At 29.5% G+C, this 68297-nt stretch overlaps 8 protein-coding genes and 1 non-coding gene across 17 annotated transcripts; 4 read left to right on the plus strand and 5 right to left on the minus strand.

Moving 5' to 3' along the window:
* Positions 1 to 7257: 7257 nt before the first annotated feature.
* On the minus strand, positions 7258 to 7704 carry LOC113856177 (2S albumin-like). The gene has a single exon (XM_027487895.1). The coding sequence runs from the start codon at positions 7702 to 7704 to the stop codon at positions 7258 to 7260; it is 447 nt and encodes a 148-aa protein (XP_027343696.1).
* Positions 7705 to 11262: 3558 nt separating this feature from the next.
* On the plus strand, positions 11263 to 13874 carry LOC113854598 (protein translation factor SUI1 homolog 1-like). Its single transcript, XM_027485694.1, has 5 exons — positions 11263 to 11464; positions 12110 to 12196; positions 12932 to 13137; positions 13202 to 13255; positions 13629 to 13874. The coding sequence occupies exons 2-5, from the start codon at positions 12160 to 12162 to the stop codon at positions 13671 to 13673; spliced, it is 342 nt and encodes a 113-aa protein (XP_027341495.1). The 5' UTR covers positions 11263 to 11464; positions 12110 to 12159; the 3' UTR covers positions 13674 to 13874.
* A 2013-nt stretch (positions 13875 to 15887) lies between these two features.
* Positions 15888 to 20042, plus strand: LOC113855121 (DDRGK domain-containing protein 1). 2 transcript variants are annotated; one of them, XM_027486609.1, is made up of 8 exons: positions 15888 to 16126; positions 16238 to 16346; positions 16776 to 16885; positions 17511 to 17612; positions 17712 to 17870; positions 18061 to 18117; positions 18989 to 19025; positions 19562 to 20042. In XM_027486609.1, the coding sequence occupies exons 1-8, from the start codon at positions 16007 to 16009 to the stop codon at positions 19765 to 19767; spliced, it is 900 nt and encodes a 299-aa protein (XP_027342410.1). In that variant the 5' UTR covers positions 15888 to 16006; the 3' UTR covers positions 19768 to 20042. The 2 variants fall into 2 exon arrangements, with proteins under 2 accessions (XP_027342410.1, XP_027342411.1); XM_027486610.1 differs by having other exon boundaries at positions 16008 to 16126; positions 16216 to 16346; positions 19562 to 19974.
* A 1123-nt stretch (positions 20043 to 21165) lies between these two features.
* On the minus strand, positions 21166 to 25902 carry LOC113855872 (COBRA-like protein 10). The gene is made up of 3 exons (XM_027487503.1): positions 23310 to 25902; positions 21380 to 22740; positions 21166 to 21279 (listed from the first exon to the last, which is right to left on the minus strand). Exons 1-3 carry the CDS (start codon positions 23869 to 23871, stop codon positions 21166 to 21168), a joined length of 2037 nt encoding a protein of 678 aa, XP_027343304.1. The 5' UTR covers positions 23872 to 25902.
* LOC113854580 (GTPase-activating protein GYP7-like) lies at positions 25763 to 34126 on the minus strand. 6 transcript variants are annotated; one of them, XM_027485662.1, is made up of 12 exons: positions 34012 to 34126; positions 33677 to 33797; positions 32325 to 32420; positions 30857 to 30960; positions 30273 to 30535; positions 29834 to 29956; positions 29184 to 29272; positions 28046 to 28151; positions 27676 to 27773; positions 27104 to 27364; positions 26757 to 26840; positions 25827 to 26142 (listed from the first exon to the last, which is right to left on the minus strand). In XM_027485662.1, the coding sequence occupies exons 1-12, from the start codon at positions 34014 to 34016 to the stop codon at positions 26128 to 26130; spliced, it is 1365 nt and encodes a 454-aa protein (XP_027341463.1). In that variant the 5' UTR covers positions 34017 to 34126; the 3' UTR covers positions 25827 to 26127. The 6 variants fall into 6 exon arrangements, with proteins under 6 accessions (XP_027341466.1, XP_027341463.1, XP_027341465.1 ...); XM_027485664.1 differs by having other exon boundaries at positions 25911 to 26142; positions 26757 to 26812; XM_027485659.1 differs by lacking the exon at positions 25827 to 26142 and having other exon boundaries at positions 26501 to 26840.
* A 2801-nt stretch (positions 34127 to 36927) lies between these two features.
* On the plus strand, positions 36928 to 38273 carry LOC113856099 (early nodulin-like protein 3). Its single transcript, XM_027487769.1, has 2 exons — positions 36928 to 37184; positions 37750 to 38273. Exons 1-2 carry the CDS (start codon positions 36986 to 36988, stop codon positions 38271 to 38273), a joined length of 723 nt encoding a protein of 240 aa, XP_027343570.1. The 5' UTR covers positions 36928 to 36985.
* A 1212-nt stretch (positions 38274 to 39485) lies between these two features.
* Positions 39486 to 47972, minus strand: LOC113855330 (protein disulfide-isomerase 5-4-like). Of its 3 annotated transcripts, none has more exons than XM_027486934.1 (15): positions 47821 to 47972; positions 46209 to 46299; positions 45941 to 46035; positions 45218 to 45275; positions 44331 to 44515; positions 44132 to 44189; positions 43668 to 43708; positions 43449 to 43523; positions 41977 to 42033; positions 41388 to 41454; positions 41130 to 41273; positions 40618 to 40839; positions 40111 to 40263; positions 39939 to 40016; positions 39486 to 39858 (listed from the first exon to the last, which is right to left on the minus strand). In XM_027486934.1, the coding sequence occupies exons 1-15, from the start codon at positions 47859 to 47861 to the stop codon at positions 39781 to 39783; spliced, it is 1443 nt and encodes a 480-aa protein (XP_027342735.1). In that variant the 5' UTR covers positions 47862 to 47972; the 3' UTR covers positions 39486 to 39780. The 3 variants fall into 3 exon arrangements, with proteins under 3 accessions (XP_027342735.1, XP_027342734.1, XP_027342733.1); XM_027486933.1 differs by having other exon boundaries at positions 39781 to 39858; positions 43428 to 43523; XM_027486932.1 differs by having other exon boundaries at positions 39830 to 40016.
* Positions 47973 to 50799: 2827 nt separating this feature from the next.
* TRNAG-CCC lies at positions 50800 to 50870 on the plus strand. The gene has a single exon. It is a non-coding gene; the product is annotated as a tRNA-Gly (tRNA).
* Positions 50871 to 58857: 7987 nt separating this feature from the next.
* Positions 58858 to 59750, minus strand: LOC113856540 (vascular-related unknown protein 1-like). Its single transcript, XM_027488394.1, has 3 exons — positions 59427 to 59750; positions 59243 to 59302; positions 58858 to 59003 (listed from the first exon to the last, which is right to left on the minus strand). Exons 1-3 carry the CDS (start codon positions 59727 to 59729, stop codon positions 58866 to 58868), a joined length of 501 nt encoding a protein of 166 aa, XP_027344195.1. The 5' UTR covers positions 59730 to 59750; the 3' UTR covers positions 58858 to 58865.
* Positions 59751 to 68297: the final 8547 nt, after the last annotated feature.

Genomic DNA, 68297 nt, shown 5'->3' on the forward strand with positions numbered 1-68297 from the left:
AATGTAATAGAATTTAAAATTGAATAAAGTCAATAAATGTAATAAAATAAAATATTAAAATCGAGATCTGAAAATTACCTATTTTAGCTTGTCTTGTATAATATTGAGTTGATGTAAATAATAATATGACATTTATATTTTTATTCTTTATTCTTAAAACTCAATTTAGAAATACTAACATTTTAACCTATTATATAAATATAATAATATTATTACTAATAATTAGTATCATTTTAAAGTTCTACTCAAAATAATAAATAAAATCGATTGATTTTTTTTCTTTTTGATGGATGAATAAAATTAATACTATATTTATAAAAAATTATATTACTAATATTTTCTATACATCATGATTTCGTTGCTAACTGAGATTATAAAAGTTTGTCGTCAATTTTGATATCTTTCTTTTAAGAAAAATAAATCAGTTATTTTATCCAACACAAGAAGCAGCCAAAATCATTACATTATTTCAATTTCTGTTAATCTGTTTACACAAAAACTAAAAGAATCATTTATCTTTGTATAAAAGTTTGAGATAATATTAAATATTAATGTTTTGCTATTATCTTTCTATATGTATAAAAATTATAAACACAATAAAAGATTTATACTATTTAAAAAATCCAATTATTAAAAAAAACTTCGCTAATAAAAAATATAAAAAAAAAAGCTTATAAAAAATTTGTAAGAAATGTAGTTTTTTTCTGTCAATACAATATTTATTTCTCTTTGAAAAGATAAACGGCAGTATATTTTATAAAAGACAGCTTACGTAGAACATATTAATATTTATAGTTCTACTAGTTATCAAAAATAAGATTTTAAATTAAAAAATAGTATAAAAACAGCTAAAACAGTGTATCCCTTTTATGAAAATGGTTACATGGGTTTAAACATCGTTTGCCCAAACACAGTAAATTTGATTTGTTTAGGTCAACAGCACACTAAATTAAATGAGAATCAAACAGAATACCTTCCGTTTGGGTCCAGATGAGCGCAATCTCGTGCGAACCAAATGATGTCATATCACATTAAAATGCAAATTCAGTTCCCTCTTATAGCCTTTGCCGACAGGATGTGCCGCCGTAGAAATCCCTCTAAAGAAAATTAAATTAAATTTTATTTATTAACCTCCTTCTTTTAAATTTAAATTATATAATTTCTTATTGATGTACTAAAAATTAGTATTTTTAAAATATTAATTGACATTTGTCAATAAAATATGAAATCAATGTTCGAATCAGAAGTGTAATAAAAAAATATATTATTTAAATTAAAAAGAATAAGAAGTGCCAACCGGAAGTACCGCCATTAAAGATCACAATTTTAGTTACGTCAAACCCTAACTCCTCCGGCGAAAGAAAAGAAAAAAAAAATTATTAAAAAAGCAAAATGAAATCTTAGAACCAGTTTCCTCCACAGCACTGATTGTTATATAATTTTTATTTATTTTTGACTTTTTTACACACTCTGTAATCATTTAAATAAATATTTTTATTTTAAAAAATATAATTTTATCTAACAATTTCACTGTTGTCCAGAGAAAGAAAAAATGACTGCTATAATGTGAACAAGGAGTTTGGTTTCCCACTTTATTCAGACATGTCCACGCGAAAAGTAGCATATTGCTCAAGAAAATCACACGGCACCACGTGACGAAGTACCAAATTGCTCATATAATAGTACTGCACCACGTGACGAAGTAGCATGCTGCTGATATTAACGTACTGCTATCACGTGACAATGCCATTCATGATTGATGAATGAAACGTATCAAATCTCTCTCTTGTTCCCGACAAAAAAATCAAGAAATCCTATGTCGGCGATTCCTTTTCAGTTTTGACCATACAGATATAGAAAATTCTGCAGGTTCGCTTGATATTTTCTTTAAAAGGTAATACTAATATATAAATTTTAAAATATAATTCACATTTTATTAACACGTTTTTTTATTTATTATTGTTATACTTTTCATTTATAATAAATGCATAAAATATTGAAAAAATAAATAAAAATATAATAAAAATTAATATTTAATATTATAGTATATTAAAAGAACTTTAAGGGTATGTAAATAAAAAAGAACAAAAAAAAATTTAAACTAATAACTTGAATTTTATTTTTAGTGAACTTATTAGATACAGTTTAAATAAAAATATTAAATGTTATGATGATTTTGGTTGATATATTTTCCAACAAAAATTAATTTTTTTATAAAGATATTATGAATTTTAATATATTAATAATATATAACATTTTTAGATTGCTAAAACTACATGTTAGTCAGTATAATAATTATTTTACTAGTATAAACGCACAATAGTTATGCTGATAATTTACTTTCAATTAGAAAATCATGCCAATCAAAATAAATGAACTAATAGTATATAATTTTACCTATGGATTAAAATTGCTTCCAAAAACATTTATTAATTGGTTTTTGTCTTTTTGTTGAAGTACGTCTTATTGCTTGACATTGCAACCAAACATTAATTATTTTTTTCTCAACTCTTACAAAATTCCTTCTTTCTCTCTATATATTCTTTAAATGTATCCATAACTCTCTGTTTGTTGACCCACCAGTTAGTTGATTTTCTTCTTTGCTACATTTAAATCCAACTTAGCCTTGTTGTATACACTATCACATATATTATTCAGAAAATTTTAAATATCCATTTTCACTTTCTCTCATTCTGTTCGGCTCTCGCCTGTTTAAACATGAACAATTATATTATACGTTGAGAAATTATATTTGAATAATTTTTAGTACAACAAAGACATAAAAATAGAAAAGAATAAAGTGTGTAATAAATTACGTGAAGGATAGAAACAAAAAATATATATATTATAAAGATGTATTGTAAAAATTACTATATAAATAATATAATCATTTTATTTTATTACTTTCTATTTACCATTTTTATTAGAAGCAGTGGGATTTATTAAAATATGAATATAGAAGATACTAAAACTCACTTCCAAAAATGCTAGCCTGAGAGTGAATGAAGAGACTCTTGACAATTTTACAAAGTTTAATACCCAAACACTGATTTCTGAAACATTGATTTGTAATAGGGTGTTAATGCTTCTTGTACTTCTCTTTAGTAAACTCTCTTTGTTTAAAAGAATTTATAGACACAACCATTGTATTGCCCTTTAATTGTATTAGTTCCACGAAAAAAAAAAAACTGTAAATTTGGAAATATAATTTAAGTGTTATATTATTATTATTTCATTTTTTGTTTTGATTTTTTCATTACATTGTTTATTTTATCACATGTTTTCTCTCTTATATGTAAAAACTATTATAAAAAATTGAGGAAATGTTAACAAGTTTCTTAAGGATACTAATTCAAAAAATTTAAAATAAAAAGTTATTAACATTACCATTAATACACTTTTATCGTAGTTTTTAACACACCCTTAACATAAACCTTTTATTGATTTCTTAATTAACCTTATATTGTGAAAATTAAGTAGAAAGTAGAAACTAAAATGATTTTGAGACGTAACCACTAACACTCATGGACCATGAAGCATCCACGTGTACCATCATGTCTTGATTTCAATCATACAAATCAACGAAAAATGCAGATTGCAAGGGTTCCACTTCGAAGCAAACAGAACCATAAAGTTTACTCACGAAGCCTGTTCTAACTGTTCCCCTGCCATGGCATGTGATGCACACATTGCTTAGACCAAAATCAACCTGCACCCGTTAAATCAATGGGTTGTGATATGTGTATTCAAGAAGCATCATTGTGATTTGTGATCATTACACGATTTGAACAGCATAAATTTGCCCTTCCTTTTCCAATAGTTTCGCGCATATAAAGAATGAAGATTATGACAAGAATGTGGTCACAAATGAAGGTTGATCTTGATCCTCCAATTAACACACGTATATGAGGCACATTGAACCACTAATCCATCTTTCATAAAAAAATGAAACTGGCATCCATTATTTATTTATTACCTTATTTCATATGTAATTTGAATTAGAAGTCATCTTTGTCAAATTAAAATAAACTAAAAATGGTTGAATGTGGCAGTTAAAAGTCATCCTTCTATCCATGAAGCAGAATAACCATTGTTTTATTGAAAATGAAAGGAATTGGATCCGTTCTGGATCATGTTCTACAAACATTGATGCATGAGAAAGTAACAGAAACGAAAATAAACCAAGAAACTGTCTTCAATGCATTTTTAATATTTTATTGTTAAAATTGTTAATAACAAGGCAATCAGAAATTAAAATATATATTATTAGTATTTTCTATAAATAAAGATAGATATTGTTGCTATCTAGTTAACTTTAATTTGTACGTGAACACTCAAATAACACTAATATTCATTTAATATCTATTATTTCTCCCTATTTTTTCTTCTTATCGTATTATATCACCCCATTATATTTATAATTTCTTCTTTTCTATTATTTAGTCTTTCAAGAAGTCTCAAGCATTATTTTTTCACTATTATTAGCTGTATTTTGGTGGTAATGAAAGCCAAAGTCAGTGTACACGTTAGAGGTCAGAAATTCTTTTAAGAAAAAACGGCTCTATTGGTCTAATTTGTGTACATTACAAACAAGAAAATGATTATATCAAAATATTTTATATTTCGGATCTAAACTATGAAAAAATTAATCCATAACCTGTCATATATTTAATATAAATAATAGTTTACAAAAATAAAAATAATATATGCAACTGGAAATATCTAATAAAAAAATTAAAATCTGTTTGAAAGTACAAGAAAGACATTACGCTTGAATAAGCAGTAGCCTGCTTATCATTAATTCACTTTTATGTTTAAATAAGAATTTGGTTGTTATAATTTTTAATTTTTTTTTGCTAATTTTTTAATTATTTAGATTTTGGTCTCTATAATTTTTACATTTTATTATTTAAAAATTTACTTTTACCGTCAGAGTATTAGTCCTTGTGAATTTTGACTCTCATATTCCCACAATTTACTTTTACTAAAGTATTGGACATTATTATAAGTACCTAGAATCTAGAGATTTATAATGATTGATACCTAAAAATATAAAAACCATACAAGGAACTAAAATTATAGAAATAATAAAAAATATATGAAATAACATCTAAGCATATAGAAATTATAGATTGTTTTTCTGTACGTGTATGCCACTTAAAAAAAAGAAGAATATCTAAAACCAAATACTATTTAAATTTAAAAATAGAATGTATTTAGTAGCTAGAAATTTCGAAAATTTGGTTGGGTTTGAAAAGTGATGAGGTATATTATGCTCCACATAACTAATTGTTGGTATGGTGTTGCCACGACTGAGGGGATTTCCCACAACCATGATTTTATGGATGTCGGCAGCCAAAAGTTTGACGTCAATGCTTCCCAATTATCAATAAGACAATAACTCTACACGTGCAATGCCACGTGTAAGATGACGTCACGATTTATAATAAAGTAAGATAAAGATTCCATTTTATTTAAACTTAAAAATAATATAAGATTTTAATAAAAACTTTACAGTAATTCTATTTGGTTTAAACATTATTATTTTTAATAAAAATTATTTGTAATTTAAGTAATATAAATTGAAATCTCTTATTAAAAAAACCTACCTCATGAGCATAAAAAAGTAATGGGTTTATGACTTATGAGTACACAACGTCCCCCAAAAACTCACCCACACAAATCAAATTAAACGGATCAAAGTTTATCTATGATCCACCCACACACACAAATCTTAGATTACACGGCCCGTAACCAATACAAACATGCACCGGACCCAAATTATGCCCATCAGAGACCAAATACAGATATACGAAAACAGAAGAATAAAAAGCATATATAATTCGACAACAATTAATAGTTACCTTAAAGGAATAACACACAAAACATGAAATGTTAATATATGATAAAAGGTCACTCGAAATACCAATAACAAAACTAAATCATATAATTTTTTATTTTGTGAAAAGAGGTGAAAGGAAGTTAAGAAGAGATTTAAAAAAATCTTATAATAAACAATATTTATAATAATTTAATCGATGTTACTAATCTCACGTAATAGGATAAATTTTTTGTATTTGCTAAATAAAAATATTTGCTTTAAAATATAGACCCAAAATTATATATAAGTAACGAGTTAATTTCATAATACATAGACGGTTGATAAAAAAATGATTTAACTTGAGTTCAATATTAATCATAATCGATATAAAATTACACGGTCTCTGTTTCTCTCATGTGCTAAGAAATTAATTGAAAGAAGAATAAGTATAAATCATTAGATCTAATAAAAGTGGTTAACATTATAATCTTCAAGCTATGGTCATATAATTGGTCATAAACATTTTTTCTTAGGAAAGTTAAATAATAATTAAAAATATTTTATAATTTTTTTCAAAAATTCTACTTTTAATAATATCATTCTTTTTCCTCAAAAAGGTAATCTCATTCTCAAAAAATGTTTTTTAATTGAAAATGATAGATTTTATGTACTTTCTAACATATTTTTGTCATTAAGTTTTTTCTTAAATATAGTTTTATTTAATATATATCATGATAATAAGAATGATATATCTATTGGTGGAGGCAAAAATATTTCCATATCTATTTTTTTAATATTTTTTCTTTACCTTTCTTTTTTTATTTATGTTTCTCTATTTTCTATCATATTATAACGACTATATTTTCCCCTATATCTATTTCCATATATTTTTTTTATCCCATACTTTCTCTTTTCTTAAAAGAAATAAAACTTCTCAAAATGGATTAAAATAGTACTTGTCCGTATCAGCTCATTGAATAGCATAAAATTAGTAATTTCTCCATGCGAATTAATTATTAAAAGTATTTGTCGTATGAACAACGAATCATATGTATTGTATATTAACAACGAAGAATTCGTCTACACCGACTGCAGTTTAGTAATCCACTTTCACTAAATTAATCAATTGAATCATAACACCACACAGATTTTGTAGACGAGAGAGACAGAACTTGACGAATACAAAATCTTGACGAAGAGAGAGACAGAACTTGGCCATATATTAACCAAAGCAAAGATTTTAACTCCACACAGATTGCAAGCTCTATTATCAAAATATAGAGACAAAGCCATTAAGCACACACACTATGTGCTTACACTTACACTTACGCGATCACTAGCAATGATCTTTATTATAAAGTTTAAAGAAACAGCGATATATGTAGCTCACTTATTACCATAAGCTACCACATCTCTGTTACTACATTTTTCATTCCTTATTCTTCACAACGCAAGTCACACTCCATGAGTGGTCCAAACCCACACCTCATAGACAACTTCATTAGCTCACTCGCCATTTGAAGCTTCTCCTTCTTCTCAAGTTTCTCACCTTGCTTCTGCATTATCTTCTGCAACGCTCGGCACTGGCATTGTGGGCTGTTCAACTCACTCATCTCACTGCAACACATTTGTTCGTGGTCTTCGTCATTATCTTCATTCTTCCACCGAATCAAATTGATGCTTCCTCTCTTGAGGAGAACATTCTCCTCTTCCTCCGGTTGAATCTGCTCCATTATGTGTTTCATGCAGGGTTTCAGGTTCACCCTCTTGAGTTGCTTGGCGCAACTACGTTGTTCTTGCCATTTGCAGGCGTAACAAGTGTGAGCTACAAAGAGAAGAAGAGTGGCAAGAAGGGGTATTACTAGAATCGTGTGCCTGGCCATTTGAGTGCAATGTGAGTGTGTGATGTAACTTTTGGGTTTTGATTTTGATGGGGGGGAAATGAAGCGTGGAAGGGTGAGTGGGGTATTTATAGAATGATTTGGGGTCTTGCATGTGAAGTATACGTGGAAGTGATGTGGTTGAGTGGTGCTTTGGTGTTTTGGTTGGGTGGCTGTGTTAGCTTCAATGTTTATTTCTTTGCTTACACGTAATGGTTTCATGCATTTTGCTATGGGAAACTTTGGCTATGTGCTTTTGTTTGCTGTCCCCAAAGGCCATTTGGCTTAATTGGGATTTTTTATGCATACTTGAAATTAAAATTATATTTAATTCATTAGGATCTATAAAAACAGGATTAATGCATACTTGAAAATAAAAATTAGAATGATAAACATCGTAAAATAAATAATTTTGTCAAATTATTTTGCATATATATATATATATATATATATATATGTATATATGAGTTAAAATAAAATTCTACTTAAATTTATGAAAGATAATTAAAAAAAATTATTTTTAACCTTGTTTGTAAGTCTTTACAGGTAATTGCTTTTTATCTTTTTTATTAATAGAATATTATGAAAAAATGCATTTGATTTAAGAAATATGACTCTTTACATGTAAGAAAAATGTTAATGTTAGTTATTTTGTCTACAAAACGGGCCCTCAGGGCCAAAAGATTAATCTTAAGGCCCAAAATATTAATCGTAGTTTTGAAAGTTTATATGCAACTAAAATTATTTGGAAAATATATTTTATTGCTTAAATAGATATTTTTATATTTTTATAATTCAAATATAATAAATATGTTATTTTTTTAATAATTTTTGATATTTTAATTCTTAAACTCATTAACAAAATCTTATATATAATAGTTAAATTCCTTTTGATAAATAGGCACACCTTTTTTATTTTATTTTTATCTTAACACCATTTTATGAACAGTAATTTTTGTTGATAGATGAAAACTTATGATTATCAATCTTTTTTTTTTTTCTTTGTTGGCTCATGCTCATAACAAACCGTAATAAGATTTGTTGAAATATACATGATAAAGTTTAGGTAGGTTCGCATATTAAAAAAAATCTAACATATTTATTATTGACACAAGTAAAATTGGATAGAAATAATACACTTTTCGTAGTCTAATGTATATACAATTTTATTCTCTTTAATTTTAATTGTTCACATTTAATTCTCATAAATTTTAAATTCTCAAAATATGTAATCAACTTTAAAATTAAAATTTTTATTTAAATATTTTTATATTTATTTTTATAATGAAAAGTGGATACATAAAATATTTTTTTAACTTTTGAATTTGAAATTGTAAGAAAAATAATAAATTTAATTAAAATAATATATATATATATATATTAATACTAGTATTTTGAACTCATATACTATACGAAAGTATTTTGTCAAAAATATAAATTTTTCAAAAAATATTTTAATGAATTAAATATTTATAATGTATATAAATCTTAAAAGAAAGAATTTGAATAAAAGATAAATGGTCATAATAAAATTTTGTAATAAAGAAATATATGTATATATAAAAATATTATAATTTTATCTAAAGAAAAAATTAACAAATAAAAATTAACAATAATTTTTTATATTTTATATCTTTTCAAAAACTTCTTTAAACGTAAATAAATAGTAAGAATAATATTATTTAGATTCAATAGATTATAATTGTGCTTGTATTACATATGTTGCATAAAAAATATTATTTTAAATTAAAATATAAAAAATAAAATTTAAATATTATCAATAAATAATAAGTTTACTGTAATAGTAATTGTAAAATTTATAAAATATTTACAATATATTTATTATTTATTATTCACTATATAATTTAAATATTAATGTGATTTTATTAACAAAAAATCTATGTGAAAAATATTTTATGTGTGTTATATATAAAAAATATTTTAAAACAATTCAATCTCATATTAACAATGTAATAATTAAACTGTATTAGTCTAATTAAATGATATAAAATAGTAAATATTTTTTTATTAAAAATATAAATCAAAATAAATTTGTTGGTTTACTTTATTATTAAATATATTTTTATATTAATCTTATATAACTTTATATAAATAATATAATAATACAAAAATTCAATGCATAATTATAGAACAAAGTTATATATATATATATAGACTGTAGTATGATGTTTAGACTTGTTAAATCTATTTACATATCTTCTTTAGAGGTAATGTTAGCCCGTGATTTTTTTGGTAGGCTATTATTGTGAGAGTATAATTTGCTTTGGTTTGTTTTGTAATTTTAACAGAAAAATCAGTCTTTTTAGAATATTTTTTTGAAGTTCTAGATTATTGTGTTGATGACTCAACAATTTGAATTACTTTCTGAATATATATATATATATATATATATATGAAGTAGGGTATGTATTTAGATATCCATACTCGTATCTATCCCTATTAAAATTTATAAATTTTTATCTATACTTATAAAAAAGACTACAGCCAGAAATTTTTAGAATGTTTGCTATTTAATTTAATGACAAAAGTTATATATATACACGCGTTAATTCACTGAAACGACGAAAAAAAGGAGTTATGTCATTATAGAATAAGTTATTTTACCAGAAATTGAGGTTTTAGTAAATTAATGTTAAAGTTAAGCAACATTGTCGTGGAATTTAGCAAAAAATAATAAAATTTGAAAAAAATAAAAAATGAAAAATGTTGAAAGTTCAAACTGAAATTTAAAATAAAATTTTAAAGGTTAAAACGCTAATTTTACAATGACAAAATTATTTTTCATTCAAATTAAAATTCATACCTTATTAAATGTAAAGCTCAGTTGATGAGCCGATTAAGACGTGGCTTCGAGCTGATTCAGTTTATTCAAAGTGCAAAAATATATTTTGAGTCCAGATCTCTATTCTAAAGTATGAATAAAAAATAATTACTTTATTTATTTCAATAAAATTTAATGAACAAATCAAGTTAGTCGACTTGATAGACCGTTCTGTCATTTCCACTTAAATGCAATATTGACCATATGTCATCATTTTTTAAATTTAATTAAAGACATGTTTGAATTAAAAAATATTTTAAATAAGCTTTTCGGTTAATAAGATAAATTTTTATCTAACTAAAGTACGTTGCCAATAACAATTTTAATATGTATAACTATTTACCAATTTCATTGTTAGAAATATAAAAAAAATTTAGTAAATAACTATACTCCGTACCTTGAATATTCTTTGATTTTTTTTACTGCATCAAAATTAATTTTTAAATATTTCAATGATATAAATATTTATTACATATCTATATATTTTTTATTTTAAACTGGAAGCATTCACCAACGTTGTTTCCAAGGATTACATTATTTTATATTCATTGAGAATTGTACCCTTGAATAAAATCACTTTCATACTCTCCTCACCAAACATTAAATTCTACTCGCCAGAGTTTTGCCAAACGTGTTATCTGTCCCCTGCACAGGGAAAGTGTCATTTACTAAAGGTATCGCGTGATTTTCCTTAACCTTATATGAGAGTAGAAATTCATATTCACACGTGATGTTCACTGCAGCTTCGCTTGCCCAAATCGCCCCCTTACGTTTCTCTATATTTCATTTTCCACAGCTATTGTTTCTGCATTCTCTCCTCCAAACAGAGCACATCGCAGAGAGAGAGGTTCTACCTTATCCAGTTTAGGGTTTCAAATCTTCCCTGTGTTTCAGACGTATCAAAACCCTAAACAGGATCAGGTAGCCTCTAACTACCGCCCCTCATTAATCTTCTTTTTGAGATCTGATTTTGCTCGCTTTACTTTTAGGGTTTAGCTTGGTGTTCTTAGTGATGATCGTTTAAGTTTGATTGAAGTTTGTTTCATTTATTGGGGTTTTGATTTGCTTTCGTTCAGATCTTTCTGGTGGAAATCATGTTTTTTTTTTGTTCGAACAAGGAAATTCGTTTATTTGCTGTTTCTTTGTTTGCTGATCATGTGTAGTAATTTAGATCTAATCGGTATGCCTTTGACGTTAACCTGTTATCTTGCGATTATTACTTTTTTCTTTGTCAATTTTTTGTATATAAAATTATAGGCATGTTTCATATTCTACTAGATAGCTTGTTTCGTGCCTTCATGATCTTGTTAGTTAGCCATACTACCGTGTTCGAAGTTTGGGGGAAATCTAGTTTTAAATAAATATTGTCAATTTTGAATCATTTGATTTCATTCTTTTGGGTGTTTCTCAAAACACGAGTTGATGATGATGTAGTTTATGTTTTGGTTTATTGTGTTGTTATTTTGTTTCCTTTGATTTGTGGATGGTTGTTGACAATGTTTTTGGTGTTGTGTGGGGGAGCTTGTTATATTGTTATTCAGCTAACGTGCTGATTCTAAAATCCAGGTCTGAGCAATCTGGTTGGTAGGACCTTCTGTCTTGGAGAGTTAAGTTTCATGTCTGAACTAGACGCACAGATTCCTACTACCTTCGGTAAGTTGGAACTTCTTGACCAGTGTTATCGGTGGATTAATTGTCTTATTCATAATATGCAGTCCTTCAGGGAGGGATAGATGTAAGTTATACACGTGTTCTGTATGGTTGGGATCTTTGAAAATGTTGTCACTCTGATTAATAACATAGCATGTCATTTATTTGAATTTTTCTGCAGCTCCTGATTCTACTATGTAATCTACGGCATGTCATTTATTTGAATTTTTCTGCAGCCCCTGATTCTACTATGTAATCTACGCTTTCTGAGTAGGATTTTTTTGGTAGAACTTCCTTCATAACTTACATATAAAGTTGTCTACAATGCGTCTGTGTATGCCAGGTTGTCTTCATATTTCAACATACGCACATCCAACTAATCTGTTATTATGCAGCTCTATGTTTAAAATCTTGATGTTTTATACTTTGTGTTATATTAGAGGTTTACTATTATTTTAGGCCAAATCAGGTAGATAACATTCCATTGTTGAACAAGATGGTTAAGATGCTGAGACTTGTGTAGAAATTTTCTCAGTAATAGAGGTGTCTTATTTTGTTAGCTTAAGATGCATCTGGGTTTTCACATTTTCAGAGATTGTGTAAAATTAAGCTTACGGTTTTTCACCACATTTTATTGTTTGCAGTGCTTAGTGAATGTGTTTATAGTAAATAGGCTTTACTATTGACAATCTTAGTAGATATATGAATGATTTGTTGGATGTGCAACAACAATTTCAGATCCCTTTGCTGAGGCAAATGCTGAGGACTCAGGTGCTGGGTCAAAGGAGTATGTGCATATTCGTATACAGCAACGAAATGGTAGAAAAAGCTTGACAACTGTCCAGGGATTGAAGAAGGAATTCAGCTATAACAAGATACTTAAAGACCTTAAGAAAGAGTTCTGTTGCAATGGTACAGTTGTTCAGGACCCAGAACTAGGACAGGTATGTGCTGATATCCTCTATTTAGCAAGGTTCTACTTGTTGCTCCAACATTTTTGTTGTGTAGGTTATTCAACTTCAAGGTGATCAGAGGAAGAATGTTTCTACCTTCCTCGTCCAGGTAACTATCCCCCAATCTTTTGTGTTATGCAGTGAATGTGTTGTCCAAATTAGTTTATCCCTTTTAAGTTTCATCTATCCCGCGTACCATGTTTTTTCTAGTTATTCACTTTCTCCTCCGGTATTTAACTTTGCACGCGCTCACACACACTCCTGTATGCATGCCTGTGTATTGGGTCTGTGCCTCAACCTGTTGGTACTTGTTATACTATAATAGATAGATTCTCAAACTTGTTCTGCCTTGTAGTGACTACCAAACATTGATTTATGCCTTCCACTGTTGGAAATCCAATTGACATAACTGGAATTTTTCTATTGAGAATATCTTCAATTAATGAAATCATTTTGCTTTTCCACTCATGTACTTGGAACAGGCTGGTATCGTGAAGAAGGAGCATATTAAGATTCATGGTTTCTGAGCAATTGGAAACCTGAGTGTCAAATCGTACTGGGCTCACTTCAAGTTGGGCGTATATGTGACTCTGGTGTTTCTTATGTTCTGTTTTTCAACATTTGCGATTTGATGTGTGATCATGGAATGTATGACATTACCTGCTATTTGCTTCAATAACATGTATCAAAGAAGTTTAATAGAGTTCTATAAAACTATATTTCACATTTCAGATGCTTCCATGCTCTTGATTTACTGTGCTGGATTTTTATACCAGTCTCGGTAAGTGGTTGTTCAGTATTAACGTTTTGTTAGGAAGTTTTTCGACCAAAAAATAAAATAATAGAGTGGAGGGTCTCTAGTAGCTTTTTTAAAAATAATTTTCAATACTTAGGTTTCGTTTGGTAGGGAAATCTTTTGTGGTAATTTTAATCATGCTCATTTGCTTGTTCAAAATATTCTGATCCTTCAGGTTCTTGTGAAAGTCTAATGTTAATGTTGTCTTGGAATGACGTGGTAGCTATTGTTAACGTGGCTGTAAAATTTACCAGCCGCTGCTAAAGAGACTGGATTATGGCTCTAGGAATTAACTGTTTTGTTTAGCAAGCAATGACTCTCGGTATAAACTAACTCGATCTTAATTGAAGTGAAAGAAAATGTGAAGACCATATAAAGAATTCAAAAGGTGCCTCACCTTGAGGAAGTGGTACTTTCCCCCTCTTACGTTTTGTTGAACTTTGAGGAAAATTACTGTTTGGTAATATTTTTTAGCTCGGTAAAAGTTTATTTTATTGTCAAAAAGTCTGTTTAAGCGAAATATTTTTCTTTGATAAAGTAATTTTTTCCTAGTAGTTTGTACTGTTTTTTTGAAAAATAAAAATACATATATATATATATATATATATATATATATTAATAAAGTGGTAATGGTATCTTAAAAATATTTCTCCAAAATGATTTTTTTTTTTTAAATGCTAATAAGAGCTCTTAAGATGTTAGTTAAAGTACGAGTTATTTTAGCTTAATTAATTTTTTTTTCATTGATAGACTAAACATTTGTTATATTAAAAATGTAAAATATTAATAAATACTTACACGTGTCTTAAATAAATTGTTAAAAAAATAACAATTTGTGTAATGTTTTAAATACGTTTAATATTATTTTTTAAATATAATTAAAGATTTGTTTCAATAGTGCTGACCATTAAGTTATTAATTTTTATTGTGTAAGGTTTAAAATAAATTTTTTATTAGAGAATATTATAATCACTTGGAATATTGTATATTTAAGCTTTGACCTTTAAGAGAACAAAATAAAGGAATATTTATTAAAGAAAATATGTTTATTATATTAAAAATACAAAAATATCTAATATTATTTTTTAAAATAATTAAAATCATTTAATTAGTTGTATTAAATGGTCCTTGGCAAGAGCTAAAATTATTTCATACTTTTGTTTTATCTATTGCACAACCAATCTGAAAATTATCTAAGGAAAAGGCCAAACATAAACAAACTTTTGATATAGACAACTGTATTTTAATATCCTGTCCTCGTCTTCGAAAACAAGATCTTAATTTGTATTTTCTTTTACACGAGGTTACATATCTTTTAAATTTTGCGACAAATTTTTTTGTTAGCGTTTACATTTAAATAAATAACTATTTTTTAAAATTAATGATGTAATCAAAAGAGATATTAATTAACTGTAACAAAAAAGAGAGATTAGATTTTAATTATTTAAACAGTACTTAAATATCTGGAATTAACATTAAGTATAGTTAGATACTGTCAAATTACTATTAACATGATATTATATAAATTAAACTAATTTTTAGATTTTTAAAAAATGGAATATTTTGCTTGTAAATATTTTAATTGATTGTTTTATATACCATAAACTGAGTTCTCATAAATGGTTTAAATTTACAACACTAGATGAAATACTTTTAGTTTTGTGAATTTATGCACACGCATTCACTTACCCTTAAACCTCCCTTCATTTTCCCAATTTTGAATGTGTTATCACCCTTGTTAATAAATCTTTTACATTAATAACTATTTCAAATATATTTGAAGAATTCCAAATAAAAGGTAAAGCATTTTATATCTTTTTTTATATCAAACAAAATATTTTATAATAAATACAATTTTATAATAAGTACAATGTGGTGGCTTTATCCCAAAGCACATCATCATAGGGAAAAAAAGTTTAAAATGCAAGAAAATCTACACATATATGATGTCATTCATCAAAAGAGAAGGAAAAGGAACGACGTCGTTTCTCAGAGTCTGAAGAATCAATTGAAAAACCATAGAAAGAAGAAAGAAAATCTCGAGAGCAGGCATCCTTAGCAGCAATGGAGGAACTATTCGTAGCTATACTATCGATGCTTCTGGTGGGAGCGTTGATCCCTCTCTATCTATGGAAACGCCGTCAGGGTTCTCGATCGCCCCCTCCCCGCGACGAACCACTCCAGGTTTGCAACTTCCAACTTCATCACTTTTCCCTCTTCTCACCGCCATAACCCTAATCACTTCAGCTTTCAAATCAAAACCAAATTCTTAGATCACCAATAACCAATCGTCAGGCTCCGCGGAGAGAAACCGTCGTTCGCGCCACCGCCACTCGTCGCATGCGTCGGCGACCAGCTGCGTCTGGAGCTAGTACTTCGTCCGATCCACCTGCAACGCAAGAAGGTTTCTCGTATAATTTGTTCATTTTAATTTTATTATTTTAATGTTATTTTTGTTTTATTTCTATGTGTAATGCAATGCATCGGTGAATAACAATAATAACCATTTGGAAAGTTTGTTGGATGTAAAATAATGGAAATTTGGTGATATTCGTGTGCTTTGTTTCATGACTTTGCTTTCTCGTTAGATACGTCAATATCTTCATGTTATTGAAGTGTTTAGGTCAGGATGATATTAGGGATATTTGCACCTGTGGAGTCAACTATTTGGCGTGGTTATTTCGTTTGTTGTTTTTGCTATGTGGAAGTATCGTTGGACTGGTTGGTGATAGAAAGCATGATATGTACACTGCTGTCTTGGAAGCGTCTATACCGATTGCATTTTGAAACTGAGTTGCCTTTTTGAAGTGATCAATTCTATGCATTTAAACAGAATCTGCTGATGAAAGTGACGGTGAAGCTGCTGGAGGAGGAGGGTATTATGAGGCTAAAGCATCAAAGAAAAAGGAAATTAAAAGGCAAGAGAGGGAAGCACGACGTCAGGTATTCTTTCTTTATTATGTTTTAAGAACTGATACAGTTCTTTTTAATTGGATATGTTTTTGGCTGGATTCTTGTTATTTGCACGACTTGTAGCCTTCTATGCCAAAGGGCAAAGTAGTTTGAATTTGACTTACAGAAAAGGATGGTTTCTGGAAATGAAAGATGTTATGTGTATTTGAAGGTTTAGTAAGGACGCTGGCTCAATCTATATTATTAATATTCAAACTATCTAATTGCGCTGCCACATGTCACTCTCTCCGGAGAAAGTTACCTGCCCTATGGCTTTCCTGTCATATTCTTAAAAAAGGCAATCATTTTGTTTTGACAACCATTATAGTTTTTCCCGAGGAGTGTGCATGGGTACTGCCCCTAGTTTGTAATTGATTCTCAAACTAATGCTTAAACTGTTGGGTTTTGGATACAAGAATTTTGAGGAAAGACTCGACAGACATTGCATTCAGATAAGGGTGACAAGTGTGTAATTCAAGACAACTCCCCTCCCCCAATCATCCACAGCGTTGTTATGTATTTCTTGAGTTTCTCTTCTTACTGTTTAGATTTTTGGGGGTTTTTATATGTTGATTAAAATGCAAATAGTTTAATTTTGGTCCATCTTTTTTGGCAGGCTGATGAAGCTGCACGAGAGTCAAGACAGGCAAAACAAGATCGTTATTCAGAAATGAGGAGGTTGAAGGATGAGGAGCGCGAGGCACAGGAGCGTATGTTGGTGAGTTCATAACCTTGTTCTGATTTGATTTTAGAATTAGTTTTCTTATGGTTTATTAACTGGCAAAGCTTCGCACATGTTTGCTCATGGTTCATATAGGAAGAGGAGGCCAGAGCTCAGAAGGCTAAGGAGGAGGAGGCTGCTGCATTAGAGTTTGAGAAGTGGAAAGGTGAATTTTCTGTTGATGATGAAGGTACCCTTGAAGAAGTGCAGGATAGTACAGAAGACTTGCTAGTCAATTTTGTTGAATATATAAAGGTTACTCTCTGTTTTTTAATTTATTCATTCTTACTTTCCCTGATTTTTCCTTATTAAATTTTGCCAAAATTTATACATGTCTGTAGGGCATCAAACTTAAAAGCAATTAACTAGGCTTATCATTGTCACCTCACCTTTAGAGGTTTTAATATCCATTCTAATTTTGACTTAATTTTGTGTAATCATTCAGAAACACAAATGTGTTCCCTTAGAAGATCTTGCTGCAGAATTTAAATTGCGAACACAGGTATTCTTTCCCACTTTATTCGTTTACCTGAATCAGCACATATATTACATCCGTTACCACTTCATTTTTCTTAAGTCGGTTTTTGCTACTAGTTATATGGAAGAAGCAGGATAATGTAACAATAGATTTATACTTTGTTAGTTGGTATCTTTTATGGTTTATGTGCGAGAGCTCCACAATCCTATTTAACTATTCTACATATATTTGGTCTAGGGTTTTGTAGTGTTGAAAGAAAGCAAGATTGTTAAGAGAAAAAGTTTTAAGGGAGCAAAAAGGAGATTTGGCTGAGAGAACATAGTATTCCACTTATTACTTTGGTTCTATACACAAGCTGATCCTATGTCCCTGTTTCTGCTAATACACGTGACTGTACTATACTACCACACAATGACTAGTACTATACTACTACTCTATAAACCATCACCCAGTTTAGTCACTCACCACCAACAATTTAATTTCTGTTCCCAAAAATAATAGAATGAAATTATAGTTTTGAACGATAACTAATTCCTTTTCAAGTACTTTACATTACATTAGTACCCATTATTCCTACCCCTCTCTCCGAAGAAAGATACCAGAACAAATTCTTGTTTCCATTTCTTGGGAGAAGAGATGCAGGTGTGTTAAGTTGAACAACAGGTCCATTTTGGTAGTGTGGCTTGTGTTTTACCATTTTTTTTAATACAATTTTGTAGAAATTAACCCAACTAGTGAGATTCATTGTAATGTTTCTAAATAATGAAGAACTATTTTATGCTTTGAGACTACCAATGTATTTGAGGACTAATCATATTGTTATATAGTTTGTACTGTTTGAGTTGTATATTTTTCCTCCACGGGCTTACTTTTTTGACACCCTAAACTGATGCAGGAATGTATCAATCGCATTACATCTTTGGAAAGTATGGGTAAGAATCTCTTTTATTCTGTTTTCTTGAACTGTCTTCCATCAAAAGAAGTATGGGTAATATTTACCCCTCACCTTCTGCTATCAAGGCGGATACCAACTGGTGTCAAAGTTGCTATGTTTGAGTTTTCTGATAATTTTTCATGTTAATATTTACAATTTTAATATATTTTTCATTATACTAAATTTTTTATTATTGCTTTCTGATTTTGACATCTAAGAAGTAAAATCTTCTGCATTCTTTAAGAGTTATTTTGCCTTCGTAGATTATCTTGACTTTATTCCATTTGTAGGCATTCCTACAATAAATTGCATTTTGTAATTTTGAATTCTATTATTTTACTTTTGTTATTTAAAGCTTATAATTGGCACTGCTCTTACTGTGATCATTTTGCAACATAGTTATGACTAGACGAAATCAAAATTCTTATACTGTTCAATTTATTTATTTTTATATATTTACTATTTACAGATTACAGTATCTTACATATTGTTTGTTCCTGCCGGAATATAATAATGAGTTATTTTATGCTTCAGGTCGGCTTTCAGGTGTTATGGACGATAGAGGAAAATTTATTTACATCTCACAAGAAGAGATGAAAGCTGTCGCTGATTATATTAAGCGGCAAGGGAGGGTTAGCATTTCCCACTTAGCTAGTAAATCAAACCAGTTCATAGATTTAGAGCCGAAAGCTCATTACACCGAGGACATAAGTAATGTGGAGGAGATAACTGTCAACTAGCATTGTTTTGACTTATGAGTGAGAGGAAAATCATGTTATGTACACCGAAAAACGACTGCAATGATTTGGTTTGCTTAGGGTTTGGTACATTACTTTGAGCAGATTTAGTATATAACTGCAATTGCTGATTTTTCCTTCCGAATTTATATCGTATAGAAAGATAACGTATACTAAGGCGGATCTACCTACTGGTCTGAAGATTTTACTTCCCAAAACGCTATTTTTAGAAAGTGTATTGCATTTTGTTGGCCTTCGTAAATAAGTTAACATTTCATTCAGAGCCAAGACTTCAGGATGCCTACAATTTAATTACTATCTAAATTTGAAACTTATATATATGGTATTAAACAAAAGACACATTCAAACTTTGGTTATTTTAACCTGAATGTTTTTTGAGCCTCGCCTATTTAGTATTTATAGCTAGAAATTGCTAGTGTATAATGAGGTGAGGATGGGAGCTTCTATTCTTTTTTACTTCTCAAATATTGGTTTCAGCCATGAGATTTTCCTAGAGAAAGTTGAGGGGAGTTACATTTAACTACCTATGGATGGGATATGAACCTAAAATCATCATAGCTGGTCCTATAATGTTTTTCTTTTTTTAAACTGTGCCTATTATACACGATTAAAGATATTTTTTTTCCACGTATTCCTTGGGAGGAAAGTGGGTAGTGAAACGAAGAGGGGGATAAATGTAGTTGGTAATGTGATGAACAAAGAAGAGCAAGGGGTGTAAGATTATAAAAGAGAGAAGGTGATTGATGTCAAACACTCCTACCCTTCTAATGCATTGTTAAACACTCGTTTTTCTTTGCAAGTCTTAAGTTTTCGAGGTAATCATGACATGCTTGTATATCGGCTTCTTCCACAGTTGCACTCTATGATTTGTACATTCACATTTTTTTTCGTTTTTGTAAATTTTATTAATGCAGCAACAGAAGTCCCATGAAACTATGGTGATGATTAAGCGTATTAAATTTAAGAAAACTTGTGAAATTTACTGATTGATACACTAAATTAGTCTTTATATTTTGCGATTGAAGCTCAGAGGAGCATTTGTCCCGCAACCCCACCTAACTCCACCTTATCCCCAGGTAATCTTATTATCTCAAATTAAAATCACATGATCAAATTAGTGAGAATAATTCGGTGGAAGTTAGAAAATGAACCGACCAAAAAAAAAAAGTGGACATGATTTTTTGAGAAAAACTAATAATCTATACACTAGGGGACGTACGTACACAAAGGCCATCTAATTGTAGATAATGGACTAAATATGTACTAAACTTGTATAAGTTCCACACACAATCTTGTATCAGTTACACCGGTATGTACTTTTACACAAAAAGACTGCGTCGCTCATCACATTGTCATATCACATGGATGGTTAGCTATCTGTCAAGTTTGTCTAAGCACCCCGTCGTTGATGAGAGTGATATATGAGAGCAGCCCTGAAGGAAAAAGCAAATACCTTTTAAAGCGGATCTTTACCAAAACCAAGAGCCAAATTCTCTGTTAATTGTGTCCAGGTTTAGTCAAAATGATAGTAGCAAATCATGAAGTGAAAACGTTCTGTCATCAGCAAGAAAGTCATAAACGCTGTGTAAATTACAGCAATGACACTGGTGGAAGAGTGATGCCCTGAACTTTTGGCAGGTCTAATTGGAGGTAGTGCACATTCTTCTCCATTGAAGAACACCTTAGTGGGGTACCCATCATGCATAATATCAAAGTGTTTCTCGTGCTTCTTAGTGAAAGAAATCACAGTTTGTTGCTTTCCTGGCACCTTTGGGTCGTAAGCATGGGTTCCATTGGTTTCTCCAGCCAAATAATTCAAACCCTTTAGTCCATGCAAGAAGACGGTTTTGAGACCCGGAATTCTTGTCCCATTGAAGGAGTACACATCTTCAAAATCTTCGAAAGTTCTGTTCAACTGAATAGCCGTGAACCAATCATCAAAGGAATAGCTTTCCCAATTGAAAAGCGTGATCCTAGCCGTCCATCCATCCTTGTGATCTGAACTCACGTGCCAGTTTATGCTAATGGGACAGTTATCTCCACAGGGTAACTTACTAGGCAAATGCGTGTGCCTGAGTTTGGCCCATGCACGTGCTTTCAAGGTTCTGTTAACAAAAGGGACAAGAAGAGCATCGGGTGGAAGAAGCAAAGGAGAGGCTTTGGAGTTGCACTTCCTTGTATCATCACAACCACAAGCACAAGTGTTACAAGGGATAGCAGATTCATTGTAGAATGCTGAGAATGAGACACAACAACGGGTTTCTTGAGGTTTAGGTTTGGTGATATTGCAAACTATTTGCCAACTAGCCACAGCTGTGGTAATTGATCTAAGCCCACTTGGGTCAGGGAATTCTTGTGCGTCAACTCTAACTGGAGCACTACATTTGTACTGTGGATTGATGACACCATCAATGTTCCACTTTGAAGGGGGAGTGAGAGCGGTTCTGTTGTCTGTATCAGGTGGCATCTTGAACACTTGCAACTGAAAAATTGACCTTGCTTGGTTCTTGTCCATGATTGGAGGCAAAACAGTGCCATTCCTGCAGCACCATGGGATTTTACCAAGCTTCTCATCTTTTGCTTTTTCAGCAGGAAGGTCAAAGAGGATTGGTTTTTTCTGACAGCTTGTGACTTGTGAGAAATCTAAGTCCTTGTAGTACTTTCCAGCAAGACCATATAAGCACTCAGAAGGGTCCCTTTTGCGAGCATATGCTCCTTTTATGGAGTAAATGAACTCACCCTTTTGCCATTCCCATGTCAAGTTCCAGTGATCAAGACGACCCAATGGGTGGTTGTTGTCAATTGTTACTTGGGCGTAGTAGTTGTTCTGGAAGGCTTGAAGCACATCGTATGCTATGGTTAGATCTCCATAGCGACGAGGAGGGTACTTTGTTTTCTTCTGTAGTTTTGCCTTCATTTTGGGGTCCTTTCTGCAGCATACAAACATTCTCGACCCTGGACCATCCACAAGTGTAAAAAACAAATCATATCATGTTTTAAACAAAATCCTATTCTCCATGCCGTATAGTAGTTGCTATTATTTTTCCCTTTTATTCATTTGTTGATACTAAAGGTCTCACGTTATGTAACTAATATTACTCTAAAATATCCATCACTTTTTCTATCACGTAAAAAAATATCATGATATCTACTGTTTTAAATATAAAAATAATTCCAATTATTTTACATCATTTTATACCCTTTCTTCTATAACTCTTATTAGTCTCTTTTACTCTTTGCCCCTCATAATTCAGCATTTTATCACGTTACAAGAGGTGTACAGGGAAAAGTAAAAATTGACATATAAGGAACATTTTTTTTAATAGAGATTGAAAGGAAAGAAAGAAAATGAGAGGCGTAAATAATGGTGTAGTAAAAAAGAAAGAGAAAAAATAAAAAAAGTAAATATAAAAAGTAGTTCGCAAGAACAATTTTGCATGAATAATCAATGACACGAGAGGAGACACGTAGAGATAAATAAATAATATTTATAATATAAATATTTAGAATAATGAAAGATATACCTTTACGACCAGGTGCGGGGCATTTGAATCCATCATTCTCGAGACGTATAGTCTTAGGCATAGGGGTGGCGCCAACTCCCAAACCAAACTGCGTTCCAGTCATCTGAATCCTCACACCCATCTGGTTAACATCACCGGCGGTATCAATCGCCGTTTTCAAATCCGTAACGTCGTTTCCCACAAGGGTGGTTCCGTTCCCAACCTCGGCCGGAAAGTCGCCAGCGTCAATGAGAACGGCACCGTCGGCGGAGACGAGAATCTCCTTATGCTGAAACCCAACGAACATCTTCCAACCCGTCACCTCCTCATCCCCCACGTTCATCAACGACGCTTCCGCCTTGAACGCCCACGCCTGTTTCGACACATTTTTCACGTGCGGAAATTCCTTCTCCCTTCCCAATAAGCTGTACGTCAGGAACAGGCCGTCGCAATTGTCTAGCTCCGTCATTGACGGCGGCGCCGATGCCAGTTTTCCGCCCTCCAAACCTTGTCCATCACAAACCAACAACAACAACAGATTCGCTATTATTGCTACTATTCTGTGCGATAAGGTATTTTTCATTTTCTCCTTTTTTCCAACCGCTATCTTTTGCTTTTATTTCTTTTTATTTGTTTTCTTAGAGTTTCTAAATTGCCGTAGGAGAAAGAGAGGTTGAAAGTGGTGGCGACCGCGTGGGGACGCGGGGAAGGAGAAGGAAAGTAGAGAGAAAAGAAAGAAAAAAGAATGGTATATAATGGGAGGGAAATTTGGAGGAGAATAAAAGAGAAAGAAGTTATGTTCCACTAGTTTTAGCGTTTGTTTCGGATGACAGATAGAATGTTTGATATATTTGGAAGACAAGTAGGAATACAATTATAGAAATGGCATATTCATTGGTTTTGATTCTGGAGTAGTACTGTTGTTAATTACTTGGGAAATATAGATATTTTGTTCACCAATGTTTTCTAGGAAACATGTTTCATTGATATATAGTTTATTATTCAATGGGCAAATTTGGTTGAAAATTGAATCTAATTAACGTATTTATGAGATTTAATTATTTTTTGACAGTGTTGGTTCTGCTAGGCTTTGTTGTATTACCAGACGAATTTCACACGTGTTTCATGTCAAAAACAGTTATATTCACCAAATTGAAAATCATATAAAATTTGTGTAATAATAAAAAATACATTTTTAAAAGTAAAACATGTTATTAATATTTTATTAATTTTAGGGTTTAATAATAAATGTCTTAAGATTTTTTTTTTGAAGCAATGTCTTTAAGTTACTTAAAAAAGAGTATTGAATGAATTTCATGTTTTTAAATTGTAATATACATTCCTCTTTTAATAAATACATTTTTAGTGGTCACCATTTGCGTTAATTTTATTGAGAGGTAGTGAAAGGGTGTGTAACTGTATGGCATATTTTGTTGGAGGGTTTGGTTAATGGTTGTTAACATTGTAAACATAAACTGTTTTCAGAATGGAGATGTCTGTTATTGTCAATTTAATTATCGTTTGTGTAAACTATCATACTAACATATGATGTGATTTAGTTAAATCGATTAACAACTCTCCTTGAGAAATAAGGTAATATTAACAATCTTTAAAAAACTTGTAACGTTAACTAATTATGCTAAAATTAATTTGTTGGTTGTTCATGCATTGAAAATAATGTTTCTCTCACAATGAATTGAAATCTGATGCAATTTAAAATTTAAGAATAAAAAATAAACGAACAAAACACTGTTTGGTGAACCTGGATGAGTGATGATTAAAAGAGATTATAAAAAATTGAACTATCTTAAATATTGAAACTCTTCAACGGGTTTATACATTTAACAAACACATTTTTTAAGTTTTCCCTTCTAAGTTGAGCAAGAGTTTGTTTAGTTAAAAATAATGCCTCTTAATTTAATGGGATTCGTTGAAGGTAGGGTTGATAGAATAAATTTGAGTTCGATGGATCAAATATGCCTTCAGATTAACAAAATTAGATTCTGGTTAAAATTTAGCCTAATGTAACTCGACTCAAAATTCAACTGGCTTAAAGTTAGTCCATTGAATCGATTATTATATTTTAAATAATTTATTATTATTTTGTCAGAATTATTCTTTTTGGTCTTGAATTAATTTAATATTTTAATTTAAACTTAATTGACTCGTTGGGTATAAATTCACTAGGCCTGCAGCTTGTAAAGGATCAAACTGAACTAGTAAATCTGTGGCCCCTAATTACTTAACAAGCAAGTTTTTGGTCAGCAATTGACAAGGTTTAGTCGGATACAAAAACATTAGGCAGATGGGCTGGCCCAAATGGGCTTAACGACCCAGTTATGGCCCGAATTGATTTATGGTCGGGGTTCGGGTTTATTTTTCACTTTTGCTAGATATTAAATACATCTTTATTTAATTGGCCATTCGATGATGACATAATCAGTAGAAATAAAAAGACATTTAAGGCAAAAAATGACAATCACAATCAATTTCATTGACTAGAAATCAAATCCAATGGTTGTTTCCTGTTTCTTGTTTCCCTTTTGCAATAGCAAATATATTACAAAGTAAAAATACAGAAACAATTCCATTTTCATCTACAATCTCACTTCTTTTGGATACACAAGAAATAAGAATAAAAAAAATGATTTCACATACAACAGTTGTCTCGGGGAATTTGATGGTTGGATTCTAAGGCCCCTTTTTAAAATACTGTGTTGTCCAATCCAAATTTGATGGACTTCATTATTGTCGCGTAGGGAATTAAATGGTAGCGAGCCGGAAACAACCCATCACTTGATCAGCCCAAAACGAAAAAAATCATTGAATGTATTTGGTACTAAGATTTCTTGGCCTGCAGCAATTACAAAATTACTTGTATAGTTAATTGTAGTACCACTTTTTTCAGTGAAGGATATAACCACACACAACCATCTTATCTAAATATATTTTATCAGTAAGTGGATGCATCAAGTAATTTGAGTATAGTAACTTTATTAGTAAGATCACTTATTGTTTTCCTTTCTTCTAGAGCAATGAGTGACGGTTTTGGCACAGACCAAAATACATCAATGCAGATGATAATTATAAGTAAGAATGGCAGGAATAACAGTTTAAGAAAGGGTATATTGAGAGATAGATACAATGCAAGGCATAGATCTAGGTATAATTAAATGGAAAAACAAATTTTTATGTTTTGCATCCATATCACTGGTATTAAAGATCAATACTTAAGAATTTGGATTAAAGATTTACACAACCAGTCCAATGTATTGGAGATCACAATGTGAAAATAATTGAAGTCTAGTAGTTACTTCTGTAGCATGTTGATGGCAATTGGTTTTCAAATTGAGGGCTTGATCACTGATCAATAGCAGCCTAGGATGTAGTAGATTGCCTTTTCCTTCAATTATATGAAAATTCAATGGCATGAAAAGTGAAGAAAAAGAATTGCAGAGACAACATTACCTTTCTCAAATATTTTTTGTGAAGTTTCATAGCACCAGTGCAAGCCTTTTTGGCATCTAGATTTCCAGTTATGTCATTCAATATCTGAGAAGAATTATATCAGAGGAGCAAAGAAGGAAGTTAATAGACACAATAAATTTGTTAAAAATATAGCAAATTGTTTTAATAAAATACTGAAAAGTCTTGAGACACAACTTTCATTATGAAATAAATGAATTAACACAAAATATATAGCTTGTTCACCGATTTGGGAAAAAGAAGACTTTAATCCCTTTTGTTTTTCTGGTATCAAAGTGATTGTTCTATCTAATTTAATGCAATTTAAGCTTGGATATTATAAGACTAACCTTGACAACATCATCCAAGCCTTGCGCTTCCCGGAGTAGTTTTGTGCTTCTATCTTTCAACACACTAGCAACAAGGAATACAGATATAGGAAGAGGAGCCTCAGCATTCTTTGCTCCATTTTTCAAATTTTCTCTCTCATACTTTCCACATTGACGTATTGACTTTGTTTTTCCTCTATAGCCCACAGCTCTTTCAGAAGTTGATTGAGGCTCTTCATACATCAAGAACATGTCCGGATCGTATTCTAAAGCCCACATCATCTGTTAAAATCTTAAGTAATTAGTTACTATATTTAATCATAAATTTACAAAGATTTCCAAGACACCCACTTTCCCAAAGAGATTTGGAAAGTAATAATGATTTCATACTGTTTTCATGAAAGTAAACACACACCATGCGTGATATGTGGAAGAATAATGTAATCAGTGAAAGAGTAAATTGTGCCAAAGGAAAAATTGGAAATCATATTATACTGAGGGGTCATTGGTGATATGCTGAAAGCAACTTAATGTTCCTTTCTTTAATAAATGTGATAGAAAATATCACAAAGCACAAAAGAAGCCAAACATACCTCCCAAAGGTACAATGAATCACAAAAGGAGAATTCTCGACGAAACAGAACCATTAGCATTCGAAAAGCAAACAGATAGCCACCACCACCAAGATGCTCTGTGCTCCAAAATTAAACAGCACATTGTTACTTTTCATTTCTTAAACATTGAGAAGGGTGCAACAAAATTAAATTTAAAAAATATATAGACGGGATTTATTCAACAATTTCAAAATAACAGTGATCATAACAAATCATTTTCCAATAATATTTTCTAGCAATCATCATTTCTTAAAACAACAATCACACAAAACCCACATAATTAGAGTTAGAAAATTATATTCCACATTGGGCCATAAATAAAATACAAAAGCACATAGGAAGAAAATACCTAAATGTTTATGAAGTTTTGGATCAACTACTTGAGTAACTGAAGCCAAATTACTTAGTTGAGCCTCCACCCCAACAGAGTTATCTGTGCATCTGAAATTGCCTCGCTTTAAAAATTCAAGAACACAGACCATAAGAAACTGAGATGAAGTTGAATTTCAGAAGTACTATTAACAAAATCTATCATCTACCATATGGAATCCTTGTGCACCTGCTTCTTCAATAAAATTTCAAGCAGCTATGGTCAATGACCAATTCTCCTAAAAGCTTTAGCAGTTGGGTGAAAGCTCATGAATGGCCCTAACATGACTAAACATGCAAGATTCTTTGAAACTTGAGCATGGGCAATGCATAGGCTTTTTTTTTTTTTTTTTTTTTTTCACGATGTGTTGAAATTCAATTTTTACTTGAAAAAATGCGATGGCAAAGCAAGGATCAAACTCTTAAGCACTTAGTGATACCATGTAAGTAACCAACTCTCTTAAAAGCTTAAGCCTAGTGAAGGCTCGTGAATGGTTTTATTACATCTCTAACATATACTTTACATCTTTACCTTATAATTCATCGCTTCCAAGTTGTATATCTACAAACCATGGAATCTCAATTGTAATTTTATAGAAGTAAGTCCATCTTTCAAATTTGGGATAATTCCATTTGTGTAAGGCAAATAAAAGGTGACATTGGCATAATTTTGCGCAGGTTGCTGACTGAGCGAGCATTGGTAAACCATTGAAGAATACACAAATACAGAAGTTTGACATTATAAACAAAAAGGAGACTGTAATTGGTTTCAATATCATAATGACCAGATTTGTGAATGAAACAGCATAATTAAAACATTAGTGTCAAACCTCTACGAACTCAAGCTCCTATTTTAACTAGCCTATATGCATTGGGCAACTCAAGCAAGAGATAAAATTTAAAAGTAAAACAGTCAAGGGGAAGCAATTTAGGAATACAACTTTTCCTAGAAATACTTACAGCAAAAATTACAATACTTGAAACCCTAAAAACCCTCACGAGATGGAAAATAAAAAAATCAAACAGTAGATTTTCTTTTTCCCATTTTTTCAAGAAATCTGTGTAAAAAATGAGCTAAAAGTTGATAATAAAATAGAGCATAGAGATAAGGTGCTTACAAGTCTGCGCATCAAACGCTCAAAGCACCAAAATGCATCTGCTTCATCATTAAGAAGAATTATCATAGGGGAGCATAGGTCACTCATTCCTGTCCAGAATTGTAAAATGTTAAAACCGGAAGCTCAGATTAGTTGCAATGCAAGAAACACAAGCAAAACTAATACATATAGGAGTAGATCCTATATTTATTATAAATCTTTTTTCAATAAAGAAATCCATTAACCAAGTTGATGTTTTCTTCTCTTATGGTTCAGATTTCTCTACTTGTTTTTTTTTTTTTTTTTCCTTCAGTGAAAATTAATTGAGTTCTTAATTTGACTGGCAACTTAAAAACAGTGACAAAATACACATGAAGGGATTGTTATGTACTAATGTTATTTCAAAAACCCAAAATATCTGAACATAGTAAGATACAAATCATTAAATAAATATTCTATGAATGTTGGCCTTCCTTTAGAGCCATGTTTGTTGAGATTAATATTAGGCTCCAAGTAGTCAAATATATCTTAGAACAGAGCAAATTACTTACATGGAATTATCACACATATTAAGGTAAAATCTGATATCAATAGGAATATCTAAATGTAGTACCCAAAAGATGCCAAATGTGTATGATTCATATGGATTGATCACTCATGTAAAGACCCACCTTGACCGTAGCCAACATCTTTATCTATCCAAGCATAAACAGCAAGAATATCCCATAGTTTTGACAAGTTTTCTTGCTTCTCATAAAAAACCAATGTCCTATCAGTGCGAACCACATCAAGACCTGAAATGTGTTACATGCAAGGGTCATTCACCATGTAAATTATATTATGGTGATGAGATCACATTACTACACAAGAAAACTTTTAAAAGAAAACAGTTTACATTCTTACCCATTTAAGGACATCAAACTCAAAAACTAAGTCATGTTGTGAAAATCACATTGCTTTTGTACAACAGTGCATTTCAGGCATAATGGATTTATAACAAAAATAATTGCGGGGCAAGGTTCAGCCCACGACTTAGACTGTATATGCCAAAAAAAATAATAACAATTGAACTATAACAGACAGCACACTAAGAACAAGTTATTCACAAACCTATTTGATGGAGAGTTAACATCCACTGGACTACTCTCTTGTCTGTCACCTTTTCCAAGATATTTGCAGCATCCATTCTTGAAGGACTATTACTATCTTGAGGAAGTACACCCAATCCCTTGGCTGGATTTGTTTCTTTCAGAACCAATGGATCTTGAATTGGCTGACCATCTTCAGTAATAATAGGTGATGTGATAAATCTACCACTTCCAACAAGTGGAAACAGTTGGTGGCATTCTTCTTTCCATGTAGCATATTGCATCCTGATGACAAAAAATAGAAGTGATATTCAAGTAATGATGCACAACATTTAGAATTCAGAAATGGAAGTTTCAAATTACAAAAAGTAACATGTATTATTGCTGTATAAAGGATGCAGAAACAATTCTTGCCATATTTTTTAATGCATACCAAGCGAGTGTTGACATATTATAGACACTGCATTTTTATTTAAAAGGAAGACCAAGATAACATAAAAGTGCAACACCATAAAAATTTCAAATGTTCTAGGATGCTGTGATGATAATAGGATTAAAAAAGAGGATTTTTATAACTAAAGATCATCAAATGAGAAAGCCAATTACCTTCGCCGTTGTCTTATCTGATCTCTTTCCTCAAATGTACTCTTGGGATCATAGCAACCAAGTAGAAATTCCCAAACTTCTCCCCTAATTGATGGATGGACACCCTGGCTCAGAAATTTTAATAAAGTAACCATCAACCCACAGCTATATTATATACTGATATGCAGACACATATTTTTCTTTTGCATTAGTGAACATAAGTAAACCATAATCTTCAATAATTTAGGGGCTTGAAAAACCAATAATATGATCATCAAAGCTAATGCATGACTCAGGATTGTGAAAAAAAAAGAAGATTAAATATGAAGAAAATAAAACAATAGGAGAACTTTCCATGACCATTGGCACATATATATGTACGTGCACATGCATGGATGCCTCTACTCAATGGATCTAGCAAAATCTATCAATCCGGTATAATAATTTCTACCAAAGACTAGCAAAATCTATCAAATCTAAATTGAACAACACTTTCTTTTCCTTCCTTATCATTCTTAGATTAAAAGGGAATGCTTTGCACATCTGTTACTTTATGATAGTACTAAACTGTAATATTTTCCTATATTTCATTCAACGATCTTGTTAGAATGGTAAAGTTGAGCCTATGTTGAGTCTTAAACGAGATTTAAATTTTAAAACAAAAGCAACACAAGAATTTTTTTTGGGGAAAAAATAAGTCCAAAAAAGAGAGTAAGTCTAAAAAGGAAATGTTCCAATCAAAAGCCAGTCAAAACAGAGTGAGACGCCCCACAAGAAGAATGTGTATGAAAATATATGGAAAAGGGAGTTTCAGTTTTATCCTAGTACACAATCTATTATATATTAAATGTGGGTTCTTATTTTTAAAAACAAGAGTATTTTAAGAGCTATCTTAATCGAGAGCATTTTTAGGGATTGTTAGGTTTCTCATTAGTCATGTGGCTTTTCTTGCATTGAGTATTTAATTTTTTTAATTTAATTATAGTTTGAATTTTAAAATTTTCCATAATTTGTTTCTTAATTCTAAAATTCTTATCTCTTTAATGTATTCATATGTAATACAATAAAGTATTTATTATTAATAATAAAAAATTTACTTTAAAAAAATTTAATAAATTTAAAATTAAATGTGCAATATCCCTTTAATATTTTATGTAAAAAAACTATTTAATTTAACAATACTTCTGGTGCAGGGAAAACTCACTAGTATCTTAAAATGTGCTCTCTATACTTGGTCAGTTTGATATATTACTGATACTTAGTTGTCTGCAAGTAAGCACTTCAATTTCAGCCTTAGACCCCTAAAAAAAGGGGTTCAGTTATATTTCCAAGAGTCACTTCAACCACACAAGACAAATACCCTTAGGTTTTTTGAACAAGCTAGGGTTTCCTGTTGCTCCAACTACACCATAACTGGAAGTAGGAGACGGGCTAAACTTCATATCCTCAAACATATTTTACCAGCATTTGAACCAAATAGAACTATTACCCCTCGGTAGATTCGGCTTAGAGTCTTGCCTATATCCAGATACCCTTCTGGAGTAAATGCAGAATGCCATTTTCTTGCACTTAGCGTTTTACCAGCCTGGAGTACACAAGAAGAAGTTAAAAATAAAAGATTATATGTGTAACCAGATTGGCCAAAAGGATACAATTATTTTTATATAAACAAAGAATTTATTAAGATATGAGGGAAAGGTACGGATGAGAGAGGACATGTAAGCCTCAAAATTGAAGAAACTGCAGCCAGAAATAAAAGGAAAAAAAAAAAAAAACAGAGAATCTCTTTGTAAATCTGACAAGGTCCTTCCCCCCCCCACCAAAAAAAAAAAAACACAAAAAAATTGGAAAGACCAAGAGCAGAATACTACAAAGAAGTATTTTCAAATGAATGAATGACATCCTGTAAAGATTTTAGCATTTTTTCCAAATAAATATACAACAGAACTGCAAGAAGGCATATGGTTTTTGCATTAAGGTATAGAATCGCCTAATTGATTTATTTTATTTAATGTTTCATAAGATTAAAGCAAACCAACAAGGACTATTAATCATTTAATATTAGTCATCTTACCAAGTGTATTTTATCCATACTCAGATTTAATACTCTTACATTATTACATAACAAAGCAATTGATAACCAGCCCTGCAGCAGTACTGAAATAGAAAACTTAATACAATGAGTGTTTCACTAAATCAAGTTCTAGGCATGATTTAACTCATTAAGTACCCATAATTCATTCAACTAGCACAACAATCACAATTATATCCATAAGACTGGGGACAATCATAAAATCAGTAACATTTGCATTTACTATACGTAATTTCAACACAAATTCCAGTCAATGAATCAAATTACATTGATTTAAAATGATTCTTGACATCACTGAATTTGAAAAATTCATGACAACCAAAAGATACATTATCCTAAAATCTATAATCAAAACTCTTTTTTTTCCTTCTGGTAAAATTAAATATACCATCGTGAAAACCACTGTTGACAACTTTGTAAAGGTAAAATATCATCATGACTTTCAATTATCCGAAATCACAGGCTATCCCCCCAAATGAACAAAAGTTTCTTCCAGTTATCGACTTAACAAACTCAATATAGCTTAGAAAGACAGATAAGCCACGTGTTTGTGTGTACTTGACATTCTTAAATGACCAAATCCATATAAATAATGACATACATTGCTTATAATCATAAAAAACCAACTCCAATTTTCCATCAACGTAATAATACTTCTTATTCACCAATGAATAAATACCCAGATCAAAATACTCAATCAATATCAAACAACTATACATATTAAACCAAATAAAGGAATTAAGAAAAACCTTGATCTTAAATCGAGTAATTGGAAGATCGGTGCATTCGGGGCGGATTTCATAGAAAGAATCAGCAGAAAGTCCTGGATCTCTCCACATCCCAATTAACCAAAAGGGAAAACACGAGCAACTAAAAAGCAACGATTTTTGGTATCAACAATGGTTGAAAGCACACAGGAGCTGGACCCCTTTGGAAAGATAAAGCAAACCCAGAAACAAAAACTAGTCAACTCAACAATTCAAGGGGGATCCAGCTCCAAAAGTACACACAACAAGAACGAAGAAAAAAAAACGAATTTTTTATTTATTGTTGATGTATTAAATTTATAGTTGGTAGAAGGTACGGCATTGTAGTAGTGGCGATGGTGTTTGAGGAAGGTAGTAATGCTTTGTCAAAAGGGTTGAATGGGAAGAGAACGTTCACGACCCCCTCCCTACACGCCTCCTTTACTGCGTATTTTGCTCCCACTGTTCTTTTTCTCTTTTCTGCTGTTCTTTTTTTAACTAAATTTTATGATACTATTTTTTTTATATATTATCTGAACTCTTTTCATTTATATAATTGCATGATGAGTTATGTAATAAATAATTAAGAAAAAAACATGATATTTTATTATTGTATAAGCTTAAGAATCTTGTTAAGATTAAACAAATTATTAAATGAAATTTTATTAAATCTTTGAATGTAATCTATTTCTTCTTTTTTTTTTACCTTTTAATCTTAGTTATTAAAGTTAAATTTCAGTAATTAATCATAAAAATTATATTAAAAATATTTATTATATTTAGTTATCTTTAATATAGTAAAATTTACTGTTTTTATGTTCTTAAAACTAATTAAAAAAATTAATATTAATAATTTTTTAATAATACTATATTCTTCTGTCTATTCTTTTGAGTAATCTTTTTAACGTTTTATAAATAAAATATACTTAATATTTTAAAATAAAATAATTTAATATTTTTATTTATTTGATGAGTAACAATGTTGTAGAAAAATTTAAAGTTATGTTTTATTGGTGGTGGTTATTTATTTCAAATGATAATCTTTTACCAAAAGATACACTTTTCAGTTACTTTATTATATAGTGGGTGTTATATATATGGAACATGAGTGAGACTTGGTCATTTTTTAGTCATGAGTGAGACTTAGTCTTGAGCAAAGTCTGCTGAGCAAGCTCTAAGAACAGAATGAGGAGTTTATTAGCATTAGCATGAGAAGTGGTTCAAATTAAAAATTGAATTTTACGTGATGAATCACTTAAAGTATGCTACTTACAATTCAGAGCAAATACTTTTCTTTGGAAATTGGAAATAAATTAGTTTCATACTCAAATAATGGACAAAAATGCCATAATTTTTATCTTTAAAATATAAGAGCATAAAAATTGAAATGCCTATGTGGGACTCCAAATTTTTTCATTATATATATATATATATATATATATATATATATAAATAATAAGTTTATAATATTTTTTTAATAAAAATGTATTATTAATTTTTAAAATTTTGCATTCTTATTTTAAATAAATTATATTTATAATTAATGATTGGTTATTAGATTTAATGAGTATTATGTGTTTTTCATATTGATGATTTAGATTTATTATTAAAATTATTTTTTTAAAGGTATTCTAAATATAGAAATTAAAATACTACTTGAAATATTAATTTTTCATTATGTTAAAAACATGAATTAAGAGTAAATTTAAATCATACTATAACATATTTCTATTAATAATCTTATATAAAATAAATAAAATATTAAATATTATATTTTAAGATATTAAATAAAATAATTTTTTATTTTTATAAAGTATTAAAAATTTAATAAAAAAAAGGGTTAATGTACTGCATATCTCATGGCTCCGAACTCTGATCTCATAGAAAATGCTGAAATGGCACACTTCATTGCTTTGTATCCAGGTGCATTTGTTGATATCTGCCGATTAAAGAATTCATGAAATTTAAAAATGCTGGTTTTTCACATAAATGGAGTAATTCCTTTTTAAAATTATTAAATTGGTGTATTTTTTAAATATATATCAAAATAAAGTAAGCATATGTTATCAATATAATTTATTTATTTTATTTTTCACGTGAATAAATTTGTGATAATTTTTAACGTAACTTTTTACAATTTTAGCTAACAGTTTAAAATAATCACATATTTATTTGCATAAAAGAATAAGATAACTCATACGATTCACTTTATTTATAACAAATTTTAAAAAATTATATTAATTTGATAATTTTTAAAAAATTATATTAATTTAATAATTTTTAAAAGGGAGTATCTCGTATACGTAAAACAAGTAGAAAGTATATGAAAATGCTTGCATAGTGTTCATCTATCAGACTAGCACGTGTGTAGGAAAGGCACCAAAAAGGAATGGACACACATAATTAAACATTATTGCTGCCAAGAGAAAAGCATCTCAGTAATTATTAATATATTATTAATATTCTTATAACAGTTGAAGTCGAAAAAGCTTCTTTAACACAATAGGGTCTTATTCTTGTTATGATTTTTCGGACAGATGTTATTTGTACTCTCATTTTTCAGAAGAAAATTTATAATAATGAGTAAGAAAACAAATACAGATTTAATCTGTCATTAATTTAAATTAAAAAGCATTTTAATCTTTCATAAATATTATTAGGATTTTCCCTTATTAATGTGATAAAATTTTAGATATTTAAAAAACTATTTTGATAACAAATTAAATATTTAAAATGCTATTATGATAATAATTGAAATTTTCGAGTGATTAAATTTTGATAACGAAAATTTTGAAAAACCATTAGAACATATAAGTTTGGATAGTTAAATTGAGAGTTTTTTTTTTTTTTTTGAAGTTATAAAACAAAAATAGAGAAAAAAAAAAAGAAATCAACTAAAATATAAAAATAAAATTACTAAACTATTAATTTGATCAAAAGTGTAACTTATGTTGTTGACATTGAAAAAAAGACAACCTCCTCTCTTGAATTTTTATTCACAAAAGAAAGAAAGCCAATAAGCAAAGCATAAACAAATGCACCAAGTTCTTATATGAAAAATGAAATATTCAAAAGAGACTAATGAAAGAGAACATATGCTTTGCTCCATAATCAAAGTAACCCAAGCAGAGGAGAGAATAAGAAAAAGTTTCAAAAACTTCCCTGCCACAGTTTGCAAAATTTCCATGCATTTGCTACCTACAAAACCCCCTATGATGGTCCAATTTATTGCATCCATCTAGCTTCAACATTTCCATCATTTTGGTTGCAATACCCTCTTGCCCCTTTTCAGTTCCTCATTGATCCTCTCCAATGGCTGCAATCATGTTAAGGTCTAATGAAGTAGTTCATGTCTTAGGCTTGTTCTGTCTCTTGCTGTTGTTGCACGAAAGTGATGCCTATCAATTCATAGTTGGAGGACAAAAGGGTTGGAGTGTGCCAAGTGACCCCAATTCCAACCCTTACAACCAGTGGGCAGAAAAGAGCCGATTTCAAATAGGAGACTCCCTAGGTGAGTTCTTATTCAATCTCAACCATATATTATATATATCTTCATTGGTTTTTAACTTTTATCAAAGCCAAGGGAAAAGAAGTGTGACTATTTTAACTAGCTCTAAATTAAATGACATATTTTTAGTTGAATTTATGAAATTATTTATCGTTACAATATATCTATAGTTCTATCATATATCATTGATATGATATAAATCAGAGTTATGAATTAAATAAAAAATAATTAATTTCAACGTAAACTTTTTTTATATTATTAATCAACTAAAATATTCAATAAGTATGACTTTTAAATTAATTATTATTAAAGCAAATATATATATATATATATATATATATATCCTTTTTCTTATAAGAATAAGAAACTTTTTACTTTTACATGATCAAAGTTTAATAAGAAAGGATGGAAACATTGTGTTTGTGCCGAACACTTTCCAAACTAGAATGTTAAAAATTTCCATAAGTAAAATGATACAATCAATCCTTTTAATTAAAAAAATTATTCAGCTATTTATTAACAAAAAAGTGGAGTTATATATATAAATTTACACATATGCCAATTGCAGTGTTCAATTACCCTTCTGGCCAAGACTCAGTAATTCAAGTAACTAGCCAGGACTATGGCAGTTGCAACACCGATGCATATTCTGAAAAATTCTCTGATGGCCACACTGTGATCAAACTCAACCAGTCGGGGCCTCACTTCTTCATAAGTGGAAACAAAAACAACTGTCTTAAAAATGAGAAACTAGTAGTGATTGTGCTTTCAGATAGGAACAACAGAAACTCAAACACCAACCAAACAAACACTGCTTCTTCTCCTTCTCCTTCACCTTTACCTTCATTCACAACTGAGTCATTAGCTCCTCCACCAGCACCTACTCAACAACAGGTTCCATCTCCAGTGGTGACTCCAGCACCTGCACAGCAAGAGGCTCCTTCTCCACCTTCAACTGAGATGACAAACCCAACTCCACCTCCTGTTAGTCAACCTCCTCCTCCTCCTCCTAATGCTGCTTCTTCAATCTTGGTTTCCTTTGCTGGTTATGTTGGAGCATTCATTGCTTCGGTTCTAGTTTTTCCTTTCTAAGTGGATATATATATAATATGAGTGATTGATTATAACATTTTAGTTTTTTATTTTATTTTCTACAAATTCGTTTGTTTAATTATTTCATGGATTCCTATAGTTTGAGTTTAGCTTTGTCGAACTGGGCCTTTGGTCCAAAGTTGGAATGCCGTTTGATATTTGTTTGAGAGAACTGAGAAATAAGCTGACAATATATATACGTATGTATTTGAGTGCTTCTTCCTTGACGATTGCAAGAATATTATTGTATTGTATAGCTGAACATGAAAAAAATAAAGCCCATTTTTATGATCAGTGATAGAGTTAGTAAATGTGCTTGACATTTCCAATTACGGTGCTTAACTTAGTTATCCACTGAAGTAGAAGTTAACCTATTGACGAGGTTATAAAGCTATATCTGTCGTCGTAAGATCTTACATCTGAACTTTCGCCACTTTTTTGGTTCTCCTTATGATGTGCTCTCCTCTCCGCCTCTTATATACCATATGTAACCAAGTTTATATAATATATATCAAATAAGAAAACATGAAAGATGATATAAATAGAGATGTAAATGAATTGAATTATTAATCAAATATTTGAATTCGATTCATTAAAATATTAATGCAAATTCGTTTCCTTAACTAACTAAAAAAGCTTAAACTTAAAATTAAACTTATTATTCAAATAAGTTAATATAAAATTTACAAATTTGATATTAACAGCTTACCAATAATTTGGGTAAGTAAGAAGATCAAATAATATAAAATTTTAAACTTAATAAACAGATATATATATATATATATATAATAACTTTTTATTAAAAATAAATTTTATTAATCTAATTATTAAATTTAAAGTTATCATGATAAGGTAGATTAAATCTATAAAAATTCACATAATTCAAAAATTAATTGATATTTCACTGTCTTACTTTTATATTAAAGTATGATAAGTTATTTACAATATAAATGAATGGTTATATTGAATTATATATTTGTGAACATCTAAATTGTGTAATTATTTATATAATTAATGGTTAGATTGATAAATGAAATAATGAAATATTTTAATGTTTTTTTTTTATAAACTAGTAAAATAAAATTATTATTCTAAAATTAAAATAGTTATAAAAATTATTGAAACAAAAAACATTCATTTAGGCGCTACATAAATTGAAGCCTTATTTATACACACCTTAACATGAAATACTTTATGACAAGAGTAATTTGAATGAATCCCACAGAAGACTGACGTGCAACGAGCGCACTCAAAAAGTCACCATTTAATCACTTTACTCCCATTTTTTTTTTCTCAACCATAACCAAAGTAAAAAAATTTAGTGGAGGGCAAATACAAGACGCATTTATGGAACTCGCAATCTACGACCGAAATAAAACCTAAAAAAGTTACATTTTTATGCTTGAAGTGTATCTATAGATAACAATCCCTGCCAAAAAAAACCTCTCTAAAGTGGATCTAGCGCAATCAAGAGCCCTACGATATAAAAAAAATTCCCGACTATCTATCAAAAATTTTTGCCAAGCTCAATTTTTCTCAGCATTCTAAGAGTGTTGTGCAAAATTGAGTCCATGATTCCAGCTACCTGAAACCACAGAGAAGACTAGTCAACCATAAAAATAGTGGACAATACAAGTACTGAACCACAATATCTGATATACAAACCGTGAAAACACCCCCAATAATCGCACAGACATTTGTAATAAAGTGCGAGAAAGACCTCTGGTTTTCCGTTATTAAGACCTGCTCGCAAAAATAAACAAAAATAAACAACTGAACCAAAAAGAATGAAAAAGGAGTGGAAACTTATTCAAATCTATAATCTCCATAACCAGACCTGCATAGGAGAGAGCTCTAGATGGAACTTCGCAACAGGAATGTGTAAACTTTGTGCCACACTGCTGTGCGCTGTGTACTCATACTCCTCAACTAATTTATAATCTTTTCTAGTTATCACCTCTGTTTTAACAATCTGAAGGTAATGCTCCATCTGCAGCCATAGATATCTTAAACAAATGTATGACATTTTAATAATAATAAATCTCCAAGCATTGGGGATGCTCATCTTTCTATAGTTATCATCAGCATCCATACAGAAAGAAAGAACATTATCAAAAAGCTGGAATGCAGTTCATAAAGGACTATAAGGTAATAGTCTCAAAGATGAACAAAATGTCCTCCCGCCCTGAACATTCATTGTATCTTTTGCATCTTACTCTTGCAGATGCAGGTCAATATAACTTGTCCATTAATAATCAAACATGCTAATGCCAACCATAAAAAGTCATATTCTCAAGTAAAAAAGTTACTAAACTAGAAGTTCTTACGTTCAATATTAACTTACAGTAACATTTGCTCCTAAATCACGTGTATTGATGAATGACCGACCATTCAGCCTGTCATGGCTGCTACCGACGTAGGGTATCAAGCGCTTCACATCACTCATGACCCTAGGTGACACTTTCCTTCCAAAAGATAAATGGTTTATGACATGTGACATGTTCATTTGAGAAGCATCAAAGGAATGGGCATCAGATCTAGCTGAGATTATCAAGTTTCCAGGAACCTGCAGAGTGAAAAATAGCTTATATTTCAGCATAACATTTAAAATATGAGGAAGAAAATAAAAAGATCATATCCCCCCTATACAACTTATTTGTTATTTTAATATTAACAACTAAAGCTTCTATCGAAAATAAAAGATAATTTAAAAACAAGCTAGGAACCAAATGTATCTGTTATTTCCAGAGCAATGTAAGGAATCTTAGTTCATCCTCAAATCTGGAAACTAGGAAGCAATGAAGGAGTTTTTCTGCATTACAGTAGAACGTTAATTTTATCCATGTGGGAGTTTACCTTCTTGACACGCACGTATCCTTCAATTCTACATCCCCCTGCTGATGGTGCTGGTCTTTTTGTATTCGTTGTAGCATTGGATATATCTTCCAAAGCTAACTTCTGAGTTCCTACTGGGAGAGATGCTGCTAAAGTCTCCATTGTCTGCAGTGTAGATACTTCATATGAGGCATTTTTCACTATAATGGTATGAAGTGATGTTCAATTACATTTAAAAGTATTAAGTAGACTCTTATGCTAATATAATATAATGTGTACCTTGACTAGGCTCTCTGTGTCACGATCTCCATAATAGGACTCGTGATCATGATGTCCATGGTCATTTCTGAAATAAGGTAAAGATTCAAAAGATTAGATATGATCAGAGATCCAAAACTTTGAAAACCCAATCACAGAGCAAAGACCTTCAATATTCTGGATGTACATTTTAAGAAAACTCAGGATTTTCAAAAGTAATTGAGAAACATAGAAATAACAAGGGAGAATCACTTATAGAAATAGAATTGACATTGCCTGCTGACTAAATGATGCACTGCGATGTTCATGGAGGAAAAGTATCAGTAGCATCTCTAAGTTACCTTCCATTACTACTTCATAGGTCAGGACTCACATCCAATATTCCATATGATCTTTCTTTGGATATTAAGTGGATCTACCAATTCAAATACTTGCATCCTCACACCCTCTCCCACTGCTTCTTTCATTGCTATTGGTCTTTGACCACTATTCCATTTAAGATGATTTCGAGGACCATTTCCATTACTTTTTTTTACAGGAAAAAAAACTATATATCCTTCTCATGAAAAAAAAAAGTAATTAATTAAGCATATAAACAAGCTTACAATACCTGACATCACTTCCTTTACGAAAGACACGAATTGAAGGATACCCTTGTATATGATGCCTGGATATTTATAATGAGATACAAAGATTAATAGCAAAAAGACAATCATAGACGGAAAATGAGAAAACAGTAGAACAATTAGCAAAAATGACAAAAGGAAATATCAAGTTACAATTAAGAACATGCACTTTCAATCATGCCCAACTAATATGTTTAAAGCCCATCTCCACCTATATATATATATATATATATATATATATATATAATAAAATTTGTGACAATGCATAGTTTTTAAGTTTCAAATGCTCTTTCTTATATTTGATATTATACTACAAATTTTTAAGTCCCGATACTTGAGATCAATTAAACAGAATGATAAATAAATTAATAATGATATTACTTATACAATATAAATTAAGTGGTTAATTTGAAAAAAAAGAGGTAATTTGTGATTGTAGTACTTATCAAGGTGAAAAAAAAAATTTACTATACTACAATATGATTAATTATCGTATATAGTAGTGAATACTAAGCTTTAAAGAAATAATATGAGAAGAAAATGAGAGTAACGAAGATGAGAATATTAATGTGGATGTGTGGTCAATAAAAGACATGATAAGAAACAATAATATACGTGAAATATTTGAGTAACACTTATAGTAAAAAAGATAACTAAAAATTGTCTAGAATAATTTGGTTATGTGCAGAAAAGACCTTTAGAGATACTAGTGATGAGAATAATTTATATGACTTTGAGTTTAATAAAAAAGGATCGGAAGAAACCTAAAAAAAATTAATTAAATTATTAAAAAGATATCTTTTACTTAGCTAGATTTCTGAGATTTTAATTTTTAATCGAGGTCAATGGTATCGTGTGATCCATGTAATCGACATTATTTACTAGATTTGATTATTGTTGTATTTCATTTTAATGTTTAATAAAGTTCAATTACTCCCGTTTTTTATGTTTTTTAAGGTAAAGAGTTACTCTTATCATATTTCTAGCATCATGTATCCATTTTGAAATATCCATCCCATGGATTTAATTGCCTCAAAGTAATAACTAACAAGTGATGTGGGAGACCAATGTATGAAAAGTACGTTTTAATAATGGTAAAACTGAAGAATCAGTGCTTTTTTTTTTTTTTTTCTCTAATAACTAAACGTGATTTTGAAACTCTAGGACAAGACTGGGTGACAAGGAACTTATCCCCTGTTTTGTTTCCTGTCTTTTATTTTCAAAACAAAGGTTAAGTCTAGTCATTGTTTTTGCCAATCCAAGTTCATCAATGTCACTGCCTTTATAATTATTTTATCTCAGTACTACTATCCAAAGTAAAAATTTTCAAGATGGTTTATACGATTCAAAGACTAAAATTATAAAGGATAGAAAACTTAAATGCAATGGAGAGCTTATGGAAAGGACATAACCAAATCAGCTGAAAGTAACAAACTGAATCCTTAAAAAAGGGTACCTCCGGCACAACTCTCCTTCTTGAGTGCAATCTACCTTCCCCAAAATAATACGGCCATCCATTTCTGGATCATATCTACATAAAAATGCAATAGTACATAGAAGACATCAAATTAGTAAAGTGATGCTACGATAATTACCAATTACACAAGAGAGAACAGAGTAGACTTTTGAAAGTGTAATTTCTAGGAAATGAGAGGAACACAGTAAAATAAAGTACCTCTCTTTTAGTATTTTAGCTGCCTTCTCCCATGACGGTTTCTGAATGCAAAGAGACGAAGGAGTCATATAAACACCTCCAACCATTAAACACAAACTTGTACAAGTTATCTTTCATCATGAGTCATGACTAAGTAATTGACCATTCATCTAATCATATATGGACAGATGATATGCACTATACGCTTTGCATGTTGTATAATTTAAGTTTCTGCATCGTGACATAGCATTAGTCACTATTAAAATGTATTTGTAGATGAAGTTGCATTGCACTAAGCACTCATATCAATCTTTACCCCTACTACATGGTTTCTACCATAGGGGACCTTTGTTTGTTATTAAGGATAATAAGTTGTTGATAATAGAAACAGAAAAGTAAATGTATTTAGACCATAATAAAGACATCAAGAACAACCTTATTTGTTGAAGTGATGAGAAAACAAGAAATGAAGATAAAATATTTACCAAGCGTTGACTCCAGTAACACCAAGGAGCATAAAAATTAACAACTGTAACTGCAAACCTGCCAAAATATTATTTAAAACGGTGTAAATGATACCAAAGTATTGTGTATTTTGAGCAAGAAGGGGAAAAGAACTATTCAACTGTCAAATAGCTGAAACTCGAAAATCGAATGAATGAATCACATGATTGACCCACTTACTGAGGAACATATTTATCAAAATTGTGTGTCGTGAGAACAACAGAACCTTCAACGGATTCTTCATTTACTTCATCATCATGCTTAATGATGTTAGAAGCTGGTCCTGAATGGAACTCAGTTCCAGTGGGTCTTAAATTTGAATCGATGGAAAACTTGCGAACTGTTTTTGTTAGATTTAGCCTGTTCTGAAAACAAGAGGTCACAAATTAAGGACACTGATAAAATATCAAGGAACCAAGATAAGTGATTATAGCATAGGAAATCATAAAATCTATAAACAAATATATGGATTCTTTCATTTGGAACATAAAGTATAGTGCATAAAGAAGCTTGAAATCCATGTCAAGTGCTTCTTATATTTCAGTGGCCTGGGTTTCACACTTTATGGGCAGATTACGACAAATGATACAGCATATAGAATTTTGAAAATCCATTAATGAATATATGTTCTGAAGGCAAAAGGTAGCCTTATAAAATAACACTGAAATTTCCAGAATAATCAATAAACAGCATTTTGTAGTGGTTAATAGCAGGTTGCTAAGGTCTGAATTAACAAAATTTTAAAAAAGCACCCTTATATGAATAGGATATCCTCATGTTTAGTCTGCTACTCAGTTTTAACCAATATCTCCGTTGGTAGGTATTATTGAGCTAAAAGTAAGATTTTATGACCTCGTTACAGTAAATGAATGGAAATAATAAATAAATGGAGATATTAATATTGTTTAATCTGTCTTAAAGACAGTTTTCCTGCATTATAGTCAACTCACGAAGTATATGACACATTTAAGTATTTAGAAACAAAAGCAAGATTTCTTAAACCAGAAGCACAAATCTTTTTTTGCTATAGATGATCAGATGGAACAAATGGAATGACAGAAACTTACTGTTCCCAGCACATCACTCACATCAACTGACGCGAACTCACATGAGAGGGAAGGAAAACTACAACATAAATTGGAGCCATCAGCAACAAACAATTGATAAAGAAAAGGAGAGCTTAAAAATGGCCATGAAATTATATGAACACGTCAGAATAATAATACCATAACTAGCTACAATTGCTACATGAATTGAACAAGGAATATAAACTCAGAAAAATCATGACACAAGAAAAACAAAAATTATCACCATGGCAATCTTTTTTTTCATGTCAATTTCACAAACCATCACTACATATCAAAGATAAATTGAGTTTCTAGTTTTTCAACATCCCATCCCATTCCCAATTTGAAAAGAAGCTTGAAAGGAAGAAAGGAGTGTGCCATCAATACAGAATAGGAAAATTTTAACCTCTTCTTCGATGAAAATAGTTTGTCCAATAGAAGTCAAGTTACAAACAATTTTCTTCTACAATTAACCAAGATTTTGATGAACAAGTTACCAAACCCCTAAGGTAACGTTCAAAAAATTCTTTAATAGAGAGTTACACATTCTTGGTAACAAGAGCCACAGAAAGCAAATATTATGCAGCCCAAGTTCTTTGCAGTATGCCAAGCTCAAGTAGAGAAATCCATGAAGCTGCCAATAATTTGTATATACAATCGCAAAGTATCTTCAATAAACATCATCACCAAACAAAGATAGCCAATGCCTATTCAGGCTTCTACCTGATATTGAAATCTATACGTAAAAAGTCCCCATCAGAACTCTGGTCAACAATCACAGATGTAGAGGTGCTGACAGACAAATAATTACTAAGTTCCTGCAACACAGTTGCATAATATACATCAAAATCAATTATGATAAAATTTGATCAAACCAAATTGAAGCATAAAAGGCATAGGACCTGATATCAATCCAGAACACATGCATATATAATATGTTAAAGCCTTTGTGTGTCATAAACATAAATAGAAGTTTGTAAAAGCTACAGACCATTCCAAATAAAAACATCATGGAGAGAGCTGCAACTATGGATAACCCTGCTCCAGATAATGATGCCTCAGTTAAATCTCTTGGGATTTTTCTGTAGACAGAAGACAACTGGTAAACATGTATCTATAAGCAAAAAGATAATGCACATGCATTCATAAACCCACCCGTATATATTCATTTTGAGCCTTTTACTTCAGTGATTTAATTTCTTACTCCACTGTTCTTCAAAGCATAACATGTCACTCATCTATTTGGTTTGAGAAAACATTTTGTTTTCATTTCCGGTTTTCACAAATAATTATAAAAATACCACCTTATTCTCAATTTATTTTCAGTTTCCAAAGATTTGTATTTGAAACAATAAAATAACATCTTGTTATCACTATTCCTATATAAATCTTTGAAAACAAGGTTTTGTTATTTTCATTGTTTTCTATACAATTTTTTGGAAACAAGAAACAAAGTGAAAATTCGATAACAATTTTGTAACTATTAGTGAAAACAGGAAATAAAAACGCAAAACTTTTTCTCAAATCAAATAGGTCCTTGACTTTTCATTTTAAATTTTCAAAACTTCTTTCAATCTAAATAAACATGTCCTCCTTTACAATTTCAAACACCTCCCTTCAAATCTATGCTTTCCTACATAGCAGGTGAATTTAGAAAAGGAAATGCGCAAGGCATCAGATGTTCAATACTTATAATTAACAGTTAAACTGCTTATAATAAATACCGTAAGGGGAAACATATACCACCATTTCTTTTACAATTTTAAATTTGATCAATTGCCACTGTCAGTATAAAACTTAAGCATTTTCAATAAACAAGAAAGTATCACATCACAATAGCAAATGAGGCTTCCATTTCCAGTAAGAACTTTCAACACTTTTTCAAATAGACGGTAGCACATGGTTCACTGATTCACTGATACTGTAAGGTATCAAAACTAAATTTATAAATAAGGTCGATACAGTTGACAGATAGTTGAGTTCGTTAAACATGACAACTGAGTTCAATTCCTAGCCATGTGTATGGAAAAGCCTTTATTACAAGGGATAAAAGCCAACTTTGATGATCTTCACACCTCAAAATGAAAAATTCAACTGTTGGCTAGGGGAATCCACCTTAGTGCACACCCCGAAAAAAGTATCAAAATCAAATCCTTCATTTACTAATAGTTTTCCCTTCATTTTGAACAAAGCCACTGATTAAATGCCGCATCATTGTCCTCCTATGTTGAACATTTCTCTCAAATCATTCTCGACAAAACTTAATAAAAAATACACAAACATTTAAACCGAACGCATAACAGCAGCAAAGCAAATTGAATTACAGGTCCAACACAACACAGAGGCCACCAAAAGGTCCAAAACATCACATAGTTTAACAATAACCAATAACAAGCTAAAAAGAGGAACACTAATTATTATCCGATAACCACACGTTTCTGATCAAATTAACAGAAACACTGGCATTGCAACTGAATATTCGCACGCGAACAAGCAAGTCGGTGATGCAGTCACATTGATAGAACATGTGTAGTTATCGATCCAAAAATGCGAAATGCACGAATGAGGAAAAAGATGATGTGCGAAGAGAGTGGGATCCTGACCTGTAAAAATCGACGGATTTGATTTTGCTTGCAGATATCATGATTGAAAGAGAAGTGGAGTTTCACGGGAAAATGAAAAGGAAAATAAAAGAAAATGAGAGTGAAAGGGATATGAAGAAAGCTCAAATCTCAGGGTTTGAGATTTGAGAGCGTAATGCAAATGTAGTAGTAATAGATCGAAGGAGAAGGAGATATTCTTCAACTGTTAGTTTTTTCGTTCAATATTAACTAAAACTCCGCGCTCTGTCTCTCTCTCTATCTCTCTCTCACTAAGCATGCGCAACTATTAAATTTTTAATAGCAAGTATATTAAAATATAACTTTTCTTTTTGGTCCACAACAAATAAATATAACTTAAAAAATATAAATATAAAGCATTAATTGGACCTAATTAATTAAACCCTTTTTAAAAAAATTTTGTGTCGAAAAAATTAAAAATAGTCCTACTATATACTAATTAGAAATAAAAAACATTTAAAATTATATTAACAATAATTTTAATAAAACATTTTATTTTTATTTTGTCAATCCACTTAGTAACATTTCATTTAAATTATTATATATACATTTTTTTAAAAATTATTTTAAAAATTCAATATTAATTTTTTTATTTTACCTGTACATCTATTTAATATTATAAATAATTACTTCAACTATATTATATTTCTTATGTATTGCCTTCTGTCTTTTTCTATCAGATAATGAATTTATAAAAATTTAAAAATAATAAATTAAATAAGTATAGTTTAAATAAAAACATTTAAACAAAAATAAAATTATACAGTAGTTATATATATTTTTAACCCTTATACATAACTTTAAATTATATATATAATCAAATGAACCAACGTAAAGATTCCCTTCATTTTAAGTTAGGCAATTGATGCTTGCCTGTTTATTTCGAGAATGATGAATGGTGTTTATATCTCTTTTTTATTCCTGATAATTTAAGAATTTAGAAATATTTAATGTACAAGAGACTAATTCAAGTATAAGATCGTAAATAAAGATGTCAAGTGTAATATAATAATAAAACTGAAACTGTGCCTTACCTAATAATTACATGAAATCACGAGTTAAAAATTGTTTACACAATCAAAGTGTAATATTAGCATAATCATAAATAAATTATTCTAATGAAAATTATCCATGTCTTACGAAATCGATAATGGATTATGGACAAGCAATGATGGAGAGGAAGAAGGAAGATTTATTTGCTTTTAGAGACTTTTTGTCTTATATTTAAACATTCTTAACAAATAAGTATAAAAGTTCTAAACATAATTAGTAATGATAGATTTCTAATAATATTATTTCTAAAATCTTATTCCAAATATTTTTTATTTTTGAAAAAAGAAAAGAAAAGAAAAGGGAACGATGCACAACATTTTAGGCATCAAGTTTAGACACTACTTCAACTGAAATTAAGATTGTTGACCAAAAACAAAAAACTGAAACTAAGACGGGTTGACAGAATATTTTTAAGACATTTTGACGAAAAAACAAAACTGAAAATAAGACATGGGTTAATTATTACTATTAAATTTAAATATGTTACGGAATATAATACCGAAGTAAAAATTGTAAATATTAGTATCGTACTTCAAGTAGAGGATGATATTGCTCGTATTTATAGTCTTAATGAAGTAATAAAGGGTGAATTAGTAGAATTTGAAGAGGGTACCATAAGTATTACTTTGAATTTGGAATCAAAAAATGTTGGTGTTGTATTAATGGGTGATGATTTGATGATACAAGAGGGAAATTTGGTAAAAGCAACAGGAAGAATTGCTTAAATACCACTAAGTGAGGCTTATTTGAGTCGTGTTATAAAATGTTTATTTTTTAATTATATAAACTTTTTTCCATTATAAAAAAGGAAATACTTTTGGCATAGTATATATGTGGAAATAATTTTGTGCATTATTTTATCACACTATAACGCATAAAAATTGAATCTCATGATCAATGTAAAAATCACACATTACTGAAACGATAATGTATGGACTCTACTCAGTTTGACTTGAACTAATTATATTTTAATTTTTTGGTAATATATTGATTAAGATAAAAATAAAAAAACTTAAACCTAAACCTCTTTTCAATTTAAGGCTTGTGTGACAAGGGTTAAGGATGATACAAAAGGTACGAGGATGTGATTTTTCATAATATTTTTGTTCCATTTTATGTGACATGTTTTGTTACCTAAGGTTTAATTTTTGGGAATGTTTGATGGAAGATTTTTAAGTTTTCAAAAAGTTAACATTTCTATGAATGTTTTTAACCATATCACCTAATAAAAAATTCTCATGGAAAAGAGTAAAAATCCAAAATTTTCATAAAAAAAAGAAAAAATATATGCATATCCGTGATATAATATCTACAATTTTTAAAAATATTTTACATATACCAATTGCATGAAAGTAGACTCTACATATCAAATGCTCAGAGAATTGGCTTAACCTATATATTTATGATCAAACTAAATTTTAAAACAAAATCTTTTAAAACTCATTGAAGTAATTTATTAAAATCAGTGTAATTTATTTAATTTGTTTTCCTTTTAATATGAAAGATTACTTTCTAAATTTTTGTAACCAAAATCATTTAATTTTTATTTTTAATCAATAATAAACTCAATACTTTTTGTTTTTAATGAACTATTATTGATGCTAAGTAATATTTTATTACTTTAAATGTAATTTTTTTTTTTTGCATAATAATTAATTAAAACTTATAATAGTCATTATTCTGATAGGTTTGGTATAATCCAACATTTGCAATATTTAGTTAACTAAAATTATTAAAAAAATAAAAATTAACTGATGAGATAAATAAGATAATTAAAGATTAAAAATGTCATAATAAAATAATAGACTTGATTTTGTAAAAAAAAAATTATTCTCAACATTATGTATATGAGAGCAATACATGTTTTTCATGATAGTTAAGTTATATAAAATGAGAGTAGTTCACGGAGCGCATCTGGTGTAGTGGTATCATAGTACCCTCCCACGGTACTGACCGGGGTTCGATTCCCCGGATGCGCAAATGGTTTATTTTTGAACTGTCTTAAACGACGGTTCGTTTAACACCATCTTTTTTTTTTTTTTTTTTTCTATTCGTTTAACACCATCTTTAACGTGCAGAAACTTTAAACGTACATTAATTTTGAATAACACCGACACTGCCCTCTACCTACCTTCTCAAATCCCTTTTGCATTCTGCAAATTTCTAACGAGAAACACACCTTCTCGTGAATCACATTCATAAAATTATAGAGCCATTGCTTCCCGCATAATTATTATGTTTGATGCCACATTTTTAATGTGTATATATGGAAAAACGAAGGTTTCCCTCTAGATTATTTCTATTTTTGGATGAAAAAACATGGCTTATTTTCTAGCCATAGGGGACATTGATTAGCCAAAAATGGCATGATCTGGACGAGGGGCCATGAGAGACTTTCTCAAAAATATGCTTTTTTATGATGTCAAATTCTTCCTTAGAAATTCTCGAGAGTTTGTTTGAATATTATATTAGAATTTTAGTATGAACCTGATCTAATATTGGACAGCTTGAAGCTTACTCTTTTACGTAACCATTAATTTGTTTTAACCCATTAACGTAAGATCTCATCAAATTCTTTCTTCGAAATCCAGAATTTGTTTGAACACAGGACAAAGTCGATTTTATTTGTAGACATTATTTGATTCCATTGTGAAAACAGGGAAATTTTTTACACTTCTCACGAAATAGGCTTTTGAAAGTGTGTTAATAGAATTCCAAAAGCAATACAAACATCACTTAATTTATCAATGTTAATTTTTAAAATAGAAATCAATGCAGATCAGCATAGGTGAAATCAATGCAAAACACCTTGGAGAGTTGAGTATGCATATCAAGAAAAAATTTCCCTTTTAATCTTTTTCTCCTTGCTTTGTAGTAAGGATTATGAGCTCACGGAGATAAAACAAAATGTAAATGATTAGAAAATATTTTATGATTTTTTTATATCCTGAAAATACATCTATAACAACTTGATATAGACAAATAACATAATGAAACTAACTGGTAGTTATCTTTTTTCCTTGACATTCCCCTTCGAACTTAAGGTTTTCATGTTGGTAACCTTAAATTTGCTTTTAAATGGTAAAAACTGAGGTGCAGAGATGGATTTAGTGTGGAGGTCTGCCACTTGATATTCAGCTGGTAGATGTATCACATGAAGCTCATTTTTCATTACTTTGTCTCAAACAAAGTATAGATATAGCTCAAAATGTTTCGTCCTAGAATGCATAACTGGATTAGCCGCTAGCATGACTGCGCCAAGGTTGTCACAATAGACTTTAGGAGTTGAAGTAGGAACCCTTAATTCTAATAGTAAGGACTTAATCCACTAAACCTCTGCAGTAACTGCTACTATACTTCGATATTTGACTTCTGTGTTGCTTCTAGAGATAACTTGTTACTTCTTAGAGGCTTATAAGATGGGATTAGGACCTAGATACACCACATATCCAGTTGTTGATTTTTTGTTATTAGGGTCAGTTTTCCAGTCTGAGTCAAAAAACTTTTAATTGTCATTTCTCTACTTTTGGTTACATGTAAACCATGAGATGCATTTCTTTGTAAATACTGTAAGATTCTCTTTACTGCCTTCCAATGATGTTCTTGAGGGCAGTGCATAAATTGACATACTTTATTTACTGAGAAGGAGAGTTCTAGTCTTATGATTGTCAGATATTGTAATGCTCCTACTATGGATCGATAATATGATGAATCAGGGACTGATGTAAGTTTAAGACCAGCTACCATTGGAGTAGGTTGTGGTTTAGAATCACCCATGTTTGCTCTCTCTAAGAGTTCTCAGATGTATTTTGTTTGAGTAAGCAAGAGACCACCTAAGGGTATATGTTGAACTTCTACTCCCAAGAAGTAATGGAGAGGGCCCAAGTCCATGAGAGAAAATTGTTTATTTAGCATGTTGATAAGTTGTTGAACTTCTAATGTTAAACTGCCAATAACAATTATGTCATCCACATAAACCAGAACTAGCATTGTGGATGTAGGGGTGAACTTCATGAACAAAGAAGTGTCACTCTTTGCTGATTGAAATCTTATCTATTTGAGGCATATGCTGAGTTTAGAGAACCAGGATCAAGGTGCTTGTTTCAAGTCATAGAGTGCCTTGTTTAGCTTGCAAACCTTAGTCTTGTCACCATTAGTAAAGCCTGGTGGTTAGCTAATATAAACACTTTCTTAGAGATCACCATGTAAAAATGTGTTGTTGATGTCAACTTGATGAATAGGCCAATTGGATGAAAGAACTAGAGAGAGTACAACTCTAACTGTTGTTGGCTTTATAACAGGGCTAAAAATCTTTGTAAAATCAAGACCTGCTCTTTGATGATATCCTTTAGCAACTAATTGTGCTTTATATCTTTGGAAATTTTCATCTGCATTAAACTTGGATTTAAAAATTCATTTGCAACCTATGGCTTTGTGCCCTTTAGGAAGATTAGTCAAAGACCACGTATTATTTTGCACTAGAGCATTGGACTCCTTTTGCATTACTTGACACCATTCTTGCTTGGATAAAGTTTTTTTTACTGTGGTTGGTTTAACCTTGTGATCATAGTCAATGGCAACTGCATAAGTCTTAGGTTTAAACACACTAGTTTTAGCCCTTGAAGTTATTGGATGATAATTTTGGGAAGCTTCAATTTGGGAACCTGCAATAAGAATGGCCTTTGCGACAACATATGCATTAGTAGAGTCATTATTCTCAACAAGCACAATAGGTAAAGTGACAGGTGGAATATTATCACGTTGGACATGCAAGGGAACAAGTTATAAAATAGAAATATGAGATGGAGATATAGTATGAGTTAATGAATATTTAGGAGTTCGTAGAAAGAGGTTATCAGGTAATTTATATAGAAAAAAATATTCATGAAAGGTCACATGTTTAGAGATGTATGTTTTTCCTGAGGGAGTTAAGTAAATATATCCTTATGTTGAGGACTATATACATAAAAAAGACACATTTAAGACTTGAAGTCTAGTTTATGTTGGTTATAGGGACTTAGTAAGAGATAGCGTGCACACTTAAAGGTTCTCAAGAATTTGTAATCAGGTTGTTTTTTATAAAGGGTTTCAAAGGGGCTTAGATTATGTAGGGTAGGTGTGGGAAGAGTGTTGATAAGGGTGGAGGCAGTAAGGAAGGCTTCACCCTAAAAATGAAGTGGTGAAGATGCTGCAGCAAGAAGGGTTAAGCTTGTTTCAGTTATATGTCTATGCTTTCTCTCTGGAGAGCCATTATGTTGATGTGTATGGAGATAGGAAAATCTGTGACGGATTCCATGTTTATTCAAGTATTTACTAAATTTTAAATATTCTTTAGCATTGTCCGATTGGAAAGCTTTAAGTTTGGTTCCAAGTTGGCATTCAACAATGGTTTTAAATTGTAAAAAGGCATCGAAAGCTTGAGATTTATTATTTAAAAGAAAGATCCAGGTATACTTAGAATAAGTATCTACGAAGACAATGTAGTATTTGGCTCCACTAGAAAAGGAAATAGGGGAGGGTCCCCAAATGTCACTAAACACTAATTCTAGGGGAAAGAGTATACAAAATTTGAATTATCAAAGGGAAGTTGGTGTGACTTTCCCGTACAACAAGCTTGACATAAAAGAGAATTAGAACTATGTGCAAAAGGAACTCGACATTGTTGCATAACAGTTCTAACCACTCTGAGGGACGGATGACCCAATCTTGCATGCCAAAGATATATGGGCTTGACAAGAGAATCCTTAGCGGAATTGTAGGTCGAATAGGGAGAAGCATGTTGGAATCGAGAGAAGACATATAGGTCATCTTTAAGCCTGCCTAGAACCAATTCCTTGGTATCTTGAGTTTTGACATTACAATAAGTGGGATAAAATTCAAAAAAGACATAGTTATCATGTGCAAATTTAGAAACACTGAGAAGATTTTTAGTTATGCTGGAAACATACAAGAGTTAATCTAGTATGACACGTTTAGAAGGAGACGGAATATAAAATGTTGATTGTCCAACATGCTTAATATTTAAACATGTACTATTTCCTATTCTGACACAATTTGATCCTTGATAATCTGACTTGAGAGAAAGGTTGGTTTTATCATGAGTTATGTGATGAGAGGCTCTACTATTGGGGTACCAAAAAGGATCTATGACAGGGAGGAAATGACAAGCATGTGTTGATCATATTGCATATTAAATTGAGCACTATACTAAGTATTGTGAGCTTGGGGTCCTCCTTGATATTCCTGATTGAACCTATGCCAACAATCTATAGCTAGGTGTCTTGGTTTGCCACAGATTTGATATTGTGGTCTGGATTGGTTCCATGTATGTTGATTGTTGAGAGCCCAATTTCCTTTGCCATTAAAAAATCTACCACATTGATTATTGTTGAAGTTCTCCTTGAAATTATTCCTATCTCCCCGATTGTTATAACCTCCCCTAAATGATTGAGAGTCAGTCTTGCCTCGGCTTGAACCAATTTTATTAAAAAAAGAAGATCCAGATGTAGTGTTTGCCTGAATTAATACACTCTCTTGTTTCTTATGTTTGTTGAGTCTTTCTTCTTGAACTAGAAGTAAGGCTTCAATGTCATCAATTGAGTAAGAGTCTAACTTAGAAGTGATGGAGGTGACAAAGGAATCAAACTCCTCATGTAGCCCATCTAGAATAGATTCAATATGGTCTTCATTAGAGATTGGGCAAGAGAATCTACAATTCTTTTGATTTCCAATAGGTATTCATTTATTGATTTATTTTTCTTGGTCATTCTAAGTTAAACTTTTAATTTCTTAACTTTGGCTCTTATTTGTTATGCATAATAAGTCTGCAGTCTTTTTTAGATTTGATGAATGTTTACCAAACCAACCATTTTAGTGAAAATTGAGGAGGACATTGATGCTAACAACCATGCAACAAGATCTTGTTGGTTATAGTTAAGAAATGTTTCTTGAATTTTGCCACTGACTTCATCTTCTTTAGAAACAAATTTTTTTGGAATATCATTTCCTTGGATGTATTTTTAAAGTTTCAACTCGCATGACCAACACCTGTTTCTGCCATAATAGAAAGTTCTCATTATTCAATTTGATAAAGATGGGTGTTGTGAAATTTTGAAGAGTGGATGAGATTGCAAAAGCCATAGATATATAGGCTCTATAATACTATATTAAGAATTATGGGCTCATAAAGATAGAATATAATATAAACAATGAGAAAATATCTTATAATTTTTTTATATCCTGAAAATATATTTATAATAATTTAATATAGATAAATAATATAATAAAATTAACTGATAATAGAATTTGATATAGACAGAAAATATAATAAAACTAACTGATATTTATCCATTTTCCTGTTGAAAGAAGCTTACAGAACTCGGAATTGTATGATACCTACTTATACATCGAGCTCAACCCTTTGTGCATGTATGTCGGTAGTTATTTTCAAATCGATTATATTCTCCAGCATCTTGGGTATATGTAATTTTTTTTATATATTAATATAGAGTCGTTGGGCGTTGGATAAAACCTGGCTAAGCTAGAAAATGTAGGAACTAATTCATCGAAATTGATATAAAACTTTTCTTTAACATGTTTTCAAAAGTACACAATATATGTGTGATAATGTTTTTATTAAAAATAATAAATTATTATAGAATTTAATGCATAAATAATATAAAATATTATAATTTTGATAAAAATATCTAGAAAAAAATAAAGATGCTCGATTGGGGTGAGAAATTGTGACAACGTGGGTTCCTTCCTCTGCATGGGCTCAGCCTTGTTTTGAACGCTGACTATTTGCCAAACAACAATCATTGGGAATTAAGAAACCTGCAGCCTACCTAATAGTTAATAAATGGTTGCGTAAGCATGCATCTATATCTATTTATTTATCAAATTATCTATATCAATAAATTACGTTATATAATAAAATATTAAACAGTTTTTAAATGAATCAAATTAATTTTTGTAAATTTTAATATATTTTTCCTATAAATTTGATTAAATTTAATTTTAGTTTTGTTGAATTTTTTATGGTTTTTAAATTATTTTAAAATAGTTTCTAGTATTATTATTCAATGATAATATTAATTTAGTTACGTCACATCAATAATGAGAATTACTTTTAAAAGTTTTAAATTTTATAAGGATTGAAATTAATAAAAATATAAATGATTACAATTCTATATAATTATATTTACAATAACTAAAAATATATTTTTCTCAATTTTGTTAAATTAATTGATTTCAATAAAACTTGTAATTTATGGGGTAGATATATACACCATTAAATGGTGTATGTCAAATTTACACTTGATGTAAATAAGAAAAAAGATTCTTCTACGCTTGATGATGTTACTTCAATTAATATTTTTTCCTTAGCTGAAATACAATCTCACCTTTGTGAGTGCTTTTCGTGTAATTCTCCATCCAATTATGCCATCTACGGAATTAGTCAAGAAGGGAATATAGTCGAAATTTTATTGAGAGGACTTTTAATGCTAACTAATGATTGCAGAAAATTAATTGAACATGGACTGGGATACAAGATGAGTGAATAGGACCACAAAATCACTGTGAAGGCAAAAAAAGAAGTCGCCTAATTAATCATAATCCAAACTACTGCGGACAAAATATCCTGGTTTTTAAATTTTCTCATTTGAATTATTGTACTAAAAGTAAATTTAGCTAAATATCTAATGACATCTTAATTTATATCTTTTCAAAGTTGGTCATTACATTAACTTAGTTCCAATAAAAATTGAGTACGACTTTAGATAAAATTTACTTTTAATATCGCGAAGAAAACAAAATTAAGTGCAAAATATTAAAATACTGGATCAATACGTTGTTGTGCTCTTCCGGTAAACTGAGTAACCGCTATTTGAAATAATTGTGTCTTAATAAGCTATCAAATGCAGAAATCCGTTTACACTTTTTATATTTTAGCTACTAAATGTTGAAAATGATATACGCCATAACATGTAGGTTTCCCAAGAAATTTCATAAATGGTAATATCTAACGATAGATTATACTTCGTTTGTTTAAAAACAAATGCTATTTTTGGTTTATTTGTAGCAAGATGTTCATAATTGGTCTTTTATTTCCTGTTCACTATTTCGTTCTAAGACGGCACTTTCTTAAACTAAGACAATGAATACATTAAATTCGTCGGTGAAAGTACAAAGAAACAAACTTTAATTTCCTCAATCCACGTTAACGCTTATTTATTTGAGGATACACGCTGAATAACATCATTGGTCGTAATGATTAAGCACTCTGAATAAAAGTTAGCAGTTATATAAAATAATATTTTTTTTTTATAACTTCTTCCTAATAACACTTAATAAGAAATAAATAAATAATAACTTTTTATAAAATATTCAGAAGTAGTGTAAAATATTCAGTTCGCAGTTATAATTTTTTTTTATTAAAAATATATAATTAAATGCATTTCTAACCTTTGAATATACAAATTAAAAAATTATACAATATGTAATTGGCATATCTATCTGTTTATACTTGTTCCCTCTTTTCTACATTTCTATTATTTATAGTAGTATACTTTCCAGCCGTTTCTTATGTTTATATAGTCCTTGTTTCATAGCAGATTCCATACATAAAACTGGTAATGTAAGGCCATAGGAAACTGATTAAAAAGGACTTGATATAAAATTATATTATTTTTATAATAAAATTTTCTGTATTATATCATTTATTTAATAATTTTTTCTCTTTCTATTCCTCTAATTCATAAAAGAGTTACAATAAATTCATTGTAAAAATAATATTTTTCTTGATGATATATCCAAATTGCATTTGTTTCAATTACTGGGAAGAGTGAAATTTGAAAATAATGATTCAATTCATTATATACAACATGCTCTAGCTGTCTAGCATATGCTTATCCTTGTGCGCTCATGAAGAGAGAGAAATACATATAAGGCGGGTGCTATCATGAAACTAATCAACCTAGATATCTCACTATCATCGACAAAGGAACTAAGCAAAGCCCTTTCTTCGTCAGTTCTGTGTGGTCACTGTCGCTCCCATTAAAACACAGCTCTTTCCTCTCATCTCTTTCTCCCGAGGTTTTTCCATTTTCCTACAAAAACATAGCAAAAGCGCAACTTGTTTGTTGAAAAATGCATAAATCATTCGCTAGCTTCCACACAATCAGCATGCATGTATGGACTTAATGAGTACACCTTTTCAGTCTAGGGAAAGGTAGTAAGCAAAAGAAAGAGAAGAGATTATTTTGGATGTAAATGAAATATTCTGTTGTTAGTAATTAAGTAAAAAAAAGCATATATTATCAATGTCAATTGAGTTGCTCAAATTAACCTGATAAAGCTCCATCTCTTCCTTCTGTTTTGCCTGGTATAACTGGTTCTCATATAAAACCTAAAATATCATCGATCAATAATTGAATTAAAATTAATTAATATGTATAACTTAACTTCCACTACTTGAAATAATATACAATGTACGAAGAAGAAAATAAGATAAGGGAAATTAAATAAAGAACCTTTGGGCTGTTGATAGGAGAACTTGCAGTATCTTCCAAATCATCATCAACCAAAGCTGTTTTGATCTTCTTTCTCTTCTTGAGACTCGATCCATTACAATGTTCCTTAGCTTGTGTGCTATCATTTAATTTTTTCGCAGCAACCAAGGGAGTAGCATCAGAAACAAGGGAGGAGGAGGTGTTATGATCAGCTCCAGAGAAAGACACATAACATTTGTGATCATCAATGTTATGGTTGTTAAGGAAATCATCAAAATACTTAGTCCAACCACTCTCCTCTGAGGACTCACACTCACCGCTCATATTCTTGGAAGAAGCTTTGATTATGGAACTCATGGAAGCCAGCTAAATTTTCTATCTGAAAGCCAAGAATAGAAGATGAATAATGGTGCAGTTAGTGGGGTTCGGTGGCCAATTTTAAAGAAGCAAGTCTCCTACGGAAAGCTTATATAAAGAGTATATTTAATATGTAATAAACAATTAACAAATATGAATAAATATAATTGAATATATGACGACTTTGGAATATTGGGGTGGGACATATAGTTAGGGAAGTTAAAATTAGCTTAGAGGGGTTGTGTGTGTGTTTGACCTTTGTGGTGAGAAATAGGGTATAAGCCAACAGAGATTTGCCAAAATTTTCTTTATAGTAGACTTAACTTTCCACTAATGATTTGAATTGGTCATCCAGTCATCCTACGGAAGTTTGGAAATGTTCTTTCTCGGCTAGCTCATTCCCTAATCTCGAAGTCCCAGGATAAATTGTATTTATAATTCTAATAATTAGGCTACCATAATCATGTAGTTACTTAATTTATTTCTCAAGTAAATGATGATGCTGGGCCAATAGAATTTATGTGATATTTTACAGAATAAACAATTAATAAATAACATTTTTTTATTAAAAATATAGTATTTAATAACATTATTGCATTAAGTTTTATTTATTTTTTAATAGAAATTACTATATATAAATTTTTATAACGTACTGTGTTTAAAAAAAATGATATAATTAACACTTTAGAAAGAAAATTAATGGATATATTTCAAGTCAGACTTTCACACCCAGAAATGTAAATATATATATATTACGGGTGATTCTTTAAAGGGAGGATGGCATCTATGAGTACAAGCCAACTGTCAAAGTCGGTTCGACTGTTATAAACATATATTCTGTATGTGTCTGTGTGTATTCGTATATTATAATTAATCCCCACTCCCCAATTGAGTGGATACCTGTTCCTAAAAATTTGGCATTTTCGCAAGCACAAAACCCCCCTCCTTACCTTATCTATTATATTGCAATTTCTCTGTTTCAACCTAAAACACAATCAGAGTGAAAGGAATTTTAATCTTTTAAACATGTGATCTCAAATTCAATCCTGATATATATTCATGTGTATATATAGAAGAAACACTATTGAGAAAAAAACGTATTATTTAATACCTAATTGTACCTTAAAAATTGTTCTTCTACATATGAATGATAAGACTTGCAAAACATAGAACAAAAACAAGAAATATATAAAGAAAGGAAGAAGAGTAATAAATGACTGGGTGTGTGTGTGTGTATTCATCTCAACATGCAATATGTAAACTCATCAAAGCAATGGTCCTAGAAATTGGATTATGTATACATTGGTTAGATCATGAATATTAATTATGAGTTAAATTTTACAATGATAAGGTAATGATATTTTAAAACCATTCTTATATTCTATTTCAATATCAAGCTATATAGTGCATCCACGCCTCTAATGCATTATGAGTTTCAACATCATAAGGTTTGGAGGAAAAGGATAAAAATTACAGCCTCAGCATTATCCAGTATATCCACTTCTTCTTGCCGCAAAATCTTGAAAATCTCACGAGAAATGGAGAATGAAATAGAACAATAGCCTTTTTTATTTATTTCTTTGCTCACTTTAAGTTTTTTCCTTTCATTATTTAGAGGGTACTCATCCGTTGAAAAAGATAAACAAGGCATCATCATTGGATGGAATGATGTATTGAGAGTTTGAGTTTATTGACTTAAATCATAAACAAACATATAAAGAAAGCAGGGATCGTTTTAAAAAGAATAAAGATAGCTGATGACTTTGGCGTTTGTTGTTGGCCATTTGTTTAAGGACTTTTTATGTATTTGCTGACGTTGCTTCATAATTGTTTTATCATCTTGTCCTATCAAAACTACGTCATTGTAGATCCTATTAAGGATGCTCCATTCTTTTTCTCATCTATGTGGGAGACTCATTTTAATTTCACAAGTTTACTATATTGCTTTCCCCCACAAAACCTACTTCAAAAATTGTATCGATTTTTCATAAATACCATTTCTCATGTTCTTTTTCTCAATATTAAACTAGCATAACGTGGATTGTATACAAATTATAAGTCTCCGTTTAAGAGCTGAATTTAAATGTACACACTACATCAATTACTTTCAGTACATTTCAATTTATAATTTTTAGATTTGTACAGGGGATTATCGCATCAATTTTCTCCCCAGTAAAATTACATATTTTGTACCTGTGGTGTGTATGAGTGTGAGAGGAATGCTAATTTGTCATGATGCATTCCCCGGCGAATTTTAATTTAGAATATTCATAAATCAAAATTGAAAGGGCAAGCAAATTTTCAGCATTCTTGTTATATCTTTCTTTCTTTTTAATCTTGAAAGAACTAAAATAAGGAAAAAATTATATATATTAAAGGACATGATTTTAACCAAAGAATAATATATATGAGTCCAGAGAACTACTAGCTCTCTTGTAACATCGAAGTGTACCCATATCTAAAGTCTAGGACATAAGTATAAAAGGATGCAATCTGCATCTATCAAACATGTTTCTGTAAAATGGAAAACGATCTTCAATTTAAACTCAACTGCTGATCATTTAAAAAAAGAAGAGAGAAAATGATTTGACCAAAAAGCAATGGACCACAACACACATGGAAAATTTCTAAAAGTTCAATCTAGGTGACTATTTTGTCTAGGACAAGACACATGAGCCTATACCGCAATGTCTCTCTGTCGTTGAACTTTTCGCATCTGAAGATTTTTTTAGTGGAATATTTATCACCACTGCTGAGAACAGAAATAATGTTCATCTGCCTAAACGAATGCCAAAAAAGCCAATGTGTCTGAGCATTTAATGGCCAATATCAATTTTGGTTCGTTTAGGGTTCATTTTATATATTAGTTCAACAATCCCTGAACTTTAATTTATTTTGATTAGTCCCAGTTTTAATTGTTTTAATGTTTTCAGTTAATTAAAACTTGGTGGTATACATGCATTTGATGAGATTATCCTTGCATTTTATAATGGCTGGGAAAATTAATTAATGTATCCAATAGCTGCTTGGGTCGAACTGATCATTATTCACATTTTCAAATGCCTAAATTTGATTATTTGTACTTGAACCACTTAAACTCTAGTCTCATTCCATTTATAAGTATTTTACAGGTTTTATTTATCAAATTATCCTTTGTTAATGATAATCATTTTGTATTTTATTATTCTTTAAAATATATCTCATATTCACAGAAAGTAAGAACATGTTTATTTTTATTTTTAAAAAGAGTTTATTTTAAACAAAAAATATATTTGTTTTTAAAAAAAATTCATTTTAAAAATAGAAATAAGTTTTTAGTTTAACTTTCTTGAACTAGACTGCAAGTGAATATTTACTTTTTCTCGTTAGCTTTTAAATTAAATTAATTTAAGTTCTTATAATCCTTATTAACATGAAAATATTTCATATAACAACTATTATATTAAATTAAATTATTGTTCAAAATTCTTGCATTTAACAAGTTATAAACTTAAATCTTTATTTTATTTTTTTAAAATAAATTAAATATAAATATTTTATAAGCATTTTTTTTAGTTTAAAAACTTTTTTTGCCTTAGACTAAAGCATCATTTCCTTCGTCCCAAAAAATAAAAAATGATGTAACCAAAAAGATTATTGATTAAAGTTATATATGCCTGACACTAAAGTATTAATTATTAGCCTTGCATATTCCTTATCATTCCCTTGTCCCTTTATCTTGAATAGGCACTTAAAAAAAGGCAAAATATACAAAGTGAGTTCCGTTTTATCATTTATTTTATATTTTAAATACTACTCTAAATTAACTGTCACGCTGTTGGTGTAAAATGCCAGTAATATTACTTTAGGAAGATATGTTTAATAACATAATCCAATTACACTTAAGAGAAGTCTCTAGCAAGATTTAAACACAATTAAACTTTTAGAAATCACAAATCGCTAATTACATAACCCAACACCATTATTCAGCATATAACAGTGTTGTTTCCAATCATATACCCCCATGCCATATGATTATAACGAATAAACTAAAAAATGCTTAAAAAAACATGATTTAACCTGCTTCCTTCTCATATAACTTGTACGACATGATTATAAAATTGTATTATAATAAATATCTAAAAATTAATATATATATATCACATGTGATGAGAGAATTGTGGGTGATGGTGTTAAGTCATCATACATGAGATAATAAATTATCTTATATAGTTTAGTTGTAAATTCATTAAAATAATTATAATTAACTAAATGAATCTAAATGTCAAAGACAAGAGCATTAAGTTGAGGCCACTACTTAGTGGGGACCCAACTAAACATGGTTTGGGAAGAATATTACTAAATTTAGGTCAAATACCTCTGCTTTTTTCTTTTCAATGCAATCTAATCTGGGATTCTGGTCATAGACGAATGGCTCATTCAAAACTGAAAAACATATTGATGAAATGGCACACTGGAAGATCTTATACACCTGTGTCATACCCGTTGCTTGTGGTTAACATGCTAGAATGTGAAGCTTGTAGAATGCAAATTCTCTCTCTTTTTCGAAGAAAATTCTCTCCCATATCTTTCTCTTCATCCTTCATTAAAAAAAAATAACAATATATTTACATTTAATAGTTTAGATAAATAAAAATAATAATTTCATAATTAGTCAATCTATTTATAATATTGATTGATATAATTATGAGATTGACCATTCTCAAATAAAAAATTAGTCAATAATAATGTGAGATTAGTCAAATTTTTAATGATAATATAATTAATGATGCTATAGGCATGATATATAAATCTACCTGTTTGCTTAATTAGAGTGTTTAGTTTCAGATTTTTAAAAAACAAAAATGTGTTTTTTTATTATATTTCATCTTTTTAAATATTTGTATAAAAATAGAAAAAAATATTTTCTTTATAAAGTTTGAAAAACATGAAAGTAAAAAATAAATAAGGTGATAATTTTGTAATTAAAAGCAAAAAAAGAAAATAAAAAATATGATTTTGTAAAGTCAAGTAACTCTTTAATATTTTTTTTCAATAGAGAAAGGATGCAGTGAGAAATACTGAAAAGATCCGAATTATAAGCAGATAAGTTTCGTATAAACAAGTTCAAATGACCACTAACACTTCTTATCTATAATTTCTCTTTTATGTATTAAGAGTTATTATCATATAAGTTTATCTTTTCTTTATAGACCCATCCAATGATTTTAATAGCTACTATTGGGGTGTCATATCTTTTTTATTTTTCCAAAGAAAACAAATTCCGAACTTCGTGTCACCACGTATGAAAATATTAAACTGTCTATATGTTGCTACTTTATAATTATACCAAGTGATGATAATTAACATAAAGAAAGAAGCGTCTTTTAATAAAAGAACCCACTGATACTGTATGATTACTTTAAAATTTAATAAATTTTATAGATTTAAAACAGTAAATATTATAATTATTAATAACAAATATTTTATCATATTACATAAAATAAATACAGAGATAAATTTTAAATTAAAAATTTTATTATAAAAATACAAATTAAAACGTAATATTAAATTAAAAAATAAATAATTGATATAAAATTACTTGATATGATAAGAAATAAAATTAATTATTAAAAATAATTCTATTTAACAAAGTTTCTGCATTGTTTGAAAATTCATACACACGAGGTATATATAGAAATAGATAATAATAAATTGTAACGAATGTAGTAAGTTATTTTCTTAATTCCTTCAATTTTTTTAATTTTATAAAAACCCCTTCAATATAGTAATTATTTTAATTTCTATGCCTTTTTTAAAATCTTTTTTATATACAAATTAATTATGGATCGGTAGTCATGTTCTTTATCTCCTTACTCCATTTTCCCATCCTTCTATATTAATTTTTAATAAAAAAAAATACTCAATAAAATATAAGGAATACTGCGGTCCTTACACATAAATGTTTACAATGAAGTATACAAAAGAGAAAGTATTATAACTTTTCTTTTTTTTCCTTTTGTTTCTAATTTCTTTCAAATTTATAGACAATTGAGTTAAAAAAAAAACAACATATTTTATATACATCCATAAAAATATTAAATATATTTTTAATTTGTATAAAATTATCAAGATACAATTATGTATATATATATATATATATATATAATGTTTTAATTTCAACTTAATTTTAAAAAATATGTATTACATACAAACTTTTAAATTATATGTAATCAATACATAAATGAAATAAATATAAAAAATTTAATAAAAAATTAATTTTAACAATAAAAAAATTGTTTGAAAAATTCAGTAGAAAAAAGTTTAGATACAGTTATTAATTTTTAATTATTTATTCAATCAACCTAAATTAGAAAATTGATATTAAAATTTAAAAATTTATCATTATTTAAGTAAATGAATGCTTATTTAAAATGGAAGTTATATAAACTTAAAAATATTGATATATTATTGCATTTAATTTTAGCATTTTAAAAATTTTATACAGGGATTTTTCAAAAATATTATTTTAAATTTTATTATATCTATCATTTATTATATTAATAATATATATTAATAAAAATATATAGATATTATAAAAAAAATTAACTAAGCACACAAAATGAAATTATAAAAGCAAAATTATTTATTAATTTTATAAAATAAAAAAAAATATTAAATATTAAATAATACAAAATAAGCTATGTTATATAAAAAAATTCAAAAATATCTTTTATATATCGAGCAATAATAATAATATTACCTTTAAAATTTAGAAATATTTCAAAAATAAAGTTATTTTGAAAAAGTTAAGAACAAAATGAGAACAATATAATAAATGTAGAGAATAATGAAAGTATAATAAGGTGTTATCCGCATTATTTAAAAATTAAATACAAACATTTTATTTATAATATTTAAGTGATTTTTTTAATATATAAAAAATTAGTATTAAGCTTAAATATAGTTTTAATCTCTGCAAATGTAACATATTTTTATGATAAATTTGTATAAGATTTTTTGTTATAATTTATTTTTTGGAATGTTAAGATTCAATTTTTATCGTCAACTTCTCTTTTGTTAAATATAATTAAGGGAGGGTCAACTCAATACTTACATGTCCCTATCATTTTTTAAATATTTAATATTTTAGGTGTAATTATGTTTGTTTATCCATATAAATATAGCTCATTTTTTGTTAAATTTAATTTCGATTAAAAAGTTAGGATTTAGTTTTTGTTCTCAACTTTCCTTTTATTGAGTGTTCATTTACTTATCTCATATATTGTCACATCATTTAATTTTTAACATTTTATTATTTAAAATTTATATTTGCAAACAATTTCATAAATATATTTTAAATATTTATAAAAAAACTTCTCAAAATCTTAATTTTTTCCCTTTTAAGCGACAAGTTCAAGAACCCACATCTTGTTGATAATTCTAATTTTGATGTCTGAAAAGCAATTGAAACTCAAAAAAAAAAAGAAAAAGACAAAGAAGAAAGCACTGAAAGAGAAAGAGATTAAAATTGTATAGTATTTTTTTAAAATATTTAAAATATATTTAAAACTTATTTATAAATATTAATTTTAAATAATAAAATATTAAATTATTAAATGAAGTGACAATATGTGATAATGATAAATTGACTTTTCATGAAACAACTTAATATTAAATAGAAGGAGAATCTTAGACGGAAACTAATTATTAACTTCTTAATATTTTAAAGAGTAAATTCTAACAAAAAAAAATAATTATAAAAATCTATCAGAAAATGTTGAACAAAAATATAATTAAACTTAAAATATTTAAAAAATTAAATGATGCAGAATTAATTTTCTATCAACTAACTCAACACTTAATGAAAGAAAAGTTTTAATTTATGAGAACTAAATCTTAATAACAAATTTTATGAAGATTTATTATAAAATGTACTTACATTTATACAAACTAAAATTATATTTAAGCTTTAATATTAATATCAATTTTTAACACATATAAATGAGTAAGAGACGTAAATCTACATCGCATAACCGTATACAAATGTAACTTAATTATAAAATTTTAAAAGTTGCATGATTATTTTTAAAAAATTATACAATATTTTAAAAAAATTCACATAAATTATATATGTTTTAACAATACATATACAAAATTTGGGGCGAGAGAAAGCATGTGGCAAACGAACGGCTCAAATTTCATGAAGAGTGACGATATACATAGTGTGGCTGATGGGAGAGGTAAAAATGAGGATGTGTGGGCATGGCAATTCAATCAATACAATTAAAAGTAAGTAATAAAAGATAAATCATTCAGAAGTCCATTGTCCAAATGAAGACCATTTCGTGGATTCTGTGATAAAAGATCAAATTGGAACAGCCTGGGAATTCTTCCCTTGAAAAAAAATCTCAAAGGTAACAAAATTTAGATCTTCGTTTAAAATTGAAATTGAAATTTTAGTTTTTTTTATTTGTATTAAAATTTTAAATTCAAAATTTAAATTTAAACTTTAATTAGTTTAAAAGAAAATTTTAAATTTAAACTTTAATATTA

Source organism: Abrus precatorius, unplaced genomic scaffold (genome assembly GCF_003935025.1).
Source record: "Abrus precatorius isolate BTA unplaced genomic scaffold, Abrus_2018 Scaffold11, whole genome shotgun sequence".
NCBI classification, from domain to species: domain Eukaryota; kingdom Viridiplantae; phylum Streptophyta; class Magnoliopsida; order Fabales; family Fabaceae; genus Abrus; species Abrus precatorius.

Coding starts and splice junctions, on each gene's coding strand:
- LOC113855330 (XM_027486933.1), bottom strand. CDS start 47,861: ATGATATCTGCAAGCAAAATCAAATCCGTCGATTTTTACAG. Junction 42,034..43,427: donor TACCCTTTTTTAAGGATTCA/GTTTGTTACTTT, acceptor ATAAATATCCAG/GCATCATATACAAGGGTATC. Junction 39,859..39,938: donor TTATTGGGGGTGTTTTCACG/GTTTGTATATCA, acceptor CTGTGGTTTCAG/GTAGCTGGAATCATGGACTC.
- LOC113856177 (XM_027487895.1), bottom strand. CDS start 7,704: ATGGCCAGGCACACGATTCTAGTAATACCCCTTCTTGCCACTCTTCTT.
- LOC113854598 (XM_027485694.1), top strand. CDS start 12,160: ATGTCTGAACTAGACGCACAGATTCCTACTACCTTCG. Junction 12,197..12,931: donor ACAGATTCCTACTACCTTCG/GTAAGTTGGAAC, acceptor CAACAATTTCAG/ATCCCTTTGCTGAGGCAAAT. Junction 13,138..13,201: donor AGGACCCAGAACTAGGACAG/GTATGTGCTGAT, acceptor TTTGTTGTGTAG/GTTATTCAACTTCAAGGTGA.
- LOC113855872 (XM_027487503.1), bottom strand. CDS start 23,871: ATGAAAAATACCTTATCGCACAGAATAGTAGCAATAATAGCGAATCTG. Junction 22,741..23,309: donor CCCCGCACCTGGTCGTAAAG/GTATATCTTTCA, acceptor TGGATGGTCCAG/GGTCGAGAATGTTTGTATGC. Junction 21,280..21,379: donor CTTCCACCAGTGTCATTGCT/GTAATTTACACA, acceptor CACAATTAACAG/AGAATTTGGCTCTTGGTTTT.
- LOC113856540 (XM_027488394.1), bottom strand. CDS start 59,729: ATGAGCGGTGAGTGTGAGTCCTCAGAGGAGAGTGGTTGGACTAAGTAT. Junction 59,303..59,426: donor CTCCTATCAACAGCCCAAAG/GTTCTTTATTTA, acceptor ATGATATTTTAG/GTTTTATATGAGAACCAGTT. Junction 59,004..59,242: donor AAGAGATGGAGCTTTATCAG/GTTAATTTGAGC, acceptor ATGTTTTTGTAG/GAAAATGGAAAAACCTCGGG.
- LOC113854580 (XM_027485659.1), bottom strand. Junction 30,961..32,324: donor TAAGCCGAATCTACCGAGGG/GTAATAGTTCTA, acceptor TTTCTGAGCCAG/GGTGTCCATCCATCAATTAG. Junction 27,774..28,045: donor AAAACTTCATAAACATTTAG/GTATTTTCTTCC, acceptor TTTGGAGCACAG/AGCATCTTGGTGGTGGTGGC.
- LOC113855121 (XM_027486609.1), top strand. CDS start 16,007: ATGGAGGAACTATTCGTAGCTATACTATCGATGCTTCTGGTGGGAGCG. Junction 18,118..18,988: donor AATTTAAATTGCGAACACAG/GTATTCTTTCCC, acceptor AAACTGATGCAG/GAATGTATCAATCGCATTAC. Junction 19,026..19,561: donor TACATCTTTGGAAAGTATGG/GTAAGAATCTCT, acceptor TTTATGCTTCAG/GTCGGCTTTCAGGTGTTATG.
- LOC113856099 (XM_027487769.1), top strand. CDS start 36,986: ATGGCTGCAATCATGTTAAGGTCTAATGAAGTAGTTCATGTCTTAGGC. Junction 37,185..37,749: donor TCAAATAGGAGACTCCCTAG/GTGAGTTCTTAT, acceptor TGCCAATTGCAG/TGTTCAATTACCCTTCTGGC.